The following is a 72,089-nucleotide window of genomic DNA, read 5'->3' as shown; positions in this document are numbered from 1 at the left end:
CCCTCTGATCCTCCCCCCTCTCATGCTCTCTCTATTCATTCTCTCTCTCAAATAAATAAAATCTTAAAAAAAAAAATAAGGCAATCTCTAGAGATCTTGTAGTCAGCTGGAAGAGAAAGATAGACAAATAATTATCATACTTTTAATTTGGCAAAGGTAGTAGTAGAGTTAAAGATAGTTTGAGTTCCCCCAAAAAAGCAAATCTAAGATAAGGGATTGTAGCCGTTCATTTATTTGGGGAAGTGGTCCTAGGGAACAGGGAGGGAGGTCTGGGGGGTTGGGAAGAGAGAACCAGGCAGAAAAGAAAGCCAGTATACAATGCTTTATCATACTGGATCACATGGGGCAATTGGGGCTTGATCCCGCTGGGACTCTTGAAGGAGCCACAAGGAATGTGCCTCATGTTGAGAGCCTGAAGGACAGAAGAAAAGACATTTGTCCACCAGCTCCTGTGTCCTGGTGCTCAAGAGTTACCGCTTAGGGTGTGAACTCCGCCCTTCTGGGTTTGTGCACATGCAAATGCCTGGCACATTTCTGCAGACTCATCCTGAACCTCACCATCAGGCAAGTACCAGGGGCAGAAAGCGAAATAGGCAGCCAAATATGCGAGGGAAGCGCACAGTCAGCTTGAACCTGCTCAAAGCTGGTGGCCCCAGCAACAGCTGGGATAAAATGCAGGCAGACAAGTTGCAAGGCTGGGCATAAGAGGGGTCCAGTGATGGCACAGAGAATCATGGGAGGGGAAGAGTGGCACCTAACATAGCACCAAGTCCTCGTGAAGGGGATTAGTGCTCTTATAAAAGAGACGCCAGAGAGCCCCCAGCCCCTGCCACCATGGGGGGGATACAATGAGAAGTCTGTGATTCAGAAATGGGCTCTCCCCCAGTCATGCTGGCTCCCTGATCTTGGACTTCCAGCCTCCAGAACCATAAGCAATAAATTTCTGTTGTTTATAAGCCATCCAGGTTGTGGTGCTTTATTACAGCAGCCCCAAGCTAAGACAGGGATGGATACTGAGCTCTGATATGCCATGTTCAAGTCACCATTGGGACACCCAAGTACAGAGGGTCAAGACGTTCCTTGGAACCGGAGTCTGGTTGGCAAAGCTTGAACATTGGAGTATGGAGAGATAGAGCAGGATGTTGAAAGGACATGGTGTGTCAGTGTTTCTGGTGATGCCCACAGACTGAGAACAGGATAGGTACCAAGTCCCCAAGCAGAGTGTTAGATCATTTGTGCAGGGCCCATCAGGAAACTGAGAATCCATTACCAGGGTCCTTTAACATGCACCTCCAGCCTGTGACAGAGGGAAGATATAAAAAGAGAGACAAGGTCTTGGAGGAGCTTTGGAGAGCTGTGGTGTTTCTCCTTTCCTTTCAGTCAGAGAGAAAAGAGAGAGGAGGCAAAGGCTCATGATTTTCTGCAAGCCAGATGTGGGCTATGTGGAAAAGAACCAATCTCAAGCCATCTTGAATGGCCTGGAGGACAAAGTGACCAGTACAGAAGGGAAACCTGGAAGCCTAGGGACTAAAGGTTACACCTGCTGGAGGAGAAAACTATGATCAAGGTTGCTTGGCAGAGGTTGTAGTCAGAGGACCCCAGCAGGGATGCACCCAACAGAAGAACCAACACTGAAAACTGCCATTCCCAGACAGTACCTGTGGCTGAATATATCTGAGCCAGTCAAGCGTACCTTTCCTGTCCTGTACTCTTCCTGGAAGCAACTTCCCAGCACCCTTGGAAGTGGATGCACCAGCCCCATCAAGCCTTCAGATGAATGTAGCCCCCAGTGACATCTGACAGTAATCTCATGGGAGACCCTGAGTCGGAGCCCCCAATTTAGCCAGCCCCAAATTCCTGACCCACAGAAACTGTGCAGTAAGTATTGTTCTTTTAAACCACTGAGTTTGAGGGTGATTTGTTATACAACAATGGACAACTAAGACATGGCTCCATCCCACAACTATTGATTCAGGACTGGGGAGGGTTTCAGGAATCCATTTTTAATAAGCTCCCTAGATGATCCTTTTGATGACTAACCAAGGTTAGAGAAAGAGGAGAACTAAGCAGCATCTCTAGGAGCACTGACATTCATCCACAAATTTTACAGTCCTGAAGGTTAAATAGGCAAATAAGCACACCAAATGCTGTTTTTCTTTTTTGGTTCTTGTTTTTATTGAGATATAATTGACATATAACATTGTGTTACTTTAAAGTGGACCTGTTAACCTGATACATTTATATATTGCAATGTGATTACCACCATCTTTGCTAACACCTCTATCATATCACGTAATTATCATTTGTGTGTGTGTGGTGAGAACATTGAAGATCTACTCTTAGCAACGTTGAAGTACACAGGAGAGCATTGTTGACTATAATCATTATTGCTGTGCATTAGTTCTCCAGAACTTATTCATCTAGTTGCAAGTTGTTTAGTTGTAACTGTGGGGTCTCTGTTTGTGGAAAGTGGTCTAGGGCATCAATTTTTAATAGTCACTGAAACGCACCGGAATAGCTTGTAGCTAAATAAGCCGACAGTGTCACCAAGTGGACATTTTTAAAACTCCTCCCATCTGAGGGTTTTTTTTTTTTTTCTGCACAGGCAGTCACGGATCACTGTGGGCTGAAATGCTGATTCAAATTACGTTTACGTCTCTGCTGTGTCCCAGCCATTGACTATCTAAACCACAAGCCCTTTCATGGGCCTCCCGAGAAGTCTGATTTGGAAGATCAGATAGGAAATCCATGAAGACAGAATAAATACTACCAAAAAAAGTGATGTTGCAAAAGTATTTTCAAAATGTTGGGTCTGCTACTGCTCGTGGAAATAAATTAGTTCAAAAAAAGAAAGAAAAACAATTTCCATGAAATTTTTATTAACCAAAAACCTCTTTCTCCACAACAGATATTTTTCATAGCCGTTCAAAGAAGTATCAAACTATTAGTCCTGTTGGTGACCCACACATCCCAGTGAGGCTTGTCTGAGCCTCTCGGAAGAAGAAAAGAACGACTAGACCTTTGTAGGAACAGGTGAAAGAAAGTGTGTTAGGCTGGAGCACGAGTGGGGGTAAAAAGAATTCAACATCAAGTTTACAGATTGCGATGTCCTTCCTGTTTCCTAAAAACCAGAAGCACAGAGCCCACCCCTAAGTGTTACCTCTCATGAAACGAAAGCGACCACAGCAGAACTGAGAGCCTGCAGCCGAGTCATCCGTCCTTGGCCCGAAGCACCTGCCTTCCTTTGCCACTCTGGTTGCCATTTTGTTTCACTGTGGCACAAGACTAAGGAAGAGAATGGCAAGAGGAGCTTGGCAGGTATGGATTCTGACACCAATTATATGTGGGTGTTTTCCCCACACCCAGCAACTCTCCGACACCAGCTGGGTATCCTGCAATTCAACTCAAATCTGACACTCTCTACTGCAAGATAGCAATCACATCCCACAAGGTAAGGGCTCAGTCCCACAACACTACCCACTGCAATTGCCAATAACAAGTCCAAGTTGTCACCTCTGCTTCTTGACCAACAAGCTATAGATTGGAAGTTCCCAAGACTCTCTCTTTGGGTTCAATTAATTTGCTAGAGGGGCTCACAGAACTCAAAAGAACATTTTACTTACTGGTTTAGTCTACAAGAATATAACTCAGGACCTGCATAGGGCAAGGTCTGGGGGAGGGGAGCAGAGATTCCAGGCCCTCTTGGAGGGTATCACCCTCCCCCCATCTCCACATGTTCTCCAACCCAGAAGCTCTCCAAACACCATCCTTTGGGGTTTTATGGTGGTTTCACCACATAGGTATGATTGATTAAATCACTGGTCACCTGCAGTTGATTCAAGCTCCAGACCCTCTCCCTCCTCCGGAGGTTAGGGAGGTGAGGTAAAAGTTCCAACCCTCCAATCACCTGCTGAGTTCTCCAAAAGTCACTTTAAACAAAACACACCTGACTTGCTCTTATCATTTCAAAAATTCCAAGGGTTTTAGCAGCTCTGTGCCAGAAACAGGGATTAAGGCCAAATATGGATTTCTATGATAAATCACAATATCACGGCAGGGGACCAAAGCTCCCAGGCCACTACAGCAGACACCCACAGGGCATCACAGCAACCTATACATTCTAGGGAATACTGTGATTTCCTCCCCTGTTCCAAGGCATTCTTCCAGAAGATATATGGCCCTTCCTATGTGCCCGACACCATGTTACGTGCTGGAGATATGAAGGTGAGTTTAAACAACAAACAAGCAGGATGCCTGGATGGCTCAGTCGGTTAAGCGTCCAACTGTTGATTTTGGCTCAGGTCATGATCTCAGGGTCAGGAGATGGATCGAGGAGTCTGCTTGAGATTCTCTCTCTCCCTTTCCCTCTGCCCCTCCCCCCGCTCACACGTGTTACCCCCGCTAAAGTAAATAGATCTTTAAAAAAAAAAAAAAAGACAAGCAAACACTGCTGTTCTTGTCTCATGGAGCTTAAAGGCTGATGGGGGAGAGACATTCATCACAATCACACAAACAAGGGTAAAACTGCAATTCTGGAAAGGACTATGAAAACTTGTAATGTGGAATTCGTCCCAGTAGGCGTGCCAGGAAAGGCTTTCCCCTGGCAGTGATGCGGTGGAATGAGGAAGAAATAACAGGGCCATAGGGAGGGTGGGAAGATTGATGCAAAGACCCTAAAGAGCAGGAAGCCTGGGGTGCCTAGGTGGCTCAGTCAGTTAAGCATCTGCCTTCAGCTCAGGTCGTGATCTCTAAGTCCTGGGATGGAGTTCTGCATGGGGCTCCCGGTTCAGTGGGGGAGTCTGCTTCTCCCTCTCCTTCTGCCCCCCCACCCCACTCTTGCTCTCTCTCTCACTCAAATAAATAAATAAAATCTTTAAAAAAAAAAAGAAAAAGAGGGCGCCTGGGTGGCTCAGATGGTTAAGCATCTGCCTTCGGCTCAGGTCATGATCCCAGGGTCCTGGGATCGAGTCCCACATCGGGCTCCCGGCTCAGCGGGGAGCCCGCTTCTCCCTCTGACCCTCTCCCCTCTCATGCTGTTTCTCTCTCGCTCGCTCTCTAAAAAATAAATAAAATCTTTAAAAAAAAAAAAAAAAAGAAAGAAAAAAGAGCAAGTCCTCCTAAACCATGTTTCTTCTTTAGCTAAGAATTAGCTGGAATTCAGTGAAGAGCTTAAGATGAGCTTTACTTTTTATATATAGAATTTAACTCTATACCTTTTTGTAGGGCAACTAATGCTCTATAAAATCTTGTCACTGGGGCACCTGGCTAGTTCAGTCCATAGAGCATGCGACTCTTGATCTGGGGGTCGTGAGTTCAAGCCACACATTGGGTGTAGAGCTTACTTTAAAAAAAAAAAATCTTATCACTCTTCAGGAAGTGAGAACCATAGAGACAAGGCAAAGGGAGAGAAGAAAAGGGGAGGAGGGAGAAAGCCAAGGATCATAGAGGAGGGGAGGGGAGTATGTCATGCCCCATGCACTCCCAGCCTTTTTCCATCACTCAAGCTTTGGAGAGTTTCTTTGTTTACCTGGATCAGCGATTAGTGGTGACCTTTTGGGTCAGTTATTTAACCTCCTGGAGCAACCCTCAGTCCAGGCAATACCACTGAGGACAAAACTCCCAAAAGGCTGGTGGAGAGTTCAGAATATGGAGTCATCCTCCCAAGTGGGAACCTCAGTTTACCACTCAGAGCTATGTGTTGGGCAAGCGGCTGTTCTTCTCTGTGCCTCAGTTTTCTCATCTGTAAAATGGAAAAATAATAATGACTAATAGGGTTACTCTGAGGCTGAAACAGATGAAGTGAGGAATTGGCGTGGTGCCTGGCATGTAGTAGGCGCCCTATATTGTCAGCATCCCCACAGATGCAGGAGGGAAGAGAAGAGGCTGAGTCAGTGAAGGAAACAGCCCTCGCAGCCCTACTGTGTGTCATGTACTTGGCTAGATCACTCGGCTAACTGAATAGTGTGGGATGCAGGGTTTACCGAGTCAACAGAGTCTGCCTTTTGTTTGTTATCGTCCAGCAGGCAAGATGAACAGTAAACAAATGAGGACAAATTATTAACTAACTGATAACAAGAGGAAACAACCATTCTCCTCGGGTGGAGGCAGAGTCCAGTGGTCAAGATTCATCTCATTTGTATAAACTCAAGGCATCCCCCACAACCCAGAGACCCCCTCACTGCTGCTCTTCTGGTGTCTTACCTTCCAGTTTTTCCCACCTACTTGTATCCAGTATTTTACTGAATCTAAAACGCTGTTGGTTTTAAGTGACACTATTACTTTATGGACTCTAAGAACACTACCAATTAAGCTATGACACACCATCGGTTGTAAGACGCCACTGCTTTTGGGAACAGTGAAATATACAAATATACAAAGTATCTTCACATTGACAAAATACAGCACAATGTGTTTAACTGGGGTCCAAGTATATGATTTAATAACATATATCATGCATCCTGCCTTTCACTTGGTATTACACCATGAAAAATTTCTCATATCACTAGGCATTATTTGAAAACATGATCTTTAATAAGGGCAATGATAATAAATTACATCTGTTATTAGCACAACTAAGTGATGCTAATTCTCTGGCTTATTTGTGGGCTGGTAGAGTATGGTGGCTGAGAGCACAGACTCTCTTGTTCAAATCCTGGCTCTCACCACCTCCTAGTGACTTTGGGCAAGTGGCTCTCCCTCTGCCTCACACTTCTAACTGTAAAAGGGACATCAAAGTAGGAGTTTCTTGTTAGAGTTATAAAGATTGATTAATGCTTGCAATGTCCACAATAGCCAAACTATGGAAAGAGCCTAGATGTCCATCAACAGATGAATGAATAAAGAAGATGTGATAGGGCGCCTGGGTGGCTCAGTTGGTTAAGCGACTGCCTTCGGCTCAGGTCATGATCCTGGAGTCCCGGGATCGAGTCCCGCATCAGGCTCCCTGCTCGGCAGGGAGTCTGCTTCTCCCTCTGACCCTCCCCCTCTCATGCTCTCTCTTTCTCTCATTCTCGCTCTCAAATAAATAAATAAAATCTTAAAAAAAAAAAAAAAAGAAGATGTGATATATATATATACACAGTGGAATATTATGAAGCCATCAAAAAAATGAAATCTTGCCATTTGCGACAACGTGACTGGAACTAGAGGGTATTATGCTAAGCAAAATAAGCCAATCAGAGAAAGACAAGTATCATATGATCTCACTGATATGAGGAATTTGAGAAACAAGACAGAGGATCATAGGGGAAGGGAGGGAAAAATGAAACAAGAAGAAACCGGAGAGGGAGACAAACCATAAGAGACTCTTAATCTCAGGAAACAAACTGAGGGTTGCTGGAGTGGTGGGGTGTGGGAGGGATGGGGTGGCTGGGTGATGGACTTTGGGGAGGGTATGTGTTATGGAGAGCACTGTGAATTGTGTAAGACTGATGAATCACAGACCTGTACCCCTGAAACAAATAATACATTATATGTTAATTAAAAAAAAGATTGATTAATGCTTGTTAAGCGATGCCTACACAGTGTAGAAAGTGCTCGACAAATGTTAGCAGTGGTGATTATATGAAATACTCTGTTGTCAGTCTTTTGAGTTGTTTCAAGGATTTCAGTAATTAATGATGCAGTAATTAACATGTCTGTTATAACTTTTGTCCTTGTTTCTGATTATTTCACGGCACTTAAGATACGGGATTACTAGGTCAAATGGTATAAAGTTTTAAGGGTAATGATAGAGATCATCAAATTACTCTCCAAAAAAGCTCTATTTGGCTTTCCCACTAGCAGGGTCCAACAAGACACATGTCACCACATGCATTAAAAGTCATTGCATGTCTGTTAACTACTGTTACTACTCTCTCGTTTCAGTTTGCATTTCTTAGATAACCAGTGAGCTGGAATATTTTAATTTTTCTCTTATCCAGTTTCCAGTCCAAATTACTTTATCCAGAGATAAAATAATTTGCAAAAATTTTAGTAAGAAATTTGATCTGAAAATAGAGCAAACATGTATCCAGGAAACTGAGACAGAGGCCAAAAAGGGACTTGCTTAACTCAGGAGTATTCCCCAGGACACAGAATCTCACTGTTAAGAACATTCTAGAAACACATCAGGTTTCTACCCACAATCCCCTCACAAAGCCCCAAGACAGCAGAAGCTTCTGGCTGATGGGATCCTCTTACTATTCATATGCTTCCTTTGGCCTCCATGGAGGTCCCCCCCTTCTTTCCCTAAAATGTGCCAAATGATATTTATTTTAAATCCAAGTGATACAATGTCACAGTGGAAATGGACCTGTGGGAAAAAATCTGGACTCCACCCCAATTTTCTCCTGTGGGCTGAGACCCAAAAGCAGAACTTCCAAACCCTCTTTCCAAGCCTCCTAGAGGCTCAGAGTGGCGCTTTGGAGGCCGTGTGTGCACTTGATTTCCCTGGTCACACTACTTCAAACTTTACCTGTTCTAGGATTTTTCAACAGCCGTGGCTTCAGATTGCTCCTAGAGGCAACGCCATACAATGCCATCCTGCACTGAGCCGGGACCTGCCACAGAGTGTGGTCACCCTGGGAGGGCCTCTCCCAGACTGGTCCGGCCCCCACACGGGTGTTCAGAAGGGTCGGGGATGACATTGCTACCTGCTTCCCAGAGAAGTGGAAATTGTGAACTTGAGAACCAGTGGTTGTGGGAGCAAATTAAAGATGCGCAAGTCAAAAAACTCTTTCCCAGGAAAGGCCTACCATTTTCCCCTGAAGTACAATAATACGAGAAACAAGAATCGTGTATCATCTCATTGAATATCCACAGTTGCTCCTAAAGGTAGATCTTATCATTTCCATTTACAGATGAAGAAACTGCATCAATCAGGGACCAGCCAGCAGACAGAAACTACTCAAACAAGGAAGATTTAATAAAGGGAAAGGGCCATACGGGAGATAGAAAAATCTAGAGTCCAAACAGGGGATGGTGAGGTGACCCTAGCAACAGTGGAAAGCCACTACCACCCCCAGGGTTGAGAGTCAAAGGAAAAGCCCCAGTGGGCCGGCCGGCCAGGAGCCCGCTCCACAGAGGGAGGGGCTGGGGTGATGGAGGAGACATGGTCATGGCCAAAGATGTCGTTGCCCCTCAGATATGCCACCTGAAACAGGGAAGGGGGCACAGAGATACTGTGGTTTCTCCCTTCCTCTGCCCTCCCACCAGGCCCCCGCCCCACCTCCCCTCCCCCCTGCCAAAACCTACAGGAAGCTGGCTGGCAAGGGAGTCTGGGAAATGTAGTTCTCTGCAGGACAGAGCAGGACAGAGAAAGGCAAGGACTGGATCTTAGAAAAGAGGTGGACCCCCCAACCCCATTGCTAATGGTCCCACCCTACTATGTGGCAGGGCCAAGTATGGAAAAAAGTGCACTTGAGTCCACCACCCTGCAAGCCCGGGAGAAGCAATGGGGAGATGAGAGATGGACAGACAGACGGATAGCAGAAATAAGGTGGTTTAAGAACTTTGCCTTGGAGAGGGGAGAAATTACAGTCTGACTTCCCCAACCAGAGCATCATATAAGCAGCTAGGTAGGGAGCTATGGGTCCTAGTTCATCGCTTACGAGGAGCGTGCAGGTGAGTGAACTTCTCCAATCCTGTCTTTCATTCACTCATTCAACATTCCCTGAACACTGAGGATGCAAAATGGAAAATGATGCTTTAAGTGTTGAGGAGAACTGAACCTTCATTCCTCCGTTCCTCTAGGTTCCTCACCAATCAAGAACAGACCAAAGGAGACAGAGGGCAGAGGGTGTTATAAATCAGCTCTTCAGGGCCAAAGGAGAGGGGAGGTCACACCCAAAGCCCATGCAGCGGCCAGCCACTGGCCCATATCGTCCAGCCGGTCTTCATGCCACTCTCCCTCGTCCTCCTCCTATGACAAGGAGCAAATGAGAACCTCAAGAGAGGAAAAGATGTGTTCCCACAAAAATTACTCCTGTCTTGGAGGTTGAAGGTGTGGACCCTTTAAGACTACTTGAAGAAGAGGAGCCAAGAAGGTGTGTGAAGCACCAGGTACAGAGCAGATGGTCCATGCACGGCACTTGCTATCAGCAGCACAGGCTGGGAGCATGACATCAATGTGAAAACTCAATCAGCAATGAGTATGTCCCACCCCGTCCATATACTCAGCAATCCCACAGACTTCAGTGCAAATCCTGGCTTCCCTCTACGTGCTTTCTCTCTATGTGGTTTGGGAAAATTACTTAATCTCTCATGACCCTTAGGTTCCCTACAAGTAAAATGGGACTCTCACCTACCTCACTGGGGGTCTTAGTTGAGATTCCCTAAAAACTGGCAGCTGGAAGCAAAAGCTCATGTGCTGACTGGACAGCACCACAATTAAAAAGTGTGTACTTCAAAGGATACCACCAATAAAGTGAAAAACCACGCACAGAATGGGAGAAAATGTTCGCAAATCAGGCATCTGATAAAGGACTTATACTAGAACATGTAAAGAACTATCAGAACTCAATAATAAAAATGAAAACACAATATAAAAAAAGGCAAAGGATCTGAGCAGACATTTCACCAAAGAAGATATGCAAATGGCCAAATGGAATCATCATACCCTGCTGGTGGGAATGTCAATGGTGCAGCTGCTTTGGAAAACAAGCAATTCCTATAACAGTTAACTATAGGGTTACCATATGATACCCAGCAGTTTTACACCTAGGCGTATACCCGAGAGAAGCGAAAACCTATATTCACACAAAAAGGTGTACACAAATATTCACAGCAGCATAATTCACAATAGCTAAAAGGTGGAAACAACTCAAATGTCTATCAACCAATGAATGGATAAACAAAATGTGGCATATCCATACAATCGAAAATTTTTTGGTAAAAAAAAATGAAGTCCCAATGCATGCTCCAACATGGATCAACCTTGCCAACATGCCAAGTGAACATAACCCTGTCACAAAAGACCACATACTGTATGACTTCATTTATATGCAATGTCCAGAAAAAACAAATCAATAGGGACAGAGAGTATATTAGTGGTGATCTAAGCCTGTGGGAAATGGAGGGTTTGCGGGTGATAGCTAAGGGGTGTGGGTTTTCTTTTTGGCATAATGAAATGTTCTAGACTTGATCATGGTGATGTTGTGCAACTTGATGAATATACTAAAAGCCATTCATTGAGTTGTAGACTTTATTTTTTTCACATCATTTTATTGTTTTTTAATTTTTTTAATTAACAAATAATGTATTATTTGTTTCAGGGGTACAGGTCTGTGATTCATCAGTCTTACACAATTCACAGCACTCACCATAGCACATACCCTCCCCAGTGTCCATCACTCAGCCACCCCATCCCTCCCACCCCCCACCACCCCAGCAACCCTCAGTTTGTTTCCTGAGATTAAGAGTCTCTTACAGTTTGTCTCCCTCTTTGGTTTCATCTTGTTTCATTTTTCCCTCCCTTCCCCTATGCTCCTCTGTCTTGTTTCTTAAATACCACATATCAGTGAGGTCATATGATACATGTCTTTCTCTGATTGACTTATTTTGCTCAGCATAATACCCTCTAGTTCCAGCCTCGCTGTTGCAAATGGCAAGATTTCATTTTTTTGATGGCTGCGTAATATTCCATTGTGTATATGTGCATGTCTGTATATATATATATACATATATATATATACCACATTTTCTTTATCCATTCATCTGTCGATGGACATGAGTTGTAGATTTTAAATGGGTGAGTGGTATGGTATGGTATGTACCATGGTATGGTATGTGAATTATATCTCAGTAAATCTGTAGATAGATTAGATAGATAGATAGATAGATAGATAGATAGATAGATAGATAGATAGATAAAAATCCCATAATAATGAGAGCTCCCTAAAGAAAAAAGTTTTTGTGCTAACACTTCCTTTTGGGGTCGATGCAACCTCAGGAAGCAGGAATGAAGAGGAAAGGGAGCAAGCCCTGCATCAGGCTCCCTGCTTGGCAGGAAGCCTGCTTCTCCCTCTTCCACTCCCCCTGCTGTGTTCTCTCTCTCACTGTGTCCCTCTCTGTCAAGTAAATAAATAAAATCTTAAAAAAAAAAAAAAAGGGAGCGAGGCAGGAAAAGAAAAAGAACAGGGGTGCCTGGGTGGCTCAGTCCATTAAGCGTCTGCCTTCGGCTCAGGTCATGATCCCAGGGTCCTGGGATCAAGCCCCGCATCGGGCTCCCTGCTCAGCAGGGAGCCTGCTTCTCCCTCTCCCTCTGCTCCTCCCCCCTGCTCGTGATTTCTCTCTCTCTCGAATAAATAAATAAAATATTAAAAAGAACAAATTCTAGCGGCCCTCTTGGCGTAGGGGGCAGCGCGTCAGTCTCATAAAAAGAACAAATTCTAGGCAGCGCATTCCTGGACCTGGTCACAGCTTGGTAACAAGGGAAGCTGGCTGCTTGGTCTTGCAACACGGCTTCAGAGGGGCTGGATGAATTACTGCATCTCAGAAAAGTCCATCTGAGGGAGCAAGAGGCTCCCTCCAGGCTCCTCCCCACTCCGAGGGGATGGCAACTTGTCCCCTTCAGAGTGATCACGGGGAAGCCCAGCCCCTGCAGGTCCCACTGGCCAGTGTGCAGGACGGCCTCTCTGCCTGGCGGTGCAGACCAGGAGGGCAGCAGTAACAGCGGCAGGGCCTAGCTCCGGGACTGCAGGAAGCACGAATTACATAGAGCTGCTCTGAGCATAAACCACGCAAGTGTATGGGGACGTGGCAGGGGGGCGCATAAGCCAAGGCAGCAAAACCAAGGGTTATTGTGAAAATCAAATAAAAACATAATCCAAACTACTGCCACCCAGTAAACAATAAATGATAGCTCTTTGTGTTCCTCTTTCTCTCCCCAGAAGACTTTAAATGCGTCTTAAGGCAGATCTCTCTTATTCACCTTTGTAATATTTACCGCATTTTGCAAATCATAGTAGGTCAGTAAATATTTGCCAGCTAAGTGCATGTTTCTAACCTGACCCTGAGAAGGTGTTTAATAGCTGATTGTACTACTGAATGATGTGCTCTTACAAAGTAACATTCTGGTTTTCCCATCATATTTCAAAATAAATTAGAGACTAATTTATTTAACTAATACTTTCTGAGCACTTCTATGCACCAGTCCCTTTGCATGAATTCATCTGCTTAATCCTTGGAGATCGTTGCCATTATGCTCCCATTTCTCATTTGATTGAGACACGGGAGAGATTAAAGGACATACTCGAGGTTTCTACAGCAAGTAAGCAGAAGCCCATGTTCAGACGCAGGCATTCTGACTCAGAGTCCTTATGCTTTTTTTTTTTTTAAGACTTTATTTATTTGTTGGACAGAGAGAGGGTGAGAGCACAAGCAGGGGAAGCGGCAGGCAGAGGGAGAGGGAGAAGCAGGCTCCCCGCCAAGGAAGGAGCCCGATGCGGGGCTCGATCCCAGGACCCCGGGATCATGACCTGAGCCAAAGGCAGACGCTTAACCGACTGAGACACCCAGGTGCCCCCAGGATCCTTACACTTAACCATTAACTCTGCACAGCTTCTGGGTGTAGGTCACATTCTAGCTGGAAGTTCCCAAGAAAAAGCCACATCTGTGTAATGGAACAGACTGCAACGGGCTCCTTCCCAGTGCTCCAGCTCTCCCTACTGTCAGAAGCTGTGTACACCTTGGGAATACACCACCTGCCCTCCAAGCTGCTGCGAGCCCATCTGGAGAGAGCAGAAGCTTCAGTCAGGAGCACAGCAGGAAATGAGCACACGGGACAAGCACTCCTCCGCAAGCTCAGGTTAAGAAAACCTGACAATTCAAGAAGCCAAGCTGCAAATTTTATATATCAGATTGGCTCCCTGGGAAAGGATGTCAGCAATAGACTAGATATCCGAGAACAAAGCAGACCCCAAAATCTGCTAGGTTTTTCTAGATTCTGTTCAGGAACAAAGTTGAGAAGACTCCAACAAAGTATGTACATGGAGTTAAAGCAGTCTGCACCCCAACTCCTCTCCCCACTGCTCTCCTGCCCCTGCCACTCTCCTAAAACTGCCCAGCAGCATTATCAGTGGCCGTCCACAGAGAACTCCTTCCTCCTACCTGACTTCTCAACAGCGCTTGGCAGCACTATTCATTCCTTCCTTCTCAATATGCTTTCTTCGCTTTATTCCCAGGGACACCACGTTCGTAATTTTCCTCCTACCTTGTTGGTTGTTCCTTCTCGGTGTCCCTGGTTGATTTCCTCTTCTTCCCAATCTCCCGGTTTTAGAGCGCTTGCTTAGTCCTTGGTCTTCTCTTCTCTGCACGCATTTAATGGATCGCTAGGGTCTTAGTTCGGGCTGCTGCATCAAACTAGCATGGACTGAGTGGCTTATAAACAACAGCAATGTATTTCTCACAGTTGTGGAGGCTGGAAGTCTGAGATCAGGCTGCCAGTGTGTTTGGGTTTTGGTGAGAGCCCACTTCTGAGTTGCAGAATGCTGACTTCTCATTGTCTCCTCACATCTGCAGCAAGCAGAGCAGAGAAGCAAGCTCTTTCATGACTCTCATAAGGGCACTAATCATGCGGGCCCCACTCTGATGACCTCATCCCATCCTAATTATCTCCCAAAGGCCCCACCTCCTAACATCATCACATTGGGGGTGGGGTGGGTCTCAACATATGAATTTGGGGGGTGGGGGACACAAACATCAAGTCCATAACAGCCAGTTACCAGTATTCCCTCTCTGCTCCAAAGTCACGTCTCATTGCCTGTTCTGCTCGAATGGAGATGAACCTTGCAAGCATTACTCCTACACAGTTGATGCAATGTTACGTTTGCCAGTAGAGTGTGCTAGAGGGTCACTGCAAGAGGAAGGGGCTTCTCTTCTTGGTTCTGGTTCCTTTCCATATTGCTCCTGCCTCATGACTACCATGTGCATGCAGGGGACATCCAGCAACACTCCCATAGATGGCTTCCCGTTGAGTTTCAGCAGTTCCCAAAGGGCAGAATCCCCAGTGAATCTCAAAGATGCCCCAGTGGGGATGCTTCCCAGCCTCAGTCTACTTATACCTTGGCAGGGCATTTCCTGCTTCCCCAGTGATCATAGACCAGCACTGGCCCAGGACACCCAGCAAACTTCTGTGCCATCCAATGAGCTGCAACCAAACCTTCTCCAAAGAGGTCCTAATGCCAGCCTTGGGGAAGGGTCTGCCTTCAAATTTGTCCTTCCATGAGTACTCCTCCCCTAGTCCAAGGTTCAGTTTTCTTTAGTCCTTTATACTTAATCTTTTAGTATTCATTCATCCTTTACCTTAAATTTGCCCTGTTCACATCACTATGTGGTTCTTAGCTCCTAGATCATGACTGACACACTCCCTTGGTCTCATCCATCTAATATCACAGCTTCAAATGCCAACTCTATGTCCACAGCCTCCAGATCTCTCTCTCTCTCTCTTGAACTCCAGACTCAAAATGCATCTGCCTACTGAATATCTGCACTGGGATATTAATAGAGCAAACCTGTTTGTCCAAACTACACTTCTGATACCCCCAGCACAGCTTCTCCTATCCACAGCCTTCTCCAGCACATTTATAAACAACCTGATCCTCCCTTCCGCTCATGTCAAAGACCTTGGGAGTCATCAGTGACTCCTCTCTCTCTCTCTCTCTCACCCTCACATTAAATCAGCCTGTTGACTCGACCTTTATTTATTTATTTATTTATTTATTTATTTATTTATTTATTTATTTATTTATTTATTTATTTTTATTTATTTGGCAGAGAGAGACACAGCGAGAGAGGGAACACAAGCAGGGGGAGTGGGAGAGGGAGAAGCAGGCTTCCCGCAGAGCAGGGAGCCCGACGCGGGGCTCGATCCCAGGAAGGTTTGGGAATCTGTGCTCCACATGATCATGTCTCTGGTCTCATCTACAGCTACCCTTCACTCTCCCCACCACTCCACTCTGCCACCAAGGCCTCCTCAGCCATGCCTGGCACACTCCTGCCTTGGGGCCTTTGCACTGCCTGGTTCCTTCACCTAAGAAGTGAGAAACACACTTAAAGGAGTGGCTAACTTCTACCCCTCCTTTAAGGTTTGCTCAAATGTCACCTCCTAACATGAGATCCTCACCCACTGTCTGCCTTAGTCAGCTCTGGCTGCCATAACAGAATACCACCAATGGGGTGGCCTAACCAACAGTTTACTTTCTGAAGGCTTGAAGTCCAAGATCAAGGTGCAGCTAATTAGGATTCTGCTCAGGACTCTTCCTAGCTTGCAGACAGCCACCTTCTTGCCATTATCAACCGTAGGGGCGCAGGGCAGGCTGCCCCAAGATTGGCCACTTTGGCATAAAGATTATCATGAGTTAAAAGTAATTTAAAACCCAACGGATTCAGGAAAAGCTCTCTGCCTCCCCTACACCTGCCTAAATTTACACTGGAAACGAGAGCCTATAACAGAGACTCTCCTTCACCTAAGGAACTTACCCGCATAAAAGGGCAACCTTGTTCTCCCAGACATCTCCTCTCACCTCCCTGCTAATGAGCGTCTCCTCTTTGTATCCTCAGGCCCTACCTTACCTCATGTAAGCTCCCTGTTGCCTCCTTGTCTTTGGAATTTGCTGCCTGTGTGGATTCTCTGTATTTACACCCCTTAAATTTGATTTCCTCCTGTTAATCTGTCTCATTTCAATTTGATTCTATGTCCAGCTAGAAGGACCATAGCACAGGGGAAGGTCTTCCTCCGCAACACTTCACGTGGCCTTTCCTCAAAGCAGGTGCACAGAGAGAGCTCTCTGGTGTCTCCTCTCATAAGGACATTGATCATATGGATCTGGGCTCCCCCCCCCTTATTATTTCATTTCACCTTAATTACTTCTTTAGAGGCCATCTCCAATTACAGCCGCATTGGGGGTTCAGCCTTCAACACAGGGATTTTGGGGAGGATATTTAGCCCATACCACCACCCCACCTGAAACTATAAGCCCCTCCCCCCCCACCACTCCTTTACTCCCCCACCACCACCACGCTTTTTTCCCACAGGCTCTACCTTTTTCACATACTCTACTCATATTCAGTTCCTGGTACACTGTTTAACGTATAGAATGAAACTCTATGAGGGCAGAGGTCTTTGTCTACTTCGGGTACCTGTGTGTCACAGATCAGAGCCTATGACGTAGGAGGCACTTAAAAAGTACTTGTTGAGGGTGCCTGGGTGGCTCAGATGGTTAAGCGTCTGCCTTCAGCTCAGGTCATGATCCCAGGTCCTGGGATCAAGCCCTGCGTCAGGCTCCCTGCTTGGCGGGGAGCCTGCTTCTCCCTCTCCCTCTACTGTTCCCCCTTCTTGTGCTCTCTCACTTTCTCTGTCAAATAAATAAATAAAATCTTAAAAAAAAATTACTTGTTGAATGATTAGCTAAAGCATGGGAGAAAACATCCCCTTTTCCTCACCCCCTTACTCCTTCTATTCTCTTTGCACATCACAAAGGAAAGAAAAAGAAACACACCTAAATAATCAATCATAAGGTCTAGTTGCCAAGTAGAACAAAGTCAGCTCTCCTGAAAGTAATGATACTGCTGGAGAGTCACTTAACTTATGGGACTGTTTCCCCACCTGAAGAACAGAAACCATCCGTCTTGGGTATCACCAGAACCGATATGCAATGCTGTGTGCACCACAACAAAACACCAAAGACTGGGTGACTTGTAAACAGAAATGTATTGCTCATAGTTCTGGAGGCTGGAAGGCCGAGATCAGGGTGCTGACATGGTCAGGTAAGGGCCCTCTTCCGGGTCACAGACTTGGATCTCCACACAGGAAGGGCCAGGGATCTCACAGGAGCCGCTTTTATAAGGGTGCCTTTTTTTTTATCCTATAAAGGGGGGGGGCGCAAAGGCCCACCTCCTAATACCAACACACTGGGCATGAGGATTTCAACATATGAATTTGGGAGTGAGACAGGGAGGCCACAAACATTCAGACCATAGCACTGGGGGACTCTGAACAAATCAGTCCCACCTTTCTGAGCCATCTTCTTTCCTGTACAACTTGGATACCATCACCTTGAAGCTGGACTAAGGTCCTTCAAAGGTCCTTCAAGCTGGACTAAGAATCAAATGGACATGAGACAGACTAACAGAGTATCAAATTTAATAATACACAATGGGGAATCCACACAGACATGGAGATTCCAAAGACAGGCAAAATGAGGTACGTAAGTCATCCTGAACTAAGGAGCAGGGGGTAGGGGTCTGGGTTTTTGAAGGGAAGGCATGTAATTCACAAGCAATAGAAGAGCAGATATTTGGTAATTAGATGTTTGCCCCGTCATACAGATGGGTCATTCAGATAAAATTTATCTCTGCTAATAACCCTTATTCTGGGAAAGACCCCCATTTTGGATTCTTCTATGTAGTTAAGGGAGAGGCAAAAATTTCTCTCGAGAGGTTTCTCAGGGTGGCCTGCCCTTGGCCGCTACAAGGTATGGTGTCAAGGATCAGAAAATCTCCTCAAACAGTTAAATGCAGAATTGCCAAATGGCCAAGCAGCCCCACCCTATCCAAAAGAACTGAGAACAGGGACCACATGAATGCTCACAGCAGCCAAAAGGCAGAAATCATCCACATTATCTGTCAACGCATGAGTGGATAAACTAATTGTAGTGGACACGAACAAGGAAACACTGTTCAGCCACAAAAAGGAACGAAGTACGGATACCTGCTCCTTCATGGGTGAGCCTGGAAAACATGCGGAGTGAGAAGCCAGGCACCAAAGTCTGCACGTTGCAGGATTCCACTCACATGAAATATCCAGAACAGGTCATTTCATAGAGATTGGAAGCAGATTCACAGTCGCCAGGGCCTGGAGGCACAGGAAATGCGGAGTAACTGTTCGGTGGGGATGGGGTTCAATTTTGGGTAATGAGCGTATTTTGGAACTAGACAGCAGTGGTGGTTAAAGAAAACTGTGAGCACACTGAATGCTACTCAATTTTCCACTTTAAAATGCTTGATTTTGTTATTTGAATTTTGCCTCAATAAAAATTGTTTTAAAGAATCAAAAAAGAGGCGCCTGAGTGGCTAAGTCGGTGAAGCATCTGCCTTCGGCTCAGGTCATGATCCCAGGGTCCTGGGATGGAGCCCCGCGCATCGGGCTCCCTGCTCTGCGGGGAGCCTGCTTCTCCCTCGCCCTCTGCCTGCTGCTCCCCCTGCTTGTGCACTCTGTCAAAAAAATAAATAAAATATTTTAAAAGAGAGAAAAAACTTATCTCAGGCTTTGAGTCCACCCCCTTCCCGTGATTGCTGTGCATTCATCTATGACTGTATTTAAGACGCGGCTGATTAAAGAAGACAACACAATGAATGAAGTGCATTTATTGGGAAGATAAACTCCAAACGACCACAAGTAGTTCTGCTGCACTTTTGGCAACTGCACAGGAAAAAGGTATCTTAACGGAGTCCACGGGATTTCACTTACATCACAAAAGGAGTTTTAAGGCAGTTCAATTCAAGGCTGCAAAAATGATGTCCACGACATAAACATCACATTCAATGGTAACTCGGGCCCCCCAAACATCCCCAGTATCAACAAATCTCTGAACTAGTCAGGTCAACAGCCACTGTCCAGGACAGAGAATCCGAGTCTCAAATGCAGTTCGAGACGACACAGACACAAGAGGCGCCCATTGGATACCTCCTCCTAAACTTTCATAGTGAACACAGACTGATGGTGCCATCTGCAGGCCTCTGCCCTCATACATCTTTATTTCCCATCAACATTTTACACCGACCGAGGAGAACAAATGCACATTAGGAGAGAGGAAAAACAGGACTCACTATCTCGTACCACAAACAGGATTACAGAAAAAACAGGGCCGGACACAGCCACACTGAGATAGACGACTTGTCTGGCAGGTCCCGAACAGGCACTGAGATGAAGCTTAAAAATATGCTGGGGTAAGCTCCGTCTTTCCCTCTGTGGTTACCACCTGGATCAGGCTCCCTGAGCTCGGTCGGTTTTTCCCTGTGATCCAGTCATGGAAGGTTCTAGAACAAAGAAGATCAGCTTTATGTTTTCAAAGCAAAAATCCGGACATGTGCTTCCATTCATTCACATCAGTGGCTGGAGGGAGAGGAGATCATCAGCAGCTATGGAAAAAGCCAGAGAGACACACACCCAGGTCCCCGGGATCTCAGTACTCATTCGAATTTCCAAGTGGCAGGATTTGGCAAGATTTTAACTTTAGTATTTGTATGTTTCTTCATTGTTGGAATCCTTTATAACAGTATGATTTTAAGTGACTAAGACTTTAATTAACTCTTAATTATCTCTTAGTTAATTCTAAGAGATAAACATGTGCACAATACTTTATACATTGCTTTATTACTTTCCTAGAAATTTAAAAGAAAATAAATTCATTTTTTTTCTTTTTTAATAAGTAAACATAAATGGAACACCCACAGCAATGGAAAAAGATACCAAAAAACAGACTATTACAATAAAATGTCAAATGCAGGAATGGGAGGCATTAATTAGGGAACCCTGCTTGGGGGACTTGGAAAGACCTCCTCTAAGAAGACAGAAATTAAAAAGGACACCGCAAATTCACAAGGTAGAACAAGTAGCTGATAATTTTTCAAACAAAACATTTACATTTGAGTACATGTTCTCCCTCGACAATCCACCAGCTAGGACTCTGCACCTTCATTAACTGGGAAGCACGCAAGAGATCCTGGGATATTCTTCAGTGCTGATCAGTAACCTGCTAGACCAGAGCTGATGTTTAATGTCAAGTCATTCGAGGGCCCACTCTTGACAGCTGAACAAGCCGAGGGCAGTAATTACATGGGCCCAAAGACCAAAGCACTGCTGAAACTCCCTGAAATACCATCCATGACCCTTCTCTGGGGCCGGGCAGGGCTTAGAGAAGGCTCTGAAGGAGACCAGTTGAGGCTGGATGTGTCGGGGCCCGTGTGTTACTTATGCATGTTTCAAACTATCTTACTTCTTCATCTTCCTCAGCGGTCTGCAGTAGACGAGGGAGAACACTCAAAGCACAATTTATGCCCATCTGCCAGGTGAGTTTTCAAATCCCACAAGTGGTGTCATGGTTTCTGGAACAAAGGACGGCTATCCCAGCCACTCTCTGTGGATCTATGGCTTGGCCCTAATTCAGACACATGACCCCAGGTGTTCCATCTAGAACCTGGGTCATGGATGTTGTTGGGAAGGATTGGCTTTTAAAAAAGAAACTTTAAGGCAAAACCCAATTCACACGTTGGGAGGCAGAAAGAACTACAGGCCTCGTTAAGACCACAGGCTCTGCAACCACACTACCTGCCTCAAATCTTGGCTCTGCTACGTGATCTTAGGCATGTTCCTTAGCCCTCCTGCCCCCATGCCTCCAAGTCCCCAAACCTTAAATAAAGATGACAGCACCCCCCCCCCCACTGACTTGCTATGAACATTACATAAGGTAACAGTCAAGTGTTTAAAATAGTGCCTGGCACATAACAAGGGCTACCTAAAACTAGTTCCAAACATCATATCAAGTCCCCGCTATCTCTCGATTGAGTTCAAATGAGATGTAACCTTGGGCCAGAAGCACATTCCAAACTTGGCACATGCAGGCGCTGGGGGGGAAAGGTCAGCCCCAGCTTGGTGAGGGCAGGGACTGCACCTTATTCGTGTCCCTGTCCCAGGGCCCAGCACAGCACCTGGCCCACAGTGGGTGCTCGGGGAGTACGTGCCTACTACACAGAGGGCTTAGGGACTTGAGATCTAGACACACTCAACAGAGTGAGAATGCTCATTCTCTGTCCGTGATCTTCAAATGCCACCCATATTCACAAAGGGGTGAATGAGATTTGGGGAACAAAGGACACTTTCTGTAGGCCCGTGGCTCAGCGCTAAATCAGACACGGGAGCCCAGATGAAGTGCTGTAGATCAGCATCTTACCCCCACACCGCTGCTCCTTGTTAGCAGAGACAACGACATTAACAGGAGCGCAGGTTTACGGAGCACTTACTGCATGGGTCAGACATTGTGCCAAGCCAAGCGTTTCCACATGTAATCCCCCTAACAATTATGAAGGACCCCATTATACAGACGGGGCAACTGAGGCCTGGAGCAGTGAGACAACATGCTCAGGCTGGTCAGCTTGAGATTCAGACGTCAGCACTTATCAAGGCCTCTCTGAGATTCACACTGATGTGGGACACCCCCTCTGGGGCCTGGTGGCCTCACAGAGCCACGCATTAGCTAAGAGAACACGGCTTGTCCCCTGGTCTGTAAAAGGCGGACAACTGAGGCAGGCAGGTGCCAATATTATGACATCATGTCAATACTCACTCGACCAGGAACTCCAAGGGCGTCCAGGAACTGAAGTCGGCCTCGGGCATGAATTTTCTGTTCATCGGGGTATCCAGGGTCACCCTGCGGGGCACAGACACAGGCTTGTCATGTGTCCCTGCTGGCTCTCAGAATTACAGCTGCCCCATCCTCCTCGGCCAGGAAAACGCACCAAGAGCCTCCAGCCCCAGGGTGGCCGCATGTACACGGATAGGGCGATCCCGTGAGGATGGTCAGAGGGAAGCCAGGGAGCCCTCCACACTTACAGACAGCACGTCCGAGCCTAACTCAGGGAGCTGCTTCATGACTTACCCTTCAGGAAGACAGGAACAAAATGAAAGAGCCTTTTTTTAAAACACAGTCCTGCCTTTTCTTAAATACAGTCTCTATGAAGTAAACCGCTGTGCTGTTTACATCTTTATTCGCTCCCTAAATTGTAGCCAACTCACCTCTCAGGATTTTTTTAAGGGTAGTAATAATAATATTCCTTTAAATATGGGGAAAAGACAGTCTCATCCTTCATTTTTGTGGCTGTCTTCTATGAAACCTTATGATTCTCAGCAAGAGAACACAGAATTCAGACAGGTATGACTCTCCCAAGAACATTCAGGCCTTGGGAATCATTCAAAACAGCTGGCGGAGCAGGTCACAGACTCGCAGAGGCTCACAAGCGAACGGGAACCGGAAATCCCAGGACCCTCGAAGTCCCAATGTCCGCTTTATAGGACTGCAGGCAAGAGGCAAGTCAGCTGGTGCTGGCATCCTTCCAGCAGGAAGGACCTCTACCTCCAAAGCAGCTGCCTTGCTGGGGACAGCCGACTAGGGATCTACCTCCTGGTCACAAATAGGAGCGTCTCCCAGTTTCTCCCAGTCTCCTCAGACCCCATCCCCCCACCACAGACACACACACACACACACACACACACTAAACACAATCTCTCTTCCACTGGCCTTATAATGACTTGAAAGAATTAAACCTATTACAATAAAATGTGTAGGCTACTTTAAATAAGGAGGGACAGAGGGATGGAGAGAGGGAAGGAAAAAAAAAAAAAAACAGAAAGAAAGAAGCCAGACAGACAGACCCACCCATCAGCCAGTCAACCATTCTGGACAGCTGGGGATACTCCCAACTTCTGAAGAAGCATCTTCAGGGCCTCTGGCGAATTCTAGAAGCCAAGATGACAGCACACACAAGTCCCCAGCGGAAAGCTACTCAGATGTTAACTGTGGGCAGTGGGGCAGAGATGGGCAGGTAACGGGAAGGCCCCAGCACTTACGGGAGCACGGCGATGGCCGCGGAGCTGGAAGGCATGCCACTGTTCTTCCCGGCGAGGCTCTGGCAGAGCTGATGAACGGCGCCCTTGGCCATGCCGTAGCCGATCATCCCTGGGAAAAGGGGGAGAAAACAGTTCAGTGACCAGTGGCCGCCACAGTAGTCCAGACACCACCACGCCAGTCTGGGAGGAAAGGAAGGAATGGACACCTGTAGAGAGAAAATGCACCTGTTATTCACCCCGCAGTTCACATTTATCCTAAAAACCATGAGGCCAATCTTATTTTTACCACTGAGCAAACCGAGGCACGGACAGGGTACGTAAGGAGCCACCCGGGCTCACAAACGGACTTGCACCAAGGTTAAAGGCCAGGCGAGAGCTGCATCTAAACCCTCAGATCAATAAATGCTCATGGGCGAGATGAAGCGGTCATCTGGAGTGCAGGTTGCCCAAGTTCAAATCCCAGCTCTTCTGCTCACCACTCAAGAAATCGCAGGCAAATTTTCAAAACCTTTCTAATCCTGTTACCCCAACGGAAAAATGGGGAGAAAGTACTTAACTGTGGGTTCGGCACAGGATAGGCACTCAGTACATACTTCCCGTCAAATTAACAGAAGTAACGTGCCCTGGAGTGCCACTCGCTGTTTATAAAGTATAGCAGTTGAACAACTTTCACGTAAGGATACACACCACCTATTACTCTTCCTTTCCTCCCACCAGTCAGCAAATATTTGCTGACTGAAGCAAGGCATGCCTTTTACTCAGACAGGTTTCCATTTGTCCCACGGACAGGTGGCAGGAACCCAGTCTCTCTCCCCCACAGCACCCAGCTGTGGATTCTCACTAACCAACAACAAAGAAGCAAGGTTAGTTGCTGTAAATGCCTCTCCTCCTTCAGAAAACCACTGTTTCTTTTGGAGATCAGCAGCCTCCTTAGAAAACCCCAGCACACATGCTGTTGAAGGTGTAACAGATGAGGAGACACCGAAGGCCCAGGGGAGGTGGGGACCACAGCCCAGCTGTGGAAGCAATCACTGAACTCTCCAATAGCAACCTTGAATTGCAAAAGAGGGTCAACGTCTCAAAGAGTTATTTAGAAGCACAAGAAGATTTCACCATCTCTGGCTTCTCCGTCTAATCGGGGGAAGGAAGCCAACAGTGATATAAAGATCTAACAAACTCTGCATGATTAAAATTAACCAGCGCACGAATCTTATGCAGGCAACCCCAGGCCCCAGCAGACATCTAGGGCCCCCTCCTCATTCCACTCAACACAATGAAGAAAGAAACAAGCAACCAGCAACAAGCTACCAGGGACCCTAATGACTTAATTCCACAGGATTCTACACAATGTGGATAAGGGGATCATTTGCAAGATGCGAAAAAATGCATTCAAAAGATACTTTCAATTATTAAAATGATCAGTGTAGTCCCTAAAGACTAATTTCCAAACACAGTACAGATCCCTAAATGGTAAACAAGTAATCACCTTCCTTCTGATAGTTTATCCACCAGGAGACGGTCTACAAATACAAGTTTGGACATGGGGTGGGAGGGGGCGGGGTTTCCTGAGTACTTTTCCAAGAGAAAACTTTCCAGTTTTGAACAACCGTTCTTGTGCTTGAAGGACCGACCACTAAGCCCGTTTGTCATTTACTTTTGGATTATACATAGATCTCCCCAGATCACTCTGGGATCTGAATCAAAGTTAAAAGACTTCATGACTCAAATAAATTTAACAACATCTAACTAAGAACTTAAAAGATGAGCAAGCTTATTAATACATGAAGCAGAAATAGCTGGGCTTTTAAAGTCAGTCTGGAATATATAATAATAAAAGTTCACACTGAATACTGACTCTATAGTATCTTTCTAAGCCATTTACATCCACTAAGATATTTACAAGTCACAACCACCATATAGAGGAGGTACTATTATTTATCCCCATTTTACAGATGACAAAACTGAGGCCCAGAGAGGTTAAATAATTTGCCAAGTATCACACAAGAAGTGGCCAAACCACAACAGAAAACCAACCAGTGTGGTTCCAGAACTTGCAGTCTTAACCAGTATCCACAACTATAACTAAAAAAGATACTTAAAAGCCAAGATAAAGGAAGAGACTGTTTTGCCCTTTAGAAAAATCAAGTCTTTTGGTCACAGGGTTTTCTTTTTTAAATGGCAAGCTATTTACTCATTTCTCTACTCACTTGCTAGTGCCTCTGCTCTATGTCACCTTTAATAAAAATCAGATCTCAACCAAACTAACACCTAACATTTACCCAGCTGTAACTGCTGCAAGAGCCATGGACGTATAAGATCACATGCTCCAAGACACCTAATAAGAAAACGAGTGGCAAGAAATTGTTAATTTGTAAGAGCCTCACACTTTAGTGACTACACTAAAATTGAAAAAGGTGCTCAAGGTCTCTACCACTTACTAAAAGCCCCCTCCCCAAAACAACCACCCTTCCTTTTTTTAAGAGCTTACTTAGGTAGCGGAAGTAGACACTTTCTGCATCCCTGTGCTGTCCCCCACCCCACTTAAATTTCATCAGCCTTATCCCAAAGGTATGCGTTGAATTGTACCCCCAAAGTTCACATGTTGGAGTCCTAACCTGAGCTACCTCAGAATGTGATTGTATTTGGAGACAAGGTCTTTAATGGGGTCATGAAATTAAAATGAGGTCTTTAGGCCCTAAAGCAATCTGACTGGTGTCCTTACAAGAAGAGGGGATCAGGACACAGACCCACACAGAGGGAAGACCATGAGAGGACACAGGGAGCAGACGCCAACTGCAAGCCACGGAGAGAGGCCTCAGAAGACACCACCCTGCTGCACCTCCATCTCAGGCTTTCCGGCCCCTAGGATCTGTGAGAAAATAACTTTCTGTGTTTAGCCCCCGAGGCCACGGTCTGTTGTCACGGCAGCCCCAGGAAACACAGATGGAGTAAAAATGCCAAGGAAAACCCGCACCTGTGTGATGCAGGAGAACAAGCATGCAATTTAGAAATGATCAGGGTTTTGGCTCAAAGTAAACCTACAGCTCACTGGCAACATCACGACCAGTTACTTCCCCTAAGTTCTAGTCCGCTTCCCTGTAAATGGAAAAGGTAAGAACCATCCACCTCAGGAGTAAATGAGAATATACGCCAAAGGAAAAGAGTGTCTCTAAGAGGGCTCGGCCCGCACTGGGCACTGTCTACACGTCCCTACCTCCAAGCCTCACAGCTACACTTCGGGGGAGGCGTTACAGTCACTCACAACAGCAGAATTTGGTCAAAGCCCCTCAGCTCAGGTGAAGAATCCACAGCTAGCTTCCCTTACTCTACAGCCCCCACTGTTTCCAGAGGCTGAGCGGCTTCCCAGGGGCACACAGACACTGTACGATGACGATAAAACTTGTTTATTAACTGATTAATATTTAGCTCAGCACCACACATTCCCTGGGTGGATCCCAGATAAAGGAAGCGGGTGGGAGTGCCAGATTACAGGACTCTGTCCCCACCACCAGCATGAAGACAGTGCACACAGAAGGGTCAGGAGTCCTTCCCCTAAAAAGAGCCAGACCTCAAGGAAGCAAACTCCACCCAGCTGTACAGCGTCTTGGAGGGTGAAGGGCTCCCAGGTCCCTGACCTCAGAGAATCACCCAGCAGCCCAGGGGGGCAAGGGTGAGCGCTCCCATTTCACAGACTGGGAAATGAAGGCCTACCAGGAGTCCCGTCAAGAGCGGCCTTGGCACCAGCCAAGGTCAGGAGGCCTCCTTCCTTGAGGTGCTTGGTGGCCAGGTGGCTGGAGATGGTCGACGTCCACATGCTTTGCTTCCACATCAGGTCACAGTTTTTAAAGAGAGCTGTGCAGAGAAAGAACAACCCGTGAGCTCAGCATTTGCAGGGAAGACACTGGAAGGTGAGCTCCAGTCATGGCATCCGAGGAAGCCCAGACAGCCACCCCTACCCTCCCAGTCCCTGGTTACAAGGTCCAGTCCAAACAGTACAGGGCCGTGGTCAGAGAGACTCAGGTTCAAATCCGGACCATGTGCTGACCTGAGTCTCAGCTTCCTCACCTGTTAACAAATACACCAGACTGGCTCTAACTCAAAAATTGTTCTACTTTATGAAGGGCATGAGACTCGGAATAAGAACCCATATGTCTAGTCAGGTTTTACCTGGGATAAAAATGTGAGGGACTAGTACTGCATGGACATAAAGAGGGATTTTATAGAGCTACATTTTGAATGGCTGAAAGTTTAACGCCAGCTTTAAAGACTTTTTAAAAGAAAGCTGATATAACAACCATTTCATGCTTATTTTTCACCCTCTAGCCTTGCCTGAGACGTGGTGGGGAATAAGTGCTAATGTATATCACATCACCGGCTGGGCAAGACACCCATAATCCAGACAGAAAGGCCTCCTGATACAGGTGGACGGGCATTCAGGAGGTGATAACCAAGTTACGGCATTTCCCGGCTACCAAGGACTAGACCAAAAAAAAAATTCATCAATTCTTATTCCCAAAACACACAAAAGGCCATCAGGGTGTTTTGCCAATCTGATCACCCCACAAAATACCAACTTTACGTGTAACTGATTTCACAGAGAATCAATTCCTTTTTATATAGCTTTGACTGATCAACACAGAAGGAATGACAGAATTTAAAAACCACAGGCTCAGGCAGAGATTATCAATGGAGGCTTAAAATCATTAGGTTTGGGGAATTTGAGACCCTCAAGGTGCTTAGAAATAGGACATTCACACACAGTGCCAAAGTAGCATCCCACAATCACTAATTACAAACAGAAAAACGTACCTTCACAATGAAGGTCTGTCACCACCACCTTAACCAAGCACCCAACTTGTCATCACTGTGGATGGGTACGGTGATCTGACACTTTTAAGTATCCCAACATAATGTCACATGAAGCACATATGCCTCAGGAAGAACGCTTACCTCCAAAATACTTAACCTGAATCTAAGTAAGTCTCTCGATCTAAATTCTAGTTCACAGGAAATACCACAGACAAGGGAACAAGGTACATGATGCTTTAAAGAAAGCAGGATAGACAGTCTATGGGAAAAGTACCCTGAATTCACCAAGTCTATCACAGAAAAAAAAAAAAAAATTCTAGATTAAGAGACTAAAAATAACAAAATGCAATGCATAAACCCTGACTGGAATATTTAGGTGGGAAAAAAATAAACAATGATACAAGATTTGGAATAAATTGGGGAATTCAAATAGTCTATCATTAATCTTATAGAATTATTATTAATTTTCTTAGATATGGTAATGGTATTATGAGAATATAGGAGAATGGGTTGACTCCCTGAGGATACATTACAAAGAACGGCGAAATGTCAACTTACTTGCAAATGATTAACAAAAAAATACACACGCAGGATACCCACGCACCAGAAAGCAAGAGAGCGCGAGTCCAGCAAATGTTAGTTACTGAAACTAGATAGAGGGCACAGGGTGTTCAAGAACTGTTCTTTCAACTTCTCTGTATGCTTGAAAATTTTCATAATGAGTTGAAAAATGTACGCAGCTTTAAGTAACCATTTTTTATTTATTTGAGCGAGAGAGTAAGCGAGAGACAGAATATGAGCGGAGGGGGAGGGGCAGGGAGAGGGAGGAGAGGACTTCCCGCTGAGCAGGGACCCTGAGATCATGACCTGAGCCTAAGGCAGGCACCCAACCAACTGAGCCACCCAGGCGCCCCAGTACTCAGCTTTAATACATCACACATCCCCCAGTTCCCAGTAAGAGGCCCTGAAAGATTAGGGGGGAAACAATGCTGATTTCATTCTTCTTCTATTCTAAACTTCAAACTCAACGTCCCTCTCCCCTAACCCCATTTATGGGACGTTTTTCCTTCATCTGTCACATGGGAGGTTAATCCCTACCTCACAGAGCTACGGCAAAGATTCTAGGCGAAATACAGAAAACATCTGGCCTGGCACACAGGATGGACCCAGTCCGTGCCGGCTGGACAAAGAGCAGAGTGGAATGATTGATTAACGCAGGAAAGGACTCACACTTGGATTTGGCATTGCCCCCAGCCCAGCCTCCGGCCACACAGAGGATGGCGTCCACCTTCTCTTCACCTAAGAGCTTTCCGACCTCAGCAGTCACCTTAAACGAAAGGGACAAAAAGGTGCATAAACCATCACGTAAACCTAACAGGCTAACATCTTTAGACACCTCTGTTTATTTCTCACATCGTTTTGAAGTCAGTTAACAGCACCTGGCAATTAACACTTTGAAAAATTAGATGCAGGACCAATCTACAACAAGCATTTTGGATAGAGAAGCCCCAACTACATTTCAATCTGATTTTTATAAAGCAATCTAGAGTCTTCTTTGGAACATCCTGAAGGGTTGGGACATAAGCATGCCTGGAATAAAACAATTAGTAAAGAAAAGTAGGAGAAGGCTTTAAAAAAATTCACCGAGAGCTTCACTGCCCACAGCTAACCTGTTGGTATATTTCTTTCCAGACTTTCTTCATGCATCACAGAATCATAATTTGAGATAATCAATTCTTTTCTCCCCTCAATACAAAAATCCCTTTAAGTACAACTCCAAATCAAAATGCCAATGAGAAATTTATTTTTTAAAAAGAACAATAAAAAATAATCAACTCACTTCAATTAAAAAAAACAGTCAATGGCAAAATGTTGGTAAATACAGATACGTGGTGTTCATTTATCTCTCTACTTCTGTTTGAAATTTTTAAGTGTTGAAAATATACACATGTCCTTTTGTTACAATTTATTAAAACAAAAATCTGGCAAGACAGGCAATTCTAGCCATCGACCATGGCCCTTTCACACTTCTCCAGAATGGCTGAGATGACTTGACCCAAGACCCAAGACCCTGTATCTTTGCCAGAAGCAACATTCCTGTCCCCCACCTCTTTCCCCAACAATCTCTGAGGCCTCTCATCACTCCCTCCAAGAGAACGCTTGGGCAAGGGAAACCAATCTTTCCTCTCCCTACTCCCCATACCTACATCTTTCCTCTTAAGAAATTCCTGAATTTCCCCTGGCCTCTACTCATGAGTATCTCACCTAATCCTGCCTTATGTTGTTGACCTTCCTCCTGTTACCCTGGTGACCAGGCTACCCCTGCCCCTCATTCTTAACCCAAGTCCTGTTACCAAGAGCCCAGATCCCAGCTGCCGGAAGTTGGAGATCTCTCAATGTCCATATGTACACACAGCCCTGTGCATGTTCTACTCTTTGGGGAAGCATGCAGCCCGCAAAAACAATACACCTATTTGACTTGTTTTTACAACATCTATACATTTTTAAATTCCTCCCCCTTCAGTTTTGCTCTGTGCCCAATAGTTTTCTACAGACTTAATGCCTTTCAGGGCGCCTTGGTGGCTCAGTCGGTTAAGCCTCCAACTCTTGATTTGGGCTCAAGTCATGATCTCAGGGTTGTGAGATCTAGCCCCATGTGAGATTCTCTCTCTCCCTCTCCCTTTATCTCCTCTCCCTCTCCCTTTATCTCCTCTCCTTCTCCCTTTATCTCCTCTCCCTGCCGCACACCAAAAAAAAAAAAAAAAGATTTAATGCCTTTCTCGCATCTTATCTCCTCACTGTCTCTAGTGAATTTCCTGCCTTGGGGGCTCAACTTTACATGTATTAGGATTGATTTTCCTCTTCTGAAGCCTTAAAAACAAAAACTGGATATCATGCTGTTTGTCCAGAAATTCTTAATTGGGTGAGTGGGGGGTTAGGGAGAGTTAAAGGTTTTAAAATCTGAGCTTGAAATAACTAAGGCATCTCTCCATCTTTGTCTTTAAAATGCACTGTCAAGTCTCAGATGGGGACAATTTCAAAAATGCACATGACATCAGAAACCTGCAATTAACCGGAATAGATAAGACAGTGAAGACAGACACAAACACTGATTACAGAGAACCAAATCCAGAAGAGCTGCTGACACCCAAACCCAGGTGCTTCCTTGCATTTAGTTTAGCTATTATTACTTTGTTCACATGGAGCTATGTTGCTGGGAGGCAGCTTAGCACGTAGTCAAGAATGCAGATACCAAACCCCCACTGCCTAGGTTCAAATCCCAACTATACCACCTCCTGCCTGTTTGACCTTGAGCAAATACCAGAGCCTTTCTTGGCTTCAAATTCCTCGTTTCCAGAAGAGAGATCAATCAGAAGCTTTGTTTTGGGAGTGTTACAGAGATTAAGCAAGTTAAAGTGAATAAAGCACTTAGAATGGTGCCTGACACATAACAATGCCTAGTTGGGTTGTATTATTAATCCCATTAAGGCCAACAGGTATCATCAGGTACAGGAATCGTTAGGATCACATCAAGAAAAGTAAGAACAACAAAAATCTATATTCTGGAGTAAGTCAGCTGGCTTTTTATATTCTAACCTCTGTCAAATTGATGCTTTAGAAAGAGCAAATGAGCAGCTCAGTTTGGGTTATTTTTTTTTTTTAATTTTTAGACTTATACATGTATACATTTGGAGGAATGGATTGGAAGGAAATACTACAAAACATTACATTGTGGGACTAAATATGATTTCCCCTTCTTTTTGTTTTATTTAATTTTCTACATCATACATGTATCAGGTTTTTTTTAAGATTTTATTTATTTATTTGACAGAGAGAGAGAGATACCACAAGCAGGGGGAGCAGAAGGCAGAGGGAGAGGGAGAAGCAGGCTCCCCACTGAGCAGGGAGCCTGATGCGGGGCTCGAGCTCAGGACCCATGACCTGAGCCAAAGGCAGACACTTAACTGACTGAGCCACCCAGGCACCCCCACATATCACTTATTAAAATTTTAAATACTTGTTTAAAAACACAGCTAGGGACCACCAAACAGATTACTAGGGAAAGCATACTAAACAAAGAGCAGACCCTGAGCTTATTAAAGTTGTTAATAAGTCTCTTTCATTTTTTTTTTTCTTTTAAAGATTTTTCCATTTTAGAGAAGGAGAGAGAATCCTCAAGCAGACTCCCCACTGAGCACGGAGCCTGACATGGGGCTCGATCCCAGGACCCAGAGCTCATGACCTGAGCTGAAATCAAGAGTCGGATGCTCAACCAACGAAGCCACCCAGGCGCCCCAATAAGTCTCTTATTAGAAAATCCACGCTCCCTAATCCACCGCCAGCTAGCCTGTTGGCCACGTCACTTAAGTGTCTGAAACTCGGTCTCCCACGCTACAAAATGGGTCTTTCCCCACCTGCCCGCCTGCCTCATTGAGTGCTTACAAACACACCACACGAAGAACGATGTGGAGATTTCCTTGGGAATGTGGGCTGCAGTGACGGCATGACAACCACAGACAGCACAGTCCCCCAAGCAGCTTGCAGGAACGGCTCTTCCGGAAAGATCGGCCCACTTAGGAGCATCTCTGATATTCAAACCAAGATGGCCATCAACTTGCTGACAGTGCTTCCTTCCAGGCAATGACATGATCACGGGGAGAAACAGGGGTATTTCACCATTTACTGACATATTTGTTTGACTTCTGGTTTTACATTAGCATATCATTTTATAATTAAAAATAACCTCTTTATGTTAGTATTCATGCTTTGAACAGGAGAGCCCCACTTTTTAGAATGCATCCTAAATAATCAGAGATTGAAACAAAGATGTTCACCACAGGATTCTTGATAATGGTAAAAAAGAAAAACTGCAAAACCCTTACATGTGCAGGAAGTGGAAACTAAGGAAATTAAAAATCACACGCCGACAGAAAGGAGTTTTTTTAAGTGGTCTGAGGAGTATTTAAGTGCTAAGTTCAAAAAAAAAGCTCACCATAAAATATAAAATACAAGATTATCTCAACTTATAAAACTAAAAACATACAGTATGGATAGGAAAGACAAGAAAACGGGCCAAAACGTGAACAGTGAGCTAACCAGAAATGGATTACGAGTAGTTTATCTTCTTTGCATTTTTTTGTTTTTACTTTTTCCAAATTTCCCTCAATAAGCACAGGGGCGCCTGGGTGGCTCAGATGGTTAAGCGTCTGCCTTCGGCTCAGGTCATGATCCCAGGGTCCTGGGATCGAGCCCCGCATCGAGCTCCCTGCTTGGCGGGGAGCCTGCTTCTCCCTCTCCCACTCCCCCTGCTTGTGTTCCCTCTCTCGCTGTGTCTCTCTCTGTCAAATAAATAAATAAAATCTTTAAAAAAAACAAAATAAATAAGCACAAATAGCTATCATCAATAGAGAATATTAGTTGAAGAAAAAAAAGAACCCATCACCCCCTCCCCAGGGTCTCCCTGCCACAGTGCTTGGGAAGGTGGGGGGCCTTTTCTGGAATTACCTGGTCAGCCTGCTCCGTAAACGAGTCTGTCATTTTAACTACAACACTAGCGTTGGCCTCTTCATTCTCCACCACATCGATGCTGGCAACCCACTGGCATGGAAGAGAAAACAGCTTTGGTCAAGAGACAGTAAGCTGTAATTCCATTAAAGATCCAACCCTGAAATGGGGACAGTGGGGACAGATAAGAGACTTAAAAGAAAACCCACGAGAGAAAGGATCTCACTCCTGCCCTCTCGCCATCCTTACAGGGACATCTGGCTTCACTCAGGTACCTACCCGTTACCGAGCCCCAGCCCAGCCCTTCTGCGTCCAAACACCTCACCTTCCTCCTCCCCTCTCACTGCAAGCCAAACCCTGCACCTCCAGAGAAGCCTAGACCAGGGGTCTGCAAAAATCTTGGTATGTAAAGGGCCAAATATTTTGCTGGTCATGTGGTCTGTGTTGCAAGACTCAGATCTGATACTTTAACCAGCCACAGACAATATAGATAAATGAACGGAGGTGGCTATGTCCCAATAAAACTTCAAGCACTACAACTCCAGAAATGTGAATTTCATGTAATTTTCACATGTCACAAACTAGTATTCTTTTGATTTTTTTTTTTTCCCCAACCATTTAAAAAATGTGAAACCATTCTTAGATCTTGGGCTGTACAAAAACTGATGGCAGGGGAGCCTGGGTGGCTCAGTTGGTTAAGCGACTGCCTTCGGCTCAGGTCATGATCCTGGAGTCCCAGGATCGAGTCCCGCATCGGGCTCCCTGCTCGGCAGGGAGCCTGCTTCTGCCTCTGACCCTCCCCCCTCTCATGTGCTCTCTCTCTCTCATTCTCTCTGTCTCAAATAAATAAAAAAAATCTTAAAAAAAAAATTTAAAAAAAAAAAAAAAAAAAAAAAACTGATGGCAGGCCAGATTCAGCCCTCGGAGGACTACAGTTTCCAGACCCCTGCCCTCCAGCACAGAGGGATGGCTTTGGATCCTCATCCTGCAAACTAGTGCCTTTCTCATGGGGGTTAACAATTAACAGAGTCAGTGTGAACATTAACTGCAAAAAGCTCCTGGCAGAGGTGACATCCAGTTCCAGGGCCCCAAGGTCCACAGGCCCCGGAGATAAATATCTCTACCACAAGCTTTGAAGAACACAGCATTTATTCAAAAACACTCACTACTTCTTTGTCACCAGCCACGGGGGATACAGACACAAAGAAAAGGTTGTATCCCAGCCCCTCCCAGAGCTCCTAGAAATGAAGAGATAGGGCGGGGGAGACAGGTAAATCAGCGTGCCAGATTCTGCCAAGTGCCCCCACCAGGGGAACCCACAGGCTTCACCTCTGGAACGCATGGATACCAAGAGAATCCACTACATTCAAGTTTGGGGAAGAGTAAATGAAATTAAGAGTATGTAGGAATACAGTGCCTAGCTTGCCGCCAGCACTCCTTACATGTTCCCACTCTCACCCCTGCAGACCCTGGAAGACGCCTCAAAACAGTCTTCCCAAGTTCAGAGTAGGAAGCCAGTGGTGTGCTTAGAATCCCTTAGAAGTCCTATAGCCAGGTTCTGAACCAGAAGGAAACCCTCTCTCCCTGGTTCCTGGGCACCCTGGGTACTAACTAAACCCCTCAGGGGAAGTTCCCCAGAGCTTCCGGCACATTTTGTGCTGGGACAGATGCAGCTGAGAAGACACAGGGCGGAGTCTCCACCAGGAACGAGCTGAGCCCCGCCTGGTGGCTGGGGTCAGGGTCTCTGACCACGTGTCAGTTCCACTCTTACTTGCCCCCTGAAGGGAGCAATACCTGATTATGCAAAGTAGTTGTAATTGTCTTTGCAAAACGAAGAAGCCACCAGCATTTGCGGGGCTGAGCCTTCAAAATATCAGGTCCGAGGCTGGCTGAAGGAACGGGCTAATTATAGTAATACTAATAGCTAACATTTCAACAGCTTTTACCACGAGTCCAATACTTTACAACCACACCAATGATCCCATTCAATCCGCATAATCCCCTAAGGGGTAAATACTAACATTATTCCCATTTTACAGATGGGAAACTGAGGTTCGAGGGCGTTAAGCAGTAAGTTCACGATTACAGAACTAGTAACCCACGCCAGGCAGCCAAATTCCAGAGCCTGCTGCTCACTGTCTCTCCCTGTCCCCTCAAGCCCGCTCCCCTTCAGTCCCCTCTGGAATTCTCCCCGGAGCCATACCCCACTTTCTAGGCCTGGCAGAGACGGAGCGAACAGCCCCATGCCTCACCTCCTTGCAGAGCACAGGCCCGGCACGTAGGGCGCGGCTTGGGCACGCACTCGCAGCCAGGAACGTAAACCTGTGCATGCTCGTGCAAGCACTCCCGTCTGGGGGTGCGCAGGGGCCCCGGCTTTATCCAGTCGGCCCTCCCGAGCTGCACGGGTAGGCCCCTCTGCTCCCCAGTCACCAGCGTTCCCGACCGCCCCAGCCCGCGGAGACCCGGCCGAATTACCCAGTTGCGGGCCCGGAACGCCTGCACGCATCGCGAGCCCAGCGCGCCCCTGCCGCCGTACACCAGCACCCGGCGCGCCTCGCCCGCTGCCGCCGCCATCCTGCTCGTCCCGCCCGGCTCCCGAAGCTCCGACTGCGCCGAGCGCGACCGCGGCGCCCCGGATCGCCCGGCCCCGCCCCGGCCAAGAGGGACCGCGCGGCCGCTGATCCCGCGTGAATCTCGCGCGGGGCCCGCTGCTGCCGCCTAGCGCGCGGCCACGCTGGGCGAGCACCGACTCCCTGCAGGGGCACCCGCAGAGCCCCGCGGCCCGCGGGCCTGCGGGTGCCGGGCACCTGGGGCGTGCAGGGCGCGGGGCTGAGGGTGGGGAGGGTGGAAAGCAGATGTGCGCTCACGATGCTGAGTCCACTGGGGAGACAGCACAAACCACGTATATATCTTACCTTTAAGTAAGCGTGCAGGCTCTGCAGCTCGACTGCCTGGCTTCCCTGTTGAACAGCTGGGTGGCCCTAAGCAATTCGCTGAACTGCTCTGTGCCTCAGTCTCCCCTCAGTAAAATGGGAATACTAATGGTCTGTCCTCCTAGGGTTTTGGAAAGGATTGTAAAAAATAATACTAGAGTATTAGACTACATACTGTGTGGCCAGAGGTAGGGCCTCAATAAATGCAGATTGAGCATTATTAATATTATTATTTTCGTCACTACTTCTGTTACAGTCACTGCACTTCTTAGAGAGTGTGAGTTTACAAGAAAAAAAATGCCAGGCTCTGTTAGGAGGGGCAGTGGGGGGCATCTGGGTGGCTCAGTAGATGGGCGACTGCTTTCGGCTCAGGTCATGATCCTGGAGTCCTGGGATCGAGTCCCGCATCGGGCTCCCTGCTCGGCGGGGAGTCTGCTTCTCCCTCTGGCCCTCCCCCTCTCATGTGGTCTCTCTCATTCTCTCTCTCAAATAAATAAATAAAATCTTAAAAAAAAAAAAAAAAAGGAGGGGCAGTGGGTACCATTTGGTGGGGCTTAACTGTGGACCTTTAACATTCTGGACAAAGGGGGTCTTACATACAGTCACAGAGGTCCAAAAACATTATTATAGGACTTACATTTGAACTGTGTCTCTTCCAGACCAAAGGCCTGTTGTGCCATATGGAGTCATATTTTTTAGAACTCCTGTAATAGAGGAAGAATGAAGCGGGGGAAATCGGAGGGGTAGATGAACCATGAGAGACGATGGACTCTGAAAAACAAACAGGGTTCTAGAGGGGAGGGGGGTGGGAGGATGGGTTAGCCTGGTGGTGGGTATTGAGGAGGGCACATTCTGCATGGAGCACTGGGTGTTATGCACAAACAATGAATCATGGAACATTTCATCTAAAACTAATGATGTAATGTATGGGATTAACATAAGAATAAAAAAAAATTAAAAAAAAAACTAATAATTTTCGTGGGTGTTTTGTTGTTGTTGTTGTTGTTTTAAAAGCATTAATTTGTAAAGTGTTAAACATTTAAAATACAGTATACTGCAATTTTTGCATCACTGTTTTGGCAATATTATACATGTTTGTGTCCCCCTCCACCCAAACGCAGTGTGGCGTCCATGTAGCAGACACAAAGATGTTTGCTCAATACATGTGTGCCAGACAAGGCAGACAAAAATATGTTCCTGGAGAACAGGATGTCACCCGCAACACAATTAATTATGAGAAGCGTCATTACCAGGAACAGAATTGCTAGAAGACTGGATGAGGAGGTCAACACCATTTTTGGTGCCCTCTGTATGCCATAATCTGCGTGTGCTATTTCATTTTACTTTGTACAATAATCCCATGACAGATTAGGAAACTGAGGCACAAGAGTCTCAAGTACTTGCCCAGAGGAGTAGGAATTTGAACCCAGGTCTTCAGGAGAGTTCTACTTAACCACATTTCCATTCAGCATCTCAAGGGCTTGTTGGGAATCATTTGTTTCCCATTATTTTTCTAAAATAATCGTTCTAAAAATAATTGCTTAATCCCTAAAACACAATAGTTGACATTGGTCCATCATCTGAGGCAGAAATACGATGCAAAGGTATTGCGCAGGTCCAAAGCATACTTAACATTACTGTAAGACCATTATTGGTCTTTTATTAATGTGCCAACTCCTCTTCTCAGCCTTTTGTTATGTCTTCATTACCAGAAAAACATTTGCTATTTCAGGGTCACTGTGATGAAGATGAGCTGCTGTATTTCAAAGACCTGAACTCCAGCCCAAGCCCTGCATCCAGTTTTCTCATGAGAGGGGTCATTAGGATAGAACATCCCTTGCCTACCACAAAGCCTTGCTGCAGCAGGGGGGGGGCGGAGCAAGCATATGGTAAAAGCCTTTTGTACCAGGAAAAGCTCTACACAAGCTTCAGGGACACTCTTGTTTATTTTCATTGTGGAGAGACCACAGAAGTGAACCCCACTATAGGGAAGGAAACTGACATTTCCATTTCCATGTCCCTCGGGCCCCTCCTTGCTCTCCAAGTGAGGTTTCTGGAACTCCTGTCGGTTAACAATGCAAACTCCGGAACCGCCCCCGCCTCCAGACCTCTCTGACCAAATAAACATTCTATTGTGCCATTTCTGCCAAATGTGACTCCCCCAAACTATTGAGAGTCGCTGTTACCAGTCTCACATGACATCAAGTTGGCATTCAGTAATGGACTAAAAATCAAAATTGAAAAGCCACAGTATAAAATAGAAAGTAGGGAATATTTCATTCGTGGTGGCTACAGATTAAAAGAAAAAAACAAAACAAAACAGATTTTCAGTAGTAGAAGAAGTAAAGCCCCTGACAAGGTGGGTATTTGCTAACACATTAGAAAAACACTTTTCTTTCCCACTTCAGATGACACAAGGTTGTGGGGGAAGGTGCTGTTGGAGGACAGGAATGGGAGTGTTGGGGTCCAGGCTGCCCCAGTCCAGCCACAAACCGACTCCTGCTGCAATTTACCCACAGCAGATTCACTGAATGATAAATCCAAGTATCATATAGCCTTGTTTACACATTTCAATTAAAAGCCTTGAGAACAGAGGTCATCCAAAAGTATTAATAACAGTTCTGGAGTTCTGACAGCAGTGACATTTTACAGAAAGAAATGCCCAGGCACACAGCCAGGAGCTCGACATTTGACACCATGCATTGTGGGCAGCATTCAAGTGCTAATCATTACATGCTCAGTTTCCTTCTATTGCATGCATTTTTTGAGAGTAGTTAGTGTCTCTTTATAGTCAGGTTTACCTAGTTTTGCCTGCTAATAACTTCCTGGCCATCAAGAGGTCCACTCCAGGGTAATTTAAATACCTGAAAGGAACAATTAAACCCTCTGCTGAAACGGTAGTCTAGTGGGAGATATACAGTTACTTCCTTCAGTAACACACTCCTCTACACTTGAGTCAGGTGAAAGCGGTCTCTGTAGAGACTTCCGGACGTGCTTGTAGTAAACACGGGCTGTGGAGGCAGGCATTGAGGGAGGACCAGAAGATGCACTGGAAATCCTGAAATGCTGTATTTGGAAGAGCTAACCCTGGAGCAGGGGATTGCAGAGTGTCCAGAGAATGCCGGCCACCTGCAGGATGACCTGCACCCACTAGAATGCCTGGATGGTTCAAAAAGGTGTGGTATGGGCTATCATCTTTACTCAGCTTCTCCTCCTTTATCCTGATCATCATTGCCCTGGCAGCGCCCCACTGGCTGAGTGGGAAAATCCTTTGTCAGACTGGAGTGGACCTGGTCAATGCCACTGATCCAGAGCTGGTCAAGTTCATTGGCGATATTTACTACGGGCTCTTCCGAGGATGTAAAGTTCGACAGTGCGGGCTTGGGGGCCGCCAGTCCCAATTCACGAGTGAGTATATTCCAGGCACGCAAGCTGCTGTAGAACACTTTTTTTTTTTTTAATTTGTAAGGGTGCTTATCTCTAACTGTGGAATTTGACTTCTGCCTCAATCTAAGGCATGATGACCACCAAAAGAAATTTTTTTTTTCTGTAGAGGCTTATAGAAATATTAAAAATAGAGATTTGTATACTTCTGTAGTTTACCTCTATTAGAAGTAACTATTAAAATACTGATATATGTATCAGACATTCTGCTAAATGCTTTACATGGCTTCTCTCTTTTAAACCTTATAACAAATTTATGAAGAAGGAATTCTTAAATGTTCCCATTTTGCAGAGGACAACACTGAGACTTGGAGAGGTTATATAACTTGCCTGAGGTCCCCCAGCCAGGAAACAGCAGAGCCAGACTTCGGAACCATGCCACGTGACTGGGGTATTATCAGCCAGCCCAGCGCGCTTTCACTTCTGTTTATATAAAAGCTCCATAGTCTGAGAACAGGCAAAGGGGCTGTGAGCCCGGGCTCTGGAATCAGACTACTTGGGTTGAGAGTCCAAATTGGGCGATCCCTGGAGGGGAGATCTGGGGCAAGGCACTGGCAGCTCTCCATGAACGTGAGCAGGCACTGTCATCAGCTGACATCTAGTCTCCCCTCAGAGCTGCTGCCCGTGTAAACAGAGCAGAAATCCAAGCCCAGCTTATGAAGGATCTTCTGGGAATTAAAAAACAAAGCAAAGAAGTCAATATTCTGCAAGCCTTTAGAATCAGTTGGATCGCTCATGAGAACAGTGTCCTACACAACCATAATTCATCAACATAATGCAATGCAAGGGGATAAGGAATTTTACTCATTTGATTTCTATATTTCAGAATTGTAGTTTTTAGAATCCTGCCCAGGGTTAAGTATCTTATTAAATGCATAAAGACAGAAAGCTAAAGCCATTGACAAATATAATAATATGAATTGGCATCACTTATACGAATAAAAGAAATGTTTAGTTCCCAGCTGCCCTGGGGTGTCCCCAGGGAAGGTATATAAACTTCCATTCACAGAGCCTTGGGTGTGATTCTCTCTGAACACTTTCACTGGAGCTGAGCCAGGCTGTGTCGGCTGGTTTTACACTGCTGCAGGTTAGGGACAGACTTGCATCTATCACAGCGTTCTCTCACACAGGGCTGAAAGTTTGGAAAAAAAAAAAACAAACAAACCTAAGGCACACTAAGAAAGGAGAGACGCAATGGTTAAAGAGAAGCCTTGCAAAGAAAAATCCCTTGGATAGAAGCCCAGGGTAAAGTTTCTGATGCCGACAAGATAACCACATGGAGATAAATACAAATGGAAATGCAAAACTGGAAAGAAAGTTAGATTAGAACTAGGATGTAAATATGGAGTGTCTGGAAACTTCTCAATGGAAAGGATTTTAAAGGGAGAAGGATCAAAATTCTAGTTCTCAAGCTTGGGAGGTGCCAACCTTCTGTGACTACAGGGAGGCAGGTGAGCCAGCCAAGAGCCAGAGGGGAAAAGCGTTCAGGAGAGTGAGGGGAACCAGGAAAGCTTTGAGTCCCGGTTCCCCAGGGGGGCGGGGGGCAGAGACAAGGAGGGGCTGGTCCTGACATCAAAGGATGAAGCAGGGAGTTTGGATTCACAAAGTGGACCCTGATTTGACCAGGAGGTGCTCAGTAGAAACCCCAGAGTAGCTGCAGAGGAAGGGGTATGCTTGGGCATTCTTTAGCTTTCTTTAGCTTCTGTCATTTTTAATTCCTCAGTGTAATTACTGAAAACAATGCTCTAAACTCCATATATCATATGGTATCTAGGACTATAATCCTATATAGAATTCAGAGTCACCTTGCCCAAAGATAAGGGACTTAATGTCCAAGCCTATGCTGAAATGGGTTTAATAAAATCTACCTTATATCCTTGTCACAAGCACTGAATAAAATAATGATGTAAAGGATTTGGCTCTTGACATGACTGTACTCAGTAAATGTTGATTACCCTCCATTCATAGGCAGCTATTGCTACCCCATTATACTGATGAGAAAACTGAGGCTCTGAGGAGTCACGTGACTTTTCCTAAGTCAGAGAGTAACAATAGAACCGCAACAGCCCCGGCTGCCATTTTGAGAACTCAGTCTTTCCCAGGCAATATCTGCCATACTGTATCATTTACTCTTCATGGCTACTGTGTGGTGGCCAATATAGAGAAAACAGATACAAATTAATATCTCGCCAAATTATCCTGCCACATTAATATGGAAAATTAATACTCTAATAGAATACAGTGCACATGAGAAGTAAGGGTCCATCATACATGGGGAAAAATGACTACCTTGCCAAGTCATTATGAGGGATCCAAGATGATGCTCCTAGCTTCCTATCAGTGCTTATTAAGTGCTATTATTATTCCTGTGCACTTCACTTGATCTACTCAACAATCTGGTAAGATGGGTAGGGGAGGCAGGGATTAGAGGATCCTATTTTATACTTGTGGCAAATGAGCAAAACTGGGATTTGAACCCAGATCTTTGGATGCCAGGTCTAGGCTTCACTCTGCTATGCCTTTCTACACTCTTCACAGATGTACCTGAAACCTCTTCTACCTCTCTGATTTCTCTCTGACCCAGATTAAAGCTTTTCAATCGGCCCTCTTTGGCTGACTCTCTTGCCAACCTCCTTTGCTAAAGAGCCACCGTTTAGGGCTTGTGTGCATCAGCTCACACCAGATCCCGGGGCTTTGAAGTCAGTGCAACTTAAATTGCCAGCTAGGGCACATTCCGATTCTGCATCCACTGCCAGAAAGAGAGGATTATTGGCCACCTGAGAAGTCTCCTGCTTTTTGAAAACCCAGCCCTTGCTGCCTTGCCCTCTCTCCCCTCTATTAACGCTTCTGGGGTAAGCAGGCCTGGACTGTATGAACTTGAGCCCAGCTCTGACACTGAAATATTGGCTGTGTCTTCTCTTCCCAGTCTTCCCACACCTGGTGAAGGAACTCAATGCAGGCCTCCACGTGACAATTCTGCTGCTCCTCTTCTTGGCTTTGGCCCTGGCTCTGGTCAGCATGGGCTTTGCCATTCTCAACATGATCCAGGTTCCATATAGGGCAGTCAACGGCCCCGGGGGCATCTGCCTATGGAATGTCCTGGCAGGTAAGGAAGGCCCCCAGGGAGAGAAATTCACGTCCACTGCCATGACAAGGCTGAGTTCCAAGTAGGTAGGTAGAGGGTGTGCAGGAATTAAAACACCCACCTCAGCCTCCACTTCTCTAATCTATAACCTTCCTCATGGGCATGAATGTCCTCTTTACTAAGTTGCAGAATCTCTGTCACAGTAAAGAGCCAAATTGGTGGCATGCCTGAGTGGCTGAGGACTTAGGGCAAAGAGGAGAGGTGGGGGTAAGAGGAGAAGAGAGAAGAGAGCTGGGGGTGGCAGGGGGAAGAGAGGAAGAGGGGAAGAGGTGGGGCCACAGCTGTGAGGGTGGGAGGGAGCCTTCCAAATGACAGGAGATGAGCATTTGGCCTCTTTTATAGGCCTCTTTTCATTTAAACCTCACAACCTCCTTATGAGGCAGTATCATTAGACCCATATTTACAGATGAAGATCCTGAAGCTCAGAGAAATTAAAAGCCTTACCCAAGGCCACACAGCAGTTAGTAGCAGAGGTGGGATTCCAACCAACGTACAACTGAGTCTAAGCCCTTTGTCTTTTCTTTAATCATGGTATCCTTTATAATGATCGTGACCTATTTTCTGAGACAAAAACCAAAAGTGTGTGTTGATTTGAGAGTATATTGATACACAATAATTATGTGAAATTAATTCACATTTAGTTATGCACTTAAAAAGCCATACGTAGCAAAAATAATAAAATCCCCAGAAATGAGGCTGTTTCAGAAAACCCTCAGTCAAATGGTCAAGGATCATGATGGCAATAACCCATCACTACGTTTGCTTTATACAAGGTGACCATAAAGTACACAAGCAGATAATGTTGTTTTAGCATGTATTGTAATGTAATGTCAGTAGATCAGTTACTATGTATTTGCCTGCATTTGCAGACCGTGACCATCCTATAGAATTACTTATATACATGGCTCACCCCATCTGGACTGCAGGTGTCTTGTTTCCATCCACATGAATCCTCGTAGTGGCTGGCATGTAAAAAGTGCTCAGTCCTACGATTAAATAAATGTTCATCTCTGTCAAGTTACTACATCAGAGAGATGGCGTTCTCAAGCACTACTGATGAGAATATTTTTAAAAGGCAGTTCAACGGAACTTTAGTGTTAAAAGGCATAAAAATATGAATATTTTTTAAAGATTTATTTAATTTAGAGAGAGCGAGCATGAGCGGGGTGGGGAGGCAAAGAGAGAGAGGGACAGAAGCAAACCTCCCACTGAGCGTGGAGCTTGAGGCGGGTCTTGATCCCGTGACCTGGAGATCACCACCTGAGCCGAAACCAAGAGTGGGACTCAACCAACTGAGCCACTCAAATGAGCCCCGAAAACATGAATATTTTTTAATTAAACAAATCCAAATAGGGGTTTATACTAAGGCCATAACTGGAAAAGAGCACAGAGATGTTTATAAAAAGGTGTTCATATGTTCTGCAGCACTTTGTAATACCAAAATTTAGTTGCAATCTAGATATCCAGAAATAAAGTCATACCCAATTAAACTTAATTAAATTAAGTAGGTGTGTTGCTTGAAGAACATATTATGCATCAGTTCGAAGTGGTGCTATAACAGAATATTTAACAATATAGACAAATGTTCAAGTAAAGGGGAAAAAACAAGCAGAAAACGGTAAGAGCTTCAGAATACAATTTTGTTAGAGAGAATACATTAAAACGTTCAAAGTATTTATACCTGGCTTTTAGGATAAAAGTGAATTTGTATTTTCATCTTTGTGATTTTCTCTGGTGTCCAAATTTTCTTTAATGAAGACATAATAATCTAAGCAAAAAGCATGATAAATTTGTCTTTTAAATATTAAAAGCAAGCAGTAGAAAAGTAGAAGAGAGAGACGTGGAGGTCGGAAGCAACAGGTAGGGAAGTAGGTGAAGTTTGGAACCCTTCCAGGTTCCCGTCTACTTCCTCTCTTCCTTCTCTTACCTCCTCTTCTTACCCTTAAGCGTGGAAAAGGGATAAAGAAGAGAGAACAGTCCAGCGCTGGGTTGGACCCCCAGTCTGCACACTGAGGGGTTCTTAATCCTCCCACAGAGGCCTCAGGGTCTCCATCCAAACCCCGAGATATGTAGAGACTGAACCCAAACATGGATACGCCGTGTTGGGTAAGGGAATGCAGTTGATCTGAGATGAAGCCTACTCTCTCTCTCCCACACCTCTCCCCACTCACAGTGTGAATTATCCGCTGCTTTTAAAAGCACATGAAAAGGTGTGTCATCCCCAGGTGCCTGGCTGCTCCATCGGTAGAGTGCATGACCCCGCACCTTGGAGTCCTGAGGTAGAGGAGGAGGGGAGAGTTTACTTAAGAAAAAAAAAAGGGGGGGGGGGGGGAGGATGGGTTAGCCTGGTGGTGGGTATTGAGGAGGGCACATTCTGCATGGAGCACTGGGTGTTGTGCACAAACAATGAATCATGGAACACTTCATCTAAAACTAATGATGTAATGTATGGGGATTAACATAAGAATAAAAAAAAAAAAGAAAGAAAGAAAAAAATCATTGTGTCACCCTAAGAAATTTTTCAACCCAAAGCAAGCTTGTCGCCTGTGCCACAGAAATGCCACCTCACAGAGGGCCGGCACAGCTGTACCAAGGAGCGCTGAACGAGGGTGACGTTTTGGGTTGCAGGTGGAGTCATGGCATTGGCCATCACCAGCTTCATGGCCGCGGTCAAGTTTCACGACCTCACCGAGCGCATCGCCAACTTCCAGGAGAAGCTCTTCCGCTTCGTGGTGGTGGAGGAACGGTACGAAGAGTCCTTTTGGATCTGCGTGGCCAGCGCCTCGGCGCACGCCGCAAACCTGGCAGTGGTGGCAGTCAGCCAAATTCCGCTCCCGGAGATTAAGACCAAAGTCGAAGAGGCCACAGTCACGGCTGAGGATATCCTGTATTGATCGCCCTCTGCGGCTCGCACCCTCTCCTGAGTCAGTTCTGCAGCGTGAACAGGGACCTCCTTGCGTGCGCAGGCTTTGCAGTCCAGAGCGCCGTGTTCTGGAAGGTAAGAAGGAAGTGCAGGGAGGTAGGGCGGTCCCTGGACCAGGCAAGAAAGCTTTCCCGAACTCTGGCCTCTCTGCCCTTCCCTCTCACTGACCTTGGAGTTAGAGACTCGGCCACTTGCCAGCTGTGTGATCACTGGACAATTCACTTACTGTCCGCTTCTCACTTTCCTCATCTGTGAAATGGGGGTGTAAGACCTCCCAAGGTTGTAATGAGGTTTAAATGGGCAATATTGTTGCCAACCTTTGAATCAATATATGTATCTGTGATTAGAGAGCTCTACGGATATGAGGTGATGAACACTCCAGTAAATGCCTGTCGACCCCTGCTCTGTTCCACACAATATTAGAGGGGGGAGGAAAGAGGCATATGGTAACATCCCCGTCCTCCAGAAACATTTCATCCTTCTACATGATAGGCATCAGATAGGAACAGTAACACTAAGAATGAAAATAACTGCCTTTTTTCCTTTTTCTTTAAGATTTTATTTATTTATTTGAGAGAGAGCAAGCTATAGAGACAGAGAGAGAGAGAACACAGGAGCGGGGGGGAGGGGCAGAGGGAGAGGGAGAAGCAGACTCCCCGCTCAGCAAGGAGCCCAATGAGAGACCCCATCCCAGGACCCCCGGATCGTGACCTGAGCCAAAGGCAGATGCTTAACCAACTGAGCCACCCAGGCGTCCCTGCCTTTTTTTTTCTTTAGTGGTTACTACATACTGGACACTGTTCTAGAAGTCCTACATATACCGGGTCCTCACTATAAGTTCAGATTGTTGGTACTACTTTATTTCCATTTTATAGATGAAGAAACTAACGTATCCAGACACTGGGTAACTTGCTGAGGTCCAGAATTCAGCTGAGGAAGTCTGGAACCAAAGTGTATTCTTGTAACCACTTTGCTAATCCCCTGTTGGATGGTCAAGCAGTTGGAATGCAGTGTGATAAATGCTAGGACAGTACATGCATGAAGGACTGAGGGAAGGAATTAGTTCTCCTGCATGGGATGTGGTATTAAAGAAAGTATCACAGGGTTGACATTTGATAGGAACTTGGAAAGATGAGTAGACTTTTTCCATTGGGGAAGGAAGCAGGTTTGGAGAAGGGCATTTCAGGATGAGTCAGCGGTGAGGGGAAGGCATAAGGGATGGAATTACAAAGGGGCCTGGAAGCATGTGAATACCCAGCGGGATTAGAATGTTGTCCTAATTCATGAGTTAGATAAACCCCGTTGCTTTGTGTTGGGTTTCCCTTAGGCAGTAGTACTATGATGGTTAATTACCTGTTCCAACTTGGCTAGGCCACTGTACCCAGATATTCGGTCAAACACTATTCTAGATGTTTTTGTGAAGGTGTTTTTTGAATGGGATTAACATTTCAATCAGTAGACTTTGAGTAAGAGAGATTGCCCTCCAGGATGTGGGTGGGCCTCACCCAATCAGTTGAAAGCCTTAGGATAAAGACTGACCTCCCTCAAGGGATTGGGAATTCTGCCAGCAAGCTGCCACTGGACTCAAACTGCAACTCTTCCCTGGATCTCCAGCCTGCCAGCCCAGCCTGCAAATTTTGGACTTGCCAGTCTGCACAGTCATATGAGCCAGTTAAAAAAAAAAAAAAATTCTCTGGGGCACATGGGTGGCTCAGTCGGTTAAGCTTCTGCCTTCAGCTCAGGTCATGATCCCAGGGTCCTGGGATCGAGCCCCGAATCGAGCTCCTTGCTGAGCAGGGAGCCTGCTTCTCCCTCTGCCTCTGCTTCTCCCTCTGCCTCTGCTTCTCCCCCTGCTCATGCTCATGCTCTCTCTCTAATAAATAAAATAAAATCTTTAAAAAAAGAATTCTCTTTCCTTCTGCCTGTCTTTCTCTCTCTTTGCACACACATGTCCTATTGATTCTGTTTGTCTGGAGAGCCCTTGCTCATACAGGTACCAAACTTCATTAATTCACTATCCCTACATTGCCTGCTGGGGTGAATCCTTTCTCAGGTCCCCTGTCTTCATGCCAAGTAAAAGTTGTCTCATCCCCTAAATTTGCTCCATCTAAAATGACCACCCGATTTGGACTTACTTTACCTTTGCTTGACACTGAGCTTCTGGAGGTTTCCATGGCATCTTTTCTGTTCTAATTGCTCATGATTCCCTGCTGGGCCCATCTGTCCCTTCCAGATGGAAGGGACATCCTTCCATCCCACAGCCTCAGTACTGCTTAGCAGACGGATGTCACTCATCAAATATGCAGATGGCACAGGGCTGGAAGGGGTAGTTAACGTGATAGGAGATGGATCCAAGAGACAGTGGCAGAGTGCAGAGCTGAGTTGGGAAAACGACTGGAAATGTCAATGTCTTATCAAGTTTACCATAAAGTCCTGCTGACCGTTGAAAAATAAATGATACGGAAGACTGGCAACAGTTTATTATATGGTAAATATCTGAGAGCCTTGTTACATTTATTCATTCAATGAGTATTGAAATTGATCTAGGGGCTGAGAGTAGAGCAGAGAACAGACAGACAAAAATCCCTGCCCTCCAGAGATTTCATTCTCTGAGTGCCTGGGGCTGATTCACACTGGACTGCGTGGGATGTGCTTACTGACCACATTAGCCCGGCCACAGGCTTCAACGTGATCACTGCTTCAGGTGTGTGCAGAGCAAATTCACTTTTGCCTCTGGTAGTGGAATGACTTCATCAAGATGCTAACCTTGACCAAGATGGATGTGTTCCAAGGAGTCCAAGTGCAGGCTTTTGTGAATTTTCCTGGCAACTGAGTTCAGAGCTTTCAAGGGTTTCAGAAGCATCTGTAACACCTTGAAAGTGTCAAACCGTGACCACCAGGTGACACCCACCTGGTATAAACACAGCATCGTGTCCCCTGGGGTCCTGGGGACCCCTCTCCATTCCCTCTTATGAAGTAACTAAGCGATTCATAGGCTCTTATTCCCCCCCACCAAATTGCAGACTTGAGTGGTTCCCTATTGCTAATGACAGTCTAAATAGAAAATAAATTCCTTTTTTAAAAATTAAGTGTCCGATGTTCAAAGTCACCAAAATGGGCTGTAAGTAAATAATTGGTGTGAAAGTAAAATCTCAGGCCCAGAGCCCATCGAAATGGTTATATTTTTCCCACACCTAGGAAAAAAAAAATCACCAAACTCACTTCTGCTTCAAGTCACCCTTGGCAGTGGCTGGGGGTCCAATGGGGGAAAAGTGTTAATGTGCCTTAGGTGAGGCCCAGCCCTTTCGACGTCTCCATTCCTCAACTACAAAATGAGAAGTTGCAAACTACATGATAATGACCACCATCTAGTGTGGGCCAGGCACTCTCCATACTTTCTTCCTCATTCTGACAACAATTATTCAAAATAAATATTTTTGTCTTTATTTTACAGATGAGCAATTTTAGGTTCAGCGAACTGATGTAGCTTGCTCAGGTCACCTTATTAGTAAATAATGGAGAAAGGATTCAACCCCCATCTGTATAAGGCCAAGGCCATTGTTTTCCCTACTGCACCATGACTACCTTTCTTGAAAGACGTCTAAGGCCCCTTCCCAGGGTTTCTGCAGGTGGCTATGTGAGTTACACCCGGCCCAAGAGGTAGCTCTTCAAATCTAGCCCATGCCCCCGCTGGCTTGTCATGGCCTGCACCCTCGGGAAAGTTTCCACCCAGAGGGGGTGTCTTCTAATGTTCACCAAAGTGTCTGATGGGCTCCCAGGGCCCCATTCCTTCTAGCCTAGCAGTCCATGTAAAGTCAAACTGTTAATCGTAACATTATTCTGTAACATTGGTTAGAGTGTGATAATGATGATTAATTCTCATATGTCCTTTAAAGGTAACTATCATATGCATACACTGATATATCATTACTGATACTGCAGAGACCAAAGCCATTGCAACTGAGCTAATTTCAGAGAAGTAATTCATTATCAGCAAAACGAAGTCCTACTTCACGTTCGCTCTGTGACTTTGGGCAGTATGTGATGTCTCGGTCTGTTTGGGCTGCGATAACAAATTACCATCGACTGGCTGAAACGACAGAAATGTATTTCTCACAGTTCTGGAGGCTAGAGTCAACGATCAAGGTGCTGGCAGATCTGGTGTCTGGAGAGAGCCTGTGTCCTGGCCTGCAGACGGCCAGTTTCTTGTAGCCTCACGTGACAGAGTCAGAGTGCCAGAGACCAGAACACGCTCTCCCGTCCCTCCGTATAAAGGCACTAATCTCACTCATCAGGGCTCCACTCTCATGGCCTAAACCACCCAAAGTCCCCACCTCTTAAATACATCACACTGGGGGTTAGAATTTCAACATATGGATTTGGGGAGAACACAAATATGGGCCATAAAACAGGATTTTCACTAATGAAGACATACCAATAAAGTATGCAATCAATCAAAGACTTTTGGATAGCAAAAACCCTTCCATGTCAAATCAGAACAGAGTTATGTTACAAATACACTCCTCTCTCTATCAAGAAAAATAGGAAACCCTCTGAAAATTGGATTAAACAGTTCTTCACACTTCCGAAGAATGTAATGAAAATGCTTGCTCTTTCACTGAAAAAATAAAATAAAAAACTGTTTTCTAAATCATAAGGTTGCTTTGCAGCAGTTGGTGATCAGTGAGAACTAATGCATGCTTAGCAAAAATGTCCAACATAATCCAAAATAACAAATGTATTAGTCTCCTATTGCTGCTGAAGCAAACTGCCATGAACTTGGTGGTTGATAACAACATGCATTTATTATCTTAAGAGTTTTGGAGGCCAGAAGTCCACCATGGGCCTTTCTCGGGTAAGTAAAGCTATTGGCAGGGTGGCCTTCCTTCTGGAGGCTCTAGGGGAGAGTGTGTTTTCCTGCTTTCCCGCCTTCTAGAGGCTGCCTGCATTCCTTGGCTTGGGGCTCTTTCCAGCAATGATGTCCCTCCAACCTCTGCTTCCATCATACAGGCGATGATTCTGAGGACTGTGACCCGCATGCCTCCCTCTTATGAGGATCCTTGTGACTCCATTGGGCCCACCCAGCTAATCTGGGACATCTTTGGGGGACATTTTCTGCCTACCAGAGCAATGTTACTCAAATCCAGAATTTCTTGATCTAACAATATTCCTGAAAAATAAATAAATAAAAAAGGTTTGGATATTAAACAAATGAGCAATCACCTACATCACCCACATGGAGTTCAAATACTTATACAACATGTGGGGTACATCTTTGGAAATCATAGGGGGGCAGAAGGAGACTCAGGTAAGGCACAGGGAATCTCAAAAGTGAACCATGATCTCAGGATATGATGCTGGAGAGGGACACAGCCACTCAGAGAAGTTCCTGTGCCCATTTTATTTTTATTTTTTTTTAAGATTTTATTTTTTTATTTGAGAGAGAGAGAGCAAGAGAGTGTGAGAAGGGGAAGGGGCAGATGGAGAGGGAGAAGCAGACCCCCCACTGAGCGGGGAGCTTGATCCCAGGACCCTGAGATCATGACCTGAGCTGAAAGCAGACGCTTAACCGACTGAGCCACCCAGGCGCCGCCCTCCTGTGCCCATTTTAGATGAATTTCTATATGTGACAGATTTCTTCTCCTCCCTCTCCCCCTCCCCATTCTCCCCCTGCTGATCCTCCTCCCCCTGCCTCCCTCCTCCACCTCCTTCTCCTTTTAGTTTTGGTTGTTAAACTAAGTGGAGCTTCATAAGAAACCTATGTAATTATGACACACATAAAATTCTTGCCAAATATATTAGGTTTCATGCTCTCCTTTGCTCCTATAATCGCATTTTCTTTTCTACCACAATGTCAACAGTTAGTCAGCAAATAAGAGTTCCCACTTGACATAACTACCGTCTGATCCCTACTGAGTATTTGCCATGTGCCAGGCTTTGTGCTGAGTACTCCACATGCATCACCTCATTGTGCCCTCACCAGAACCCTGAGAAGTACTTACTCTAATCATCAGTTTTGAAATTGGAAATCTAGTTTTCTCATTTGTAAAATAACCAACTTGCATAAGATGATCTCTGATTTTCCTTCCCACTCTAAAATGTTATTTTTAATGCGAAATAATAGGTTCAAATTTATCACAAATAGAGCACCTACTACATACCAGGCCCTAAGCTCAGCACTTTCATTTGGGCTATGTGGTAATGTGCGAGGGAGATGCCACATGTATACACTGAAAATTCAATATTGAAATTCAACTAAATTCAACTAAAAATTCACCAGTTCAACTACATATTGAATATATATGCATTTCTGTGATATTCATAGGTCAAGTTCTCAGCTAAATAAAACAAATTTATACAGGGCATGTGACTATTTGTTTTATTGTTTTTGTTTTGGAAAAAATAATAAGTAACAATGACAAACAACTTTGCAACAACAGTGATTTTTCTTTTGCCATTTGGGGAAGAATCAATAGGATGTAATGCATTTTTTTTTCTTCTGTAACAATTCTCTCAAGATTTTAAAAGGTAGGACAAAAAGTGTCCGTTCTATGGAAAAGGAGATGCTGATGTGAAGCCAGTGGACCTTCTCGGTACTGCTCAAGAGAATGGTGAGCCAATCCGTAGGGAAACCCTGTTGTCCCTGCTGATGGTCACCCTGGGCATCCCCAGCTAAAGCAGCCCACGTGAGAGGCAGCTCACTATATACCCACTCTTTAGTAATTATATTGCCAGGGTGATCTCTGTCTCCAGAGCAAATTATTCAAAGTTTTACTTTGGTTTTGAAAAGCAATGTTCCTTGTAGTGAGCAGGCAGTAAAGCCATTTCAAAAGCCTAACTTTAGGGGCGCCTGGCTGGCTCCGTCAGTAGAGCATGGGACTCTTGATCTCCAGTGGTGAGTTTGAGGCCCACATTGGGTATAGCGATTAAATAAATAAATAAATAAATAAATAAATACCCAACTTTAGAGGTTCTACTGTAGTAGATTCTTAGGGTGGAAAAAAATTCTAGAAAATTCATAAGTTGATCATTTCTTCATGTTTTGTAAGGGTGCCTTTTTTTCTTTTCTTTTTCTTAGGATTTTATCTACTTATTTGACAGAGAGAGAGAGAGAGAGAGAGAAAGGGTGAGAGAGTACAAGCAGGGGGAGCAGCAGAGGGAGAGGGAGCTGACTCCCCGCTGAGCAGGGAGCCCGATGTGGGGCTCGATCCCAGGACCCTGGGATCATGACCTGAGCCGAACGCTCAACCAACTGAGCCACCCAGGCACCCCGTGGGTGTCTTTTTTTAAGATTCTCATCTAGAAGGCTTTATCTCTGTCAGTTATCACTTATAGCAAATATTAACAAGTTATTTAGAACTTATAAAATTATGCCAAAAACACTATTTTATAGCTGAGAAAGCAGAGTGGGAATACATTACTTTTTCAAGTTTCCTTTATGTATCAAGTTTCAAACCAGTCAGTGTAAACTACAAATCAGTAAAATAGGTAATATTACACTTATTAAAGTTATATATTCAGAGAATCAGTTCTTTAAATTGAAGTCTGGCTTACAAAGCTTATTATTCTATTTATAAGGCTAGCAAATCTTAAATGGTCACTTTCAAAAGGCTTTGGATTCTTTGGTCCCATTTACAAATGTAGTTAAATAAACATCTTGAAATCACCTATATACGTTTATTCAATTTCTTTTCTAAGCACTCCAATTAACTGACAAAATTTAATAATTCTTCTAATGAATTAAATTTAAAATACTGTGAACCTACATTCTTATAAATGTTCTAACACTGCATATAAATGGAGTATGATTCCAGATCAAGCGGAATTGCAAGGCTGACCTGTTTCGTGTAGACCACCTCCTCTTAATCATCACCAATACCTAAAATAGTAAATATGCACAGATTTTAATCTGAAAAATAACAATACTTCAATATTTGTTTCTTTTAGATATTTTTACACTTATTTTAAAATCTTGTCAAGGCAAGATGCTTACTCACCAAGGAAACAATTATACCATCTCTCAAATTTTCAGGAATTGCTTTCCCACATATTTCAGGAATTAACTCTCAGAAGGCTTGAGGTCACATAATGATCTTCAGTCTTGCCTCAAATACCACCTCCTAAATGACTCCCCAATTCAATACTGAAAGCTGTCTCACACCTCCCCCAGTATTGCTGATCTTCCCTACCCTGCTCTAAGTGTTCTTTTTACTTAATTTTAACATCCCACATAATTGGTATGTTTATTATGTTTGTATTTATTGTCTGTCTTCTCCCTTGAGAATGTCATCTCTATTAGGACAGAGATCTTTCTAGGTTTTTTGCTTATTGGTGTATCTCAAGCACCCAGAACTGTTCCTAAATTATATAGAAAACAAAGTTTTTATAGACACACAAAAAACTTAAAACACACAAATAAAAATTTTAAAGTGTCCCCTTTCCTCCCTCAACCCCACTTCCAAAAGTGACCATTTCTACATCTCTGTACCTTTTCCTATACTCTTTCATAAGTATACATCCACTTTTTTTTTTTTCTTACATGTTGGATTATTTGTATACATATTGTTCTGTGATTTGGAACGCATATTTCTAATCAAGCCACCTTCTTCTGGAAAAAATGTTGGACAATATAACTCTTCTTTTTATAAGGAGAAAAATCATAGATGACAAAAAAAGGGGCTGTCACTTACTTTTTAGATCAATCATTTGGTCGCAGGAATTCAGGAAAGGGAGAGCTACATATAAGTAGTAGTCAATAAAATTTCTTGGGAAAGCCACTGGAGCTAAAGTAAATGTGTTTCACCCTGGCCGAGAGGATGCACGGCCAAGAGAGACACGAGAAAGCAGGGCATCCAGGAAAGACAGACTGGGTGTGTTCTGTGGACAGTGGGCAGATGGGCTGGAGAGAGCAGAAGACTGTATATTAGCAGATAAGTTTATAATATTTGCCGTCTTGCAGAAAATATATCCTACATGCCAGGTACTATTGCTAAGCACTTGATGAGCTTTATCTGTGTTATCACACTTAATTCCCATGGCAATTTTTTAGCTTTTAATTTTGACATGATTTTAGACTTACAGAAAGTTGCAAATGTAGTACAAGGAATCCCTCCATATCCTTTACCTAGATTCTCTACATGTTAACATTTTACCGCATTTGCTTTATCATATTCTCTCTCTCCTCTCTTCACCTCTTTCTTCTTCTGTGTGTGTGTTTGCGTGAGCAAATGTATGCATGCGTGCAGGTGTGTGCACGTGGGTGTGTGTATATGTGTGTGCATGTGTGCTCATGTGTACAGGTGTGTGTGTGCATAAACTGTCGCTGAAGCATTTGAGAGTAAGTTGCAGACATCTTACCCCTTACCTCTAAATACTTTAATGTGTATATCCTTTAAAAATATTTTTTAAAGGCATTCTCTTATATAACCACACTTCAATGATCAAAATCAGGAAATTAACACTGACACAGTTCTGTTATCTCATCTACAGATCTTTTTTTTTTTTTAAGATTTTATTTATTTATTTGAGAGAGAGAGAATGAGAGACAGAGAGCATGAGAGGGAGGAGGGTCAGAGAGAGAAGCAGACTCCCCGCTGAGCAGGGAGCCTGACATGGGACTCGATCCCAGGACTCCAGGATCATGACCCAAGCCAAAGGCAGTCGCTTAACCAGCTGAGCCACCCAGGCGCCCCTCTCATCTACAGATCTTATTCCAATTTTGCCAACAGTTCCCTTAGTTTGTTTTGTTTTTTTTAAGATTTATTTATTTACTTGAGAGAGAGAGTGAGCAGGAGAAGGGGCAGAGGGAGAGAGAGCTCTCAAGCAGACTCCCCACTGAGCATGGAGCCTGACATGGGGCTCGATCCCAGGACTCTGAGATCACGACCTGAGCTGAAATCAAGAGTCAGCTGCTTAACTGACCGAGCCACTCAGGCACCCCTATCGTTTGTTTTCTTTTTAACGTGATGCAGAGTCCAGGTTGCATTTAGTACCACATCTCTTTAGTCTCCTTTAAACTTGAACAATCCCTCAGTCCTTTTTGTCTTTTATGACCTTGACCTATTTTGAAGAACACAGGTCACTTATTTTACAGACTTTCCCCCAGTTTGGTTTTCCTTAGATTTACCTGTGCATTCTCAGCAGGAATCACCTCTGACATGAGGTTGGGACCATCTCAGTACATCCTATAGGAGGCATTTGGTATCTTTTGTCCTATTTCTGGTGGTATTAACTTTGATCACTTGGAGAGTGGTATTGTCAGATTTCTCCACTGTGGTTGCTCTCTTCCCCATTCAAATTAGTCAGTATCTTCTTGAGAGATATTTTGAGACTCTGTAAACAGCTTATTTCCCATCAAATTCTTACCCACTAGTTTTAGCATCTGTTGATGTTTCCTGTCTATATCAATTATTATGATGGTTACGAAATGGTTCTTTTCCTAATTCCATTATTCCTTCTACATGTGACCATAAATTGTGCATTGTTTGTGGAAAAGATAACGTAATGAATTATGTCATGATGTAATAAGACAATTTTATTTATTTATTTTTTTAAAGATTTTATTTATTTATTTGAGAGAGAGAGAATGAGAGACAGAGAGCATGAGAGGGAGGAAGGTCAGAGGGAGAAGCAGACTCCCTGCCGAGCAGGGAGCCCGATGCGGGACTCGATCCAGGGACTCCAGGATCATGACCTGAGCCGAAGGCAGTCGCTTAACCAACTGAGCCACCCAGGCGCCCCGTAATAAGACAATTTTAAAAAGAGAAACCTTTTATTCCAAAACCCCAACATTTTTAACACTTTCATTGAGGATTAATTTATATGCCATGAACTGCAGTCATATAAGGTGTACAGCTCAAAAAAATTAATAAATAAAGTATATGACTCAATGGTTTTCAGAGTGTTTACAGAATTGTGCAAACATCACCACAACTTTAGAACATTTTCATGGCCCCGAAAGGAGACCATGTACCCTAGCATTCCTCTCCCTCTCTTCCATGCCCAGTGTAGGCAACCACTAATGTACTTTCTGTCTTATGGGTTTGCTTATTCTAGACATTTCTTATAAATGGATTTACACAATATGGGGTTTTTGTGACTGGGTTCTTCCATTTAGTCTGTTTTCAAGGTTCGTCCACGTTGTAGCATAATGTCCCAATACTGTAACTTTTGTATGCCATCATTGTGTCTCTCATCCCAAACAAGTACAGCATGTACTTATTTTCCCTCCCCTTTCTTCACATAAAAATATCAAGCCTATTATTTTTTTAATTTCCACATTGTTCTGTTCTTTATCACTTTTTTTTTTAAAGATTTTATTTATTTATTTGAGACAGAGAGAATGAGAGAGAGAGAGAGCACATGAGAGGGGGGAGGGTCAGAGGGAGAAGCAGGCTCCCTGCCGAGCAGGGAGCCCGATGCGGGACTCGATCCAGGGACTCGATCCAGGGACTCCAGGATCATGACCTGAGCCGAAGGCAGTCGCTCAACCAACTGAGCCACCCAGGCACCCTGTTCTTTATCACTTTTAATGGCTATGTCAGTATCGAGTCTCATGACATCCGTCTGCAGTGGAAATTTCCAGGTCTGACATTTCAGACAATCCCATCAGATCCCATAATCCCTTACTCATCCCATCATTAAAGACGAATCTGTTTATGAAATCTGAGTTTAAGGATAGCATGTAACAATGATCATTTTAATACTCACTTGTTCTCTCTGCAGCTAAATGAAGGTTTTATCCCAGGGAGCCTGTGACACCATCTCGAGGGCTGACTAACCGCAGCGTGACATCCTCTTCCCGGTTTTTCCCCAGCAGACATCGAAGTCACTGCCATTGTTCCTCAACTAAGGGCCATTGTGACAAAATGCAAAAAATAAGCTTTCCAGAACATCTTCATTATAACATTAGCACTTCTTTTTCATGCCTGTTTATAAACAAATGGACTTTGGGGGCTTTTTTTTACTTTTTGTTAGAGAAATTTTTGAATCTATTTAAAAGCAGAGAGACTACTATAATGTAGTCCCCTTTCCCAGCAATGATCAACCTAAGGCTAACCTTGTTTCCTCTGTACCTTCACCTCCATCTCCCACCTCCAACGACAAAAGCTTCTCACTAAAAATATTTTCCAATATTTACTTGGGATGCCCCTGCCTTGTCCTCCCATTGATATGATTATTTTAACTTTATTTTCAATAGGTATTTTGGGAGAATTACTACATGTCCAGCACTGGGTCCTGAGGCTACAAAGATGAATAGGACATTGTTTGGGTAGTTTACAGACCAGGAAGGAAAAACACAAACCATCCCATTTGATTATGACATGAGGTTGGGGGCTGGACAAAGTTGGTTCCTGATACAGCTTCCCACGGGCAGTGGTAGGATTTGGAAGTAAACTCGTTAATAGTAATCACATGCTGGCATGAGGGTAAAATTTCCAATAAAGTTACTGGTATGGAAGATCTCACATGATATTATTTTAAAGGTTAGGCAGGGTTGACCTTTATGATGAACTTGGGGTTGGCTAAATGTGAAAACAGGGCCACCTCTCTGATGGAACCCTTGAGCAGATGTGTTGCTGTGATTCACAACCTAGAAAACCCAGAACACTGAAAGTCAGTGTGATTGCCCTTCTGTTTCCCCATTGCCACAAATCTCCTGAGACAAAGAGACATGGAGCTAACGATCAGCTGGAATGGGGATAGAGACAGGGTAGGTAAGAGGAAACATAAATGAATATCTCCATAAATTATCAGCCTCATAGGTATAAGCCAAAGTTAAAATGTGTATAACGCAAAAATACCTAGACAGCCAGCCATAAATGGGAAGAAAATGGTTTGTCTATGGATGACTGTGAAAAAGCTTCCCTGCCGAGGGGCTCACACAGGCCGCCTGGTCTGGGCCAGCTGAAATCTTCCAAAGTGCAGGGGACAGCTTGTGGAAGCACTGAGTTTCTAATATCAGAGCCAGATCATCATTTCCTTGGCAAACTGTTCCAACAGTAAGTGATCTTGTTCTCGATCTTTAGTCCCTCCTAAAGCCCCAAGATGCACTCATACACACAGGTCATTCTGGGAGCCAGAGCTGTGATTGGCCCATAGGAACTAGAAAAGTTTCCCATTTGCTTGCTATCAGTTTTGAAGAATGGGGGAAAGGTAGGCAGGTGAAGAAAAGGGTTGTGGAATGAGGTTGTAGATTTAAAATAAGGCATTGAGGCATGAAACAGGTTGGCCCTGTCACAAGGCATCAGTGGGGGTCAAGTGCAGGACAAGAAGCATGAAGAGAAGGAGGCAGGTGCAAAAGGCAGGGCTGGTTCCCGGAGCCCGCTCTTCATCCTGCGAAGGGACATGGGCTTGATCAAAGGATTAGAAGCAGGGGAGATGGCACCATCAGACACGATCAGACTCGTATATTAGAAAGATCCCTGTAGACAGTAAATTGGAGCAGAAGATCCAGGTGGAAACATGTTGCAAAGTGAAGGGCAGGGGCGCCTGGGTGGCTCAGTCATTAAGCGTCTGCCTTCGGCTCAGGTCATGATCCCAGGGTCCTAGGATCGAGCCCTGCATTGGGCTCCCTGCTCAGCGGGAAGCCTGCTTCTCCCTCTCCCACTCCCCCTGCCTGTGTTCCCTCTCTCGCTATGTCTCTCTCTGTCAGATAAATAAATAAAATCTTAAAAAAAAAAAAAGTGAAGGGCAGAAGGAGGCAGTCTTCAACCAGTTCAGAAAGATAAAAAGAGTTGTTATGAGCTAATTGCAGGATCCCCCAAATTTCTTATATTGAAATCCTGATCCCCAGGACCCCAGAATATAACTGTATATTGAGATGGACCTTTACAGCAGTAATTAAGTTAAAATGAGGTCATTAGGGTGGGCCCTAACCAATATGCCTGGTATATCTCCTTATAAGAAGAAGAGATTAGGACATACATTAGCATCTTGTGAAGATACAGGGAGAAGACAGTCAAGCCCAGGGGAGAGGCCTCAGAAAGAAACCAACCCTGATGACACCTTGACCTCAGAACTTCTAGAACCTTGAGAAATAGATTTCTGATGTTTGAGCCCCCCAGGTTGTGGTACTTTGTTATGGCAGCTCTAGGGGGGTAATACTAGGGAATAACAGGATGTGAAGGAGGGTCAGGAAAACCAACAACACTTGTTGGTTGCAAGTGGGGACAGAGGAAGGAGAAGGATCCTGGGGGCCTCCCAGATTTCTCATTTGATGGGGTTACTGATGGTGATAACATTAACTGTCCCAGGAATCCAGGAGAAGGAGCAGTTTCAGATGAGTTACATCTTAGAGCCTGTGGGTGGGACATCCAAGTAATGCACAACCAAAAACTGAATATTGAATCTGAAGCATTTCACAAACACTGGGACGACTGTGATTCTTGGCCCATTTCTGGGACTGTTTTTGCTGTGTGCTCTTTCCTCAACCAGAAAAAAAAAAAGACAAGATAATAATACCGTCCCTGTCTACCTTGCAGAGTTGCTGAGGGATCAGATAAAAGTAATACATTATAAGCAAACACCCTTTAAAAATGGTTTAAAAGCAGTTTTTTAAAGAAAAATTTATAATTGTATCTACCTTCTCCAGGACACTAAAGGATGATTTCAAAACAGGACTGAGCTCATTGACATTCTTTTTTTCGTTTTTTTGTTTTTTTTTTTAAAGATTTTATTTATTTATTTGACAGAGAGAGACACAGCGAGAGAGGGAATACAGGCAGGGGGAATAGGAGAGGGAGAAGCAGGCTTCCTGCTGAGCAGGGAGCCTGATGCGGGGCTCGATTCCAGGACCCTGGGATAGTGACCTGAGCCGAAGGCAGACGCTTAATGACTGAGCCACCCAGACTCCCCGGCATTCTTTTTTTTTGTTGTTTTAAGATATGATTTATTTATTTGAGAGAGAGAGCACGCTAGAGAGAGAGAGCCCAAGCAGGGGGAGCCACAGAGGGAGAGGGAGAAGCAGACTCCCCGCTGAGCAGGGAGCCCGATATGGGGCTTGGTCCTAGGACCCTGGGATCACGACCTGAGCTGAAGGCAGACACTTAACCGACTGAGCCACCCAGTCGCCCCTCATTGAGGTTCTTCAGAGCAATCTGACTCAAAATGGTGGACTGTTTTCTAGGCATGAAACCTTTACCAAATCTTGGATCTGGTAGTAAACCGTGTCCAGATCCCTTTGGTTTGTTTTGTTCTGTCACCGAGAGGGCTATAACCACACGTGGCAGTTTGCCATTTCCAGAAACTTAGCCATGCTGTTTTATAATGCTTAGTGTGGTAAGGGTTGACTTATAACAATTACTTTTATTTCTTGATTTCTTACTAGTGGGAGTATTGTAAATCAGAGATAAGTTGTTTCGTTTGAAACAGTGAGTCAAAAAGAAATTAGAGAAGTAATGATCTTCGCCCGCCTGTAGATATTGTTTCTTTGTTAAAATCCTGGGCTGTTTTAGCCTTGATATTATGTGATATTGTCACAAAGAGGTTGTAATAATCATAGTCAAACCAACTCATGGTGTGCAAAAATGTATAAATGTATAAACCGTGATTCTGAAGTTAAACTATTTTTAAAAACTGAGATGGTATGACTACCTTTCACCACTGGGGGGAAGCAATCCACTGACAATAAACACATTGTGTCCTCCTGGGGTGTGGTGGTGAGGGGGACCGGGGATGATGGACGGGTCTTCCAACTCAGATTCGTTCTGATTCTAAGAGGCTACATTTCAATTTCCAGTTCCAATCAAAGAAGAAAAGCCCTTTTTATATTTTACATATACCCCTGCTGGCTAAGTAGAATGGGCGTCATTTCTCTGGGGTGGGGGGCGTCTTGTCAGACCATAAGTTCAGAAACTGTTAGAAGTTTAGAGCTCTTCCATCTTACCAGTAATCTGTAAAGTCATAGCCATAAAGGTGTGCCTCTTTAGTCTTCTGAGGGAACAGAGTCCTAAAAATAAAAATATTTGGTTAACTGATAGCTCACCAAGGATAAAAGAGTAGATAGGGCAACAATGACAAATTACTGGATCAATTTTTTTTTTAAGATTTTATTTATTTATTTGAGAGAGAGAGACTGAGGGAGAGAGAGCATGAAAGGGGGGAGGGTCGGAGGGAGAAGCAGACTCCCTGCTGAGCAGGGAGCCCGATGCGGGACTCGATCCAGGGACTCCAGGATCATGACCTGAGCTGAAGGCAGTCGCTTAACCAACTGAGCCACCCAGGCGCCCTGGATCAATTTTTTGTCCATGAAAATTTACGCTTTAAAAGTTATTATCAGGGGTACCTGGGTGGCTCAGTCAGTTAAGTGTCTACCTGTGGCTCGGGTCATGATCTCAGGGTCCTGAAATCGAGTCGTGCGTGCTTCAGGCTCTCTGTTCAGGGGGAAGCCTGCTTCTGCCCTCTCTCTCTGCCACTCCCCCTGCTTGTGCTCTCTTTCTCTCTGTCAAATAAAAAAATAAAATCTAAAAAAAATTTTTATAAGATTTTATTTTTTTTTAAGTAATCTCTATACCCAACATGGGGCTTGAACTTACAACCCCAAGATCAAGAGTCACACACTCTACTGACTGAGCCAGCCAGGTGCCCCAATTCAGGGAATTATTGGAGGAAAATCCCAGACCTGACCAAGATGAGATTAAGAGATGACAATTAGTCTTCTTTACTCTTAGTTTATGGATGTAGGAGGATGCAAGGAAGTTCTTTAAAAGGCACATGTTTGAGTGTAGATAACCGGAGACCCAGCTCTTACTAACTAGCAGGACTGGACCCCTCGCTAGGCAGGTGGGATGACTGGGGAGGTGCAGGAAGGCCAGTTGTCTCGGGCGAGACTCCTACTAAAAAGGGGTGATTAGGACCAGGAACCAGAACGTGTCTGAGGAACAGAAAGCTCAACGGGTCTGAAAGCTGAGGCAAAACTGGAAAATAAAAAGCAACAACCACCATGGGATCCAGACACCACTGAGCCATTGAAGGCTTGGGAGATGTTCAACAGCAGTGATCATTGCCAACAGTTCAGGACATGGCTGGGGGCAGACAGGCCAGAACTCCAAATTTGTTTTTCCAGAGAAAGAACTAGCTGGTTTAAAAGGCCAGAATCAGATATGAAAGGGAGAGGATCTTTATGATGCATCAGCAGCCAACACGGCATCCATGTCAGGAACTGCTGAGAGCAGAGTCAATACTGCATTGCTTGTGATGAGTCTTGATCTGCCTCCACCAGCTATCCAGTTCAGTGAGCTGGGACCACAGTCTCAGAAACAGCTCTCTGAAGGCCAGAAATAAGATGGTGCATCTTAACCAAGCAAGGCTGCTACTTAACATGGTCCACAGACCTGCATCATCAGCATCACCAGAGAATTTGTTAGAAATGCAGAATCTCAGATCTCACCCCAGAACCATTGAATCAGAAACTGCATTTTTTTACAGGACTCCAAGGCAATTCTAGGTACTTGAGGTCAGGTCTTCTGGTAGTGGTCAGTGAACAGTCTCAAGAATGACCAAAGCAGACTTGTTCATTCATAAGCTTAGAAAGAACCGTCAGCCTAAAGGTTCACAGGTAAGGGCATAATTACCCGAATCTATAGACTGATCAGTACACTCCCTAGATGTAAGAAGAGTATCCATCTCTTTTTTTTCCTTTAAGATTTTTATTTATTTTTGCGTGCGCACATGTGCGCGCAAGAGAGAGAGAGAGAGAGCACGAGCAGGGGAGGGGCAGAGGGAGAAGAAGACTCCTTGCCGAGCAGACAACCAGATGCATGACTCAGTCCCAGGACCCTAGGATCATGACCTGAGCCAAAGGCAGACACTTAACCGACTGAGCCACCCAGGTGCCCAAGAGTATCCATCTCTTAAACAGAAAGCTCGAGATACAGAAACTTAGTTATATGTTTATTCATTGGTAGAATTGATAAGGATGAAATAAATCTATTTTTTGAGTAATTCACTTCTCAGTGGCAGAACAGAACCTTCCCTCAGCTCTAGGAAATTGTTGACTACAACATGTAGAGTGCTCACCTGCTCCAAACGCTCTTCCACCCCCTTCACATATTCAACCTCCCTGAATGTAATCTGTAGATTCAAATGGCCTCCACTTTTCACAAACTGTATTCCACCAGGATTGTTGGGCATTGATTTTCTAACTCTAGAAGCAGATTCTGTGGCACTTAGAAATATACATTTCTGTAGTTCTTAAATTTCAGACTCACCTAGAAAGGTTGTTTTAAATGCAAACTTTCAACTCACCATCCCAGAGATTCTGATTCAGAGGGTCTAGGGTGAATCTAGAAAATCTGCATTTTTAACAAGCAGCTCAGGTGAGACTTACCCACATGGGCCACAACCACACTTTGATAAATGTGGGTCTACTTGTTAACAATCACTTCCTCCTTACACAGGCCACTTCCCAGGGAGTGAGGAGGGATTAATTAGAACAGCCAGAGAGGTGCTGGTTTTACAAGCGTTTCTATTACACCAGTGATGCCCCGGAAATCCCGCGGACCAACGGCAGAACTTGGAGAAAATTGCCTGGTGAATCATAGTCAAGGAAAATGCTTGCCTGGCAGGAGTGCCTTGAACTTGAGTCCCTGCCACCAGAAAGACCACCCCTATTGAATAGGGAAAGGATGGGCCTTCAGGTAGGGAAACAATAGGGGCCCCAACTAGGCTCTGAGGGTATTTCAGGTATGCAGACACTGAGAACAAAAACGAAGATCAGTAAGAAAAACCAGACTACTCTGTCCCAATTGCTAGGATTAAAATGTTTTTCTAACGATTACATCGTGACCACAGAAAATAAAAAATGACCACAGAAAATGACCAGGCCTCAAAGGAGAAGTTAACCGTTAAAGTGTTATCCTAAATCCTTGCTCAACAAAAGACGTCCTAAGAGCTGTAAGGCCATGAGTTTCCTGGTCAATTCTAAATAAAAGAATGTCAACCCTGTCGGGACCCCTCTCACTCCTGAGAGCTTTTTCTGTAATAAAACTCTATTGCTTTACTAGCTCTCCTTTGTCCAGGAGATTCATTCTTGGACTCCGTGAGACAAGAACCTCGCTCTCCTGCTTCGATATGGAAATGGCAGAGTCGAGAAAAGCACTTCCTTTCAGATAAACACCAATAGAAGTGCAAACTCCTAACAAGATTAAGGGCAAGCCCAAAAAGTTCTCCAGGAATTCTGTGTGTATCTGTAAAACTGTCGAATATAACACCAGTAGAAGCCGTGAATTGCATGATTATGCAATCGACGCTGTGATCTTGTTTAAGGGTATCATAAAGTTGTCAAAATTATAGGGTGAAGGAGAATACAGGCAAGATCATTGCAGGTAGTTGGTTACGCCGGTTACTATGGAAGGGGTGGGTCATCTTTGCTGGAGTCACACTTCCCGTCCGGTGGGCACACCTAGAAAGGTTGTTTTAAATGCAAACTTTCAATTCACGGTTGAAATTACACGGTTGCTGTGTAATAGGAAATGTGATGCACACCACGTCCCTCGCATTAACCACGGGCACTCTGATGATGGGAGTACACTAAATACCAAATTCTCTGCATCAAGCTTTCACCTCTTTGAAAACGTAGAGAATCCATAATAATCGCTAAATTTTGTCGTGCCCTTTTAATGTGCAAAACTCTACTCAACGTATTGTACCTGCGTCAATTACTTCTCGCAGCAAGCCCAGGAGGTGGGGATACTATTATTCATGCCGTACAATAAGGAAAGGGACACAGGGAAGCACACTGTGAGGAAGCTACAGACAGCCTGGCTCCAGAGCCCAGTTTTATCGCATCGTCTGTCAGTGATTGATGGGTGATATTTACTTATTCTGCATACTAATCCTTTGCTGATTACATGGATCGCAAATACCTTTTCCCAAGCTATGGTTTGCCTTTTCACTTAATGTCTTTTTGTTGGACGGAAGTCCTTCATTTTAATGTAATTGAATTTATCAAGCTTCCTTTATTGTTGGTGCTTTTTGTACCCTGTATAAGAAATCTTTGCCTACCGCAAGTTCATCTGAATAGTCTCCTATGTTATCTTTTTTTTTTTTTTTAAGATTTTATTTATTTATTTGAGAGAGAGAACCAGCAGGGGGAGAGGCAGAGAAAGAAGGAGAAGCAGACACTGAGTAGAGTAGGGAGCTGAGTAGAGAGCCCAACATGGGGCTTGATCCCAGGACCCTGGGATTATGACCTGAGCTGAAGGCAGACGCTTAACCGACTGAGCCACCCAGGCTCCCCAGTCTCCTATGTTGTCTTACACAGATTTTATTGTTTGACTTTTCACATTTCCTAGAAAATTGTTTTTGTGTTTGTTTTGTGGTAAGGGTCAAAATTCCCTTTTTCCCGAACACATACCCACTTGGCCTTGCTTCATTCATTGAGATCAAAGGGCTTCTTCATTTATGTAAAAAACTGTTGTTTCTCCACTGCTCTGCAGTACCACTTTTATAATAAATCCAGTATTTATATAAGAATCCTAATTCATTTTTAAATATCAGTTTGGCATAACCCATGATAAACCAAATTATATTGGGTTGCTTTTTATTTTATTTTTTATTTTTTTCCTTAAGCAGGCTCCACGCCCAACATTGAGCCCAACCCTGGGGCTGGAAGTCATGCCCCAGTTAAGACCTGAGCTGAGATCAAGAGTCAGATGCTTAACCAACTGAGCCACTCAGGCGCCCCTATTGGGATACTTTTTAAATATTAGGAGATTTTACTAGATATCTGATCCCACACATAACTGGACTTCCGCCTTGGGTGGTGAGGGTGAAAGCCCATGCATGTCCCATGGCAGTTCTCTTCTATTCCAGAGCCTCCCAAAGGGGTGTGCAAAGAACATTGTTCTCTGGACGGGTGAGGGGAGGACTTAGGAGGACTTAGAAATATATGTAGAGAGCAAAACATCCTTCACCACATAAATTCATTTGTTCTAGCCACAGAGTGTGTCCAGTTTTCTTTTTCACCCTAGGATTTTTTCTAAACTTGTAAGGAGCTCATATCTGGGATGCAGCATTAAGAAGAAACATCTCCCAACTGTGTTTGACCTCAAAACCCTTTGATCTCAGAGCACTTGGCTCTCGGCATGGCCTTCATTCTCTATTTACTAGTGAGAAGAGAAGCCATTAAGCCACTAAGTTCCTGCCACCAAACCTATAAAGCCACCTGGGTCTGACCTCACTCTTTTCTTCCTCCTCCAGTTACTAGCGTGTGCCCTTCAGTCAAGGGATGTCCCTTTCTTCCACGCTAGGGCTGCCCCTTTTGCTTCCTTAGGACTCTGCTCCCTGCCCCCTTGCATCTTCCCCCTTCCTGGTGACCAGGTCCTCCCCTAAAACACATGAACATGCTTGACATCACCCACCTTAAAAAAAAAAAAAAAAAAAAAAAAAAACGTGGCTCAGTCGGTTAAGTGTCTGCCTTCAGCTCAGGTCATGATCCCGGGGTCCTGGGATTGAGTCCCATGTCAGGCTCCCTGCTCAGCGAGAGTCTGCTTCTCCCTCTGCCTCTGCTGTTCTCTCTCTCTCTCTGTCAAATAATTAAATAAAATCTTAAAAAAAAAACACACAAAAAAACCATGAGAAATGTAAAATGCTGCAGCCCCTCTGGAAAAGAGTTTGATGGTTTCTCTAAAAACTAAATATGCATCTATCATACAACCCAGTAGTCATACTCTTGGACATTTATTCCAGAGAAATAATAATTATATCCACACAAAAACCTGTACACAATGTTCATAGCAGCTTTATTTGGAATAGTCAAAAACTGGAAACAACCAAAATATCCTTCAACAGGTGAATGGCTAAAAAAAAACCTGTGGAGCATCCATAGCATGGAATCCTACTCAGCAAGAAAAAGGAATGAACTATTGGTATGCATAAGAGTTTGGATGGATCTTGAGAGCATATGCTGAGTGGGAAAAACCAATCTCAAAAGGTCACATACTATATGATTCCACTTACATAACACTCTAGAAATGATAAAATTATACAAATGGAGAACAAATTAGTGGTTCCCAAGGGTTAGGGATGGGGCAGAGGGGAGCATGAAGGGGATCTTTGTAATAGTCTGATACCATAAAGTAACACAGAACTATATGCACAAATTATAGTAATGTCAGTTTCCTAGTTTGGATATTGTCCTGGAGTTACATAGATGCAGATGTAGATCTGCTTATGTGATAAAATGACTTACAACTGTATATACACACACATATTATACCAATGTCATTTTCCTGGGTTTGATATTGTACTATGATTGTGCAGATATAGAAGTCACCACTGGGGAAAGGGGAAAGGTAAATGGAGGAATCTCCTAGACTTCTTTTCCAACTTTCTGGGAACTAATAATTTTTTTCAAAATAAAGCATGAAGAAGAAAAGGGAAAATATCAGTGTCCACCAAACAAACAAAAACATACCATCTTCCCTAGACCCCACATTTCCCTCTAAGGACAGCAGTATCTTTCTCTACTTCTTTGCAGCCAAACTTATTCTTCATATCTACTTTTTTTGGCACATTACTTAGCTCGTTAATCTATTCATCAAATATTTATTAATTGACTAGTATGTCCTGTGCATTATTCTAGTTTCCTGGGACACATGAGTGAACCAAACTTCTTTCCTTGTGCAGCTTACATCTGAGGGAAGGTAGAGGTGAGAGACAATAAAGTAAGTAAATAATAAATAAATGTTTCATTAAACATATAGTATGTTCAGTGGTGATAAACGCCATGAAGAAAAATAAAATAGGAAAAAGGAATAGTGCTTGAATGGAATAAGTGATTTAAATAGAGTGTCAGGTAAGGCCTCACTGAAAAGTAATATTTGAGCAAAGACATTAAGGAAGCAAAGGGGTGAGTTAGGCAGAAACCTGGGAGCATCATCTCTGACAGATCAAACAGCAATTGCAAAGGCCACAGGGCCTCCCTGGCTTTTTCAAGAAACAGCGAGGAGGTTAAGTGTGATAGCAATAGAGAGAGTCATAAGAGACGAGGCCCAGGAGATAACCGGTTGGAGGTGGAGAGACCAGATCACTTGTCGGATATTCTAAGTCTGAAAGTGAGTGATTGGGAAGACCTTGGTGAGTTTTGAACTCAGGAGTGACATGAGCTAACCTACATTTGTACAGAATCTGCTGAGGATGGAATAGACCTTTGCAACTGCTCTTGCCAAGGTAAACTGTAACTTCCACATTACATAATCTGCTGGACTCTTCCCAGTCCTTATTCCTGCTGACTCACCTTTCTGCAGTATTTGAGCTTTTTGACTAGTCTTGTCCTCTAATCAGTATCTTTATCTGCTACCTCTGGGGCCACTCTTTCTCTGTCTTTTTCTTTACCAGTTTCATAAATATTGGACTTTCTCAAGATTATGTATATGGCCTTATATTACCTAAGTACAAATACTCCACTTGGGCATTTTTATCCTCTCCCCTGTTTTCTGCTATATGCCGATGCTTGCAAAATTGGTATCATTAGCCAGGATGACTCACCTGAGCTCCAGACCCATGCATCCAGCTGCTTATTGTATATTTCCACTTGGATGTCTCCAACTTGAGGAAAATGGAACTGTTTTTCTTACTGCCTCTTTGCTTAACCCCGCCCCCCCAGGACTGTTTCTCCTCCTGGGTCCTCAATCTCAGCTGAAAGCAGGACATCCACCTTGCTGCTTAAGCTAGAAATCTGAGTCACCTTTAAATCTTCACTGTCCCTCAGACTTCAAATCCAGTCCATCACCACATCATCCTGATTCTACCTTAAGTGCATGATAATTCTCCATTTCTCTCCTTTGCTCCAGCCACCATGCAGTACAAGCTACCATCAGTTCTCCCCAGTGTACAAGTCATCAACCGCCGGACCCCGCTTACCTGTACAGCTCCATTTTCCTTCACTGTCTACACTGCAGCCACGTTGACCTCTCAATTCCTTGAAAGACCAGCCACACACTCTTGCCTATTCACAAGCCCTTCACCCACCTCCTCTCTCTTCACTTCCATCAGTCCTACTCATTGTATATGTCTCAGCTCTCATGTTAATTTCTCTGGGAGAACTGTCCTGCCCCACAAATCAGGTGAGAGCCTCCTACTCTGTGCTCTTGTATTTTCCCTATCACAGCCCTCACTCATCGCATACCCTTGGCATCACCTTGTTTAGTGGTCTTCCTTCCTGCACGATGTGCTGAATGAAGGCAGGTTGTGTCTTTTATTTATCTTGTATCCCCAGAGCCTACTTCATTACCTGCCATATTGTAAGCTCTGAAAATATTTATTAAGAGAATGAATGAAATAAATAGATAGATCCTCAGGTTCATGTAACTCAGGACACTCTTGCCTGTTGTATTCACTGCTGTATTCCCCAGCACCTAGAACAGTGCCTCACACAAACTAGGCATTCAATAAATATTTGCTGAATAAATGAATGAACACATATAGCAAAATTCCATTCCAGTGGTCTGAGGAGTAGTAAATTATTCAGTCTGTGATATGGTTCTATTGAGAGCCATCCTCTTAATCTTTAATTGATAGAGATGTGATCATGAGATCAAATTACACGGCAATGAAGAAAATACACACAGAAACATGAAACGGTATCTCAATAAATCTTTACACATTATATTCATGCTCCCCCACATAAATGCCTCTTCCCCAACTTCATAGAAACCTAGATTCTCTCTCTAAAGGGATTGAATCAGATGTACTCCAGATTTGGGGGCCCCAGATCCAGCAGGGGGATGCATGTAATTGAAAATAGGGAAATGAAGGGAAAATCTATAGACTGAATTATATAAGTCAAGACAGATTCCATCTGGCATGGTCCAAAAAAAAACTAGCAGTCAGGCTATTGAAGGACAGACAGGCAATTGAAGGATTCTTTTGAGGAAAAGGAGCAACCCAAGAGAAAAGGCTTGTCGATTTTGACATTTAGAGATGTCCCAATAAAATGACTGGATCTACCTAATCACCCTTGGGTCACAGCTACTAATTATCAAAGAGGTTCCATTTAGCCTTTCAGTGCCTCACTTTTATATGTTATTAGACAGCCAAAGATCATCAGGCATTTGAGGAAATCCACCCACATCAAAGTCAGAGGTTCAAACAAAGAAGAGATAGTTCTTAGAGGAAACAGACAATTCAGAATAGAAGCAAACTTCAGAGAAAGCATCATTAATATTTTCTTTCTTCAGAGAAAGAAAAAGGTAGTAAATATTGCATCAATGAGAAAAGAAAGAGCTCTTGGAAATTAAAATTTCTGATAGCAGAAATAAGAAATTTAAGAGCAAAATCCAAGGAAATGGGAAATAAGATCAATGTTAAAAAATCCATGTTAAGTTAATGATCAGCCTCTATTTGTTTTTAATATAATAGATTCTTAATATGTAGTAGCTATCATCAACTCATTCAAAAGATAAATTTGTCAGGGGCACCTGGGAGGCTCAGCTGGTTAAGTGTCTGCCTTCGGCTCAGGTCATGATCCCGGGGTCCTGGGATTGAGCCCCACAACAGCCTCCCCGCTCAGTGGGGAGTCTGCTTATCCTTTTCCCTTTCCCTCTGCCCTTCCTCCTCTTGCTTGTGCTCTCTCTCTCTCGAATAAATAAATAAAATCCTTTTAAAAAGTGGGGGGAGCGCCTCAGTGGCTCAATCGATTAAGCCTCCAACTCTTGGTTTTGGCTCAGGTAATGATCTCATGGGTTGTGGGATTGAACCCCATGTCAGGCTCCTCAGTGGGGAGTC

At 44.5% G+C, this 72,089-nt stretch overlaps 2 protein-coding genes across 2 annotated transcripts; one reads left to right on the top strand and one right to left on the bottom strand.

The window, feature by feature from the left end:
- Positions 1 to 19,328: 19,328 nt before the first annotated feature.
- QDPR (quinoid dihydropteridine reductase) lies at positions 19,329 to 36,573 on the bottom strand. The gene is made up of 7 exons (XM_035005263.1): positions 36,392 to 36,573; positions 33,917 to 34,009; positions 29,642 to 29,738; positions 27,314 to 27,454; positions 23,603 to 23,711; positions 22,323 to 22,406; positions 19,329 to 20,016 (listed from the first exon to the last, which is right to left on the bottom strand). The coding sequence occupies exons 1-7, from the start codon at positions 36,488 to 36,490 to the stop codon at positions 19,911 to 19,913; spliced, it is 729 nt and encodes a 242-aa protein (XP_034861154.1). The 5' UTR covers positions 36,491 to 36,573; the 3' UTR covers positions 19,329 to 19,910.
- Positions 36,574 to 39,669: 3,096 nt separating this feature from the next.
- On the top strand, positions 39,670 to 46,965 carry CLRN2 (clarin 2). The gene is made up of 3 exons (XM_035005245.1): positions 39,670 to 40,257; positions 43,220 to 43,399; positions 46,067 to 46,965. The coding sequence occupies exons 1-3, from the start codon at positions 40,005 to 40,007 to the stop codon at positions 46,330 to 46,332; spliced, it is 699 nt and encodes a 232-aa protein (XP_034861136.1). The 5' UTR covers positions 39,670 to 40,004; the 3' UTR covers positions 46,333 to 46,965.
- Positions 46,966 to 72,089: the final 25,124 nt, after the last annotated feature.

This window comes from Mirounga leonina, unplaced genomic scaffold, assembly GCF_011800145.1.
Source record: "Mirounga leonina isolate KUSES-001 unplaced genomic scaffold, KU_Mleo_1.0 Mir_129, whole genome shotgun sequence".
NCBI lineage: Eukaryota > Metazoa > Chordata > Mammalia > Carnivora > Phocidae > Mirounga > Mirounga leonina.
This window is presented reverse-complemented; position numbering and strand designations above follow the sequence as displayed.

Coding starts and splice junctions, on each gene's coding strand:
- QDPR (XM_035005263.1), bottom strand. CDS start 36,490: ATGGCGGCGGCAGCGGGCGAGGCGCGCCGGGTGCTGGTGTACGGCGGC. Junction 23,712..27,313: donor CGCTCTTGACGGGACTCCTG/GTAGGCCTTCAT, acceptor CCCTTTTCCCAG/GGATGATCGGCTACGGCATG. Junction 20,017..22,322: donor CCCTTGGAGTTCCTGGTCGA/GTGAGTATTGAC, acceptor TCTTTGTTCTAG/AACCTTCCATGACTGGATCA.
- CLRN2 (XM_035005245.1), top strand. CDS start 40,005: ATGCCTGGATGGTTCAAAAAGGTGTGGTATGGGCTATCATCTTTACTC. Junction 40,258..43,219: donor CCGCCAGTCCCAATTCACGA/GTGAGTATATTC, acceptor TTCTCTTCCCAG/TCTTCCCACACCTGGTGAAG. Junction 43,400..46,066: donor CCTATGGAATGTCCTGGCAG/GTAAGGAAGGCC, acceptor TTTGGGTTGCAG/GTGGAGTCATGGCATTGGCC.